General features: G+C 44.3%; 1 protein-coding gene and 1 long non-coding RNA gene across 3 annotated transcripts; one reads left to right on the top strand and one right to left on the bottom strand.

Moving 5' to 3' along the window:
- Positions 1–26,932: 26,932 nt before the first annotated feature.
- On the bottom strand, positions 26,933–42,347 carry LOC143775962 (uncharacterized). 2 transcript variants are annotated; one of them, XR_013215744.1, is made up of 3 exons: positions 42,209–42,347; positions 28,734–29,136; positions 26,933–28,560 (listed from the first exon to the last, which is right to left on the bottom strand). It is a non-coding gene; the product is annotated as an uncharacterized LOC143775962 (long non-coding RNA). The 2 variants fall into 2 exon arrangements; XR_013215743.1 differs by lacking the exon at positions 42,209–42,347 and adding an exon at positions 42,049–42,087.
- Positions 42,299–69,473, top strand: SYPL1 (synaptophysin like 1). Its single transcript, XM_077264768.1, has 6 exons — positions 42,299–42,432; positions 42,518–42,589; positions 46,784–46,902; positions 60,481–60,685; positions 65,278–65,460; positions 67,371–69,473. Exons 1-6 carry the CDS (start codon positions 42,415–42,417, stop codon positions 67,494–67,496), a joined length of 723 nt encoding a protein of 240 aa, XP_077120883.1. The 5' UTR covers positions 42,299–42,414; the 3' UTR covers positions 67,497–69,473.
- The last annotated feature ends 2,616 nt before the right edge of the window (positions 69,474–72,089 follow it).

Raw genomic sequence — 72,089 nt, 5'->3', positions numbered from 1 at the left:
TCGCTGTTTGATCGCTGGAGAGCTGTCACACAGACCGCTCTCCAGCGACCAATGATGCCGAGGTCCCCGGGTAACCAGGGTAAACATCGGGTTGCTAAGCGCAGGGCCGCGCTTAGTAACCCGATGTTTACCCTGGTTACCATCCTAAAAGTAAAAAAAACAAACAGTACATACTCACCTGCGCGTCCCCCGGCGTCCGCTTCCCTGCACTGTGTGAGCGCCGGCCCTAACAGCAGAGTGGTGACGTCACCGCTGTGCTTTTACTTTCACTTTAGGGCCGGCGCTCAGTCAGAGCAGGAAGCGGACGGCAGGGGACGCACAGGTGAGTATGTACTGTTTGTTTTTTTTTACTTTTACGCTGGTAACCAGGGTAAACATCGGGTTACTAAGCGTGGCCCTGCGCTTAGTAACCCGATATTTACCCTGGTTACCAGCGTAAAACATCGCTGGTATCGTTGCTTTTGGTGTCAAACCTGACGATAAACGCCGGTCTGACGACCAAATAAAGTTCTGAACTTTATTGAACGACCAGCGATATCACAGCAGGATCCAGATGGCTGCTGCGTGTCAAACTAAACGATATCGCTATCCAGGACGCTGCAACGTCACGGATCGCTAGCGATATCGTTTAGTGTGAAGGTACCTTTAGTGGAGCTTCAGATCCAGGTTATAAACTTCTAAAAATAGTAGACGCTCTACTGTAAACCAACTGGCATTACTTTGCATTTCAACAATCTATCTGAGGTGAGAAATTAGTTTGTTTGTTAATCAGATCCCAGATAATGAATTTGCCAGTAATTATTTTGCATATTGTTGGCCCCCATCTAACATGTATGAGGGCATTGCAAGTCATCCCTGTCAGATGATGTTGGGGGAGGTAAAGGTAAAACGGTTTGATTTAAATTCGTCATCATTTTAGTTCCTGGGAAAGTTGCCATTGCTACATCTGTCTGCCAGTGGCTTTCTCCTCTCTCTCCATTGGAAACACATAAATGTTAAGCATCATCACATGGATATTGCCACTTTAAAAGTTGTTATATATTTCACATGACCCAACCTTTTACTCATTACATCAACTTTTGGCATGGAATAAGTATCAATTTTGAATTGTCATTTAGTTTTCAAATCATTACAAAACTTCCAAGTACCATTGGGCTTTCGGATTAAGACAATTTGCAACACAACTCTTTTTCAGATTTACTTGTAAATCAAGCATTTGCTTAAAAGGGCTGTCAGGGACTAAACTACTGATGACCTATTCTTACGATAGCTCATCAATATGAGAATGGTGGGGGTGCGACAGCCAGGATCCCCACTAATCAGCTGAAATCTGCTCCAGTGGCAGCAGGATCTAAGCAATGAGCACTAATTGACTTGTATCAGAGGTACACTGCAGTACGCAGCAGCAGCCACTACACAATATACAGAGCAGCGATGTTCCACTCCATACATTGTTTACAAACAAAAGAAGATTCCCGCTGATTGGTGGACATGCCAGGTGTTTGACTACCACCGATCTCATAGTGATCTCCTATTGTTTGGTTAAGCCATCAATGGTTTAGTCCTGGAGAACCAAGGGAACCTGTCACCACCCCCCAGGCGTTTTTAACTAAAAGAGCCATCTAGTGCGGCACTAATGCTGCATTCTGTGAAGGTGGCTCTTTTAGTTCGGGTCCCTGCAAATGCTGAAATAATCACTTTTATAATGTGCGCCCTTCATACCTGAATTTGTCAGGGGGGCATGTCTTTTCCCCCTGACACAAACGCCTCCCAGCCGTCACTCAGGGCCTCCGTGCACTGGGCGCCACCTCCATTTCCTTCCTGAACGTAACTGGCGCCTGCGCTGTAAGTTTTTTTCGGGCATGCGCAGTTTGCGCTGCCCTTTGAACGCAGGCGCTGGGGACATTCAGGAAGGAAATGGAGGCGGCGCGCAGAGGCCCTGAGTGACGGCTGGGAGTCGTTTGTGTCAGGGGGAAAAGACATGCCCCCCTGACAAATTCAGGTATGAAGGGCGCACATTATAAAAGCGATTATTTCAGCGTTTGCAGGGACCCAAACTAAAAGGGCCATCTTGACAGAATGCAGCATTAGTGCCGCACAAGGTGGCTCTTTTAGTTAAAAACGCCGGGGGGTGACAGGTTCCCTTTAACGTCATCTGATACTGCTTAACACTACCATGAACGTCAAGCATTCTGCTCCTTTTTTGCTCCTAAGTTTCAATTTCATTTCATTTATAATTAAACATATACAGCTCAGCAGCTCAGAGAACAGACTTACAATTGTTTTCTGCACAAACGGGGTTTCTTCTCATTTATATTACAGGAACAGTTTGCAGTAACAAAACAACATTCCACAGTATTTGAAGACCATAAATATTTTCTTTTTTTCAGGGTCTGATTAAGCTTACTTGGATTGGTTTCCTTTTACCTGGCTGGTGCACTTTAATCCAATTTCACAATCTTACACATTCTTACACAATCTTTTCACACAGTTACATTTACACATCCATGTGAGCGTTACCATCCTAGAGAAAAGGAACCATTTTTCCCATCAGGTGTCACCCTAGGTGGTCCTATTTTGTTTCTCAGGTAGAAGCAGGTAGACTGTCTGAACCTTATTTTTCCCATTGACTATTAGCAATGGATCAGTTAAAAATGGATGAAAAGTATATCTTCAGTGTGTGGTCAGTTTTATACGAATTCCTATACACTGTAATGACAGAGTAAGATCTGCAAAACAGATTAGAAAAGGACATGCAACAAGTCTCATGAACCAGAGACATGGCTGTGTGTATGGATTAGGCCGGGGTCACACTTGTGAATTCAATGCGAGAAACTCGTGTGAGTCTCTTGCATCAATACCTGGCACTGCTGCCGGTACTTGGGACCGGAGCGTTTAGCTGCATAGAAATACCTGCAGTCGAACGGTCCAGTCCCGAGTGCTAGCGGCAGTGCCGGGACTTGATGCAAGAGACTCGCGCGAGTTTCTCGCATTGAACTCGCAAGTGTGTCCCCGGGCCTTAATGAAATTCTGGGTCTTTGTGCTGTCAGGGAAAAAAATTAACAGCAAAAGATGTATCACGTGAATGCAGCCTTCTAGGGTTCTTGCCGTTTTGACAAGGTCTGCTTTCAGTACTGGCTATAAGTCTCTTGCACCTTTTGTAAATGTTCCTTTGCAATGAACAAAATGATCTTGCTATTACACTATTGTATATGTAAGACTCCACCTCCCAAGTTTATACAGCTATAGCTAGTAAACCCCATAACCCCATTGGTGGCTTCTGGAGCACCCACTAGGACCGTGGGGTACTTGGGCCATATTGGACAGTTCTTAAAGGGGATGGTCATGGCAGCGGTGACCCAGTCTGTGGTCCTGGGTGTCCAAGTAAAAGGGGAAGTCTATAAAGGGGAAGTTTTGTGAAAAATGGAAAATGTTCTTGACGCCACCTGTGGTATTCGGTCAGTGATTATCGACACTGCTTAGAGGGGGGTCCGCTGGGGATTGATTGAATTGCAGCAGAGTTGGAATGGCTTCCCACTGGTGAAGCTTAGTCCCCAGGGCCCCCGGTGTAGTTGGTAAAGGATGATGGGTGTTAGGGTGCAAAAGGAATTGCAAGACATAGATTTTGCAGTCTCTTTACCTTTTACTGATGCATTCATGGTCCAAGACACAGGTTACAGGTTAACTTGGCATCCGGGCAGCCTGGAAACGATTTGGAGTCCCCTTAGACAGGCGGGGTTGGAAGCCTTCCTCACTGCGCTGAAGTGTGCGTCCCTTGCTGCCTAAGGCTTCACACAAGGTCCTCTCTCTGTCTGTCCTATAAGTAGGACAGTACCCACATGGCAGGCAATGCGAGCCTTTTTACAGGTGTCCCTAGTTGTGGCGACTCCGGGCTCTATATGCTGCTGTGCCTTTGGGTGTAGTTGTGGACATGAAACTTGAAATCTCATACCCTCCGGGTCTAGCGCTTCCCCTTCTGGCCTGGAGTCAGAAAGTGTTGACTGTACATGTTACCTGTTAAAGGGATCATCCTCGCTTCCAGGTATGGCATCACCCTCCCCGAGAGGCAGGCAATACCACTGTGGTACCCGCACACCTAGTAGTCTGTTTTGAAGATAGCAAGCTGTCATGATTGCTTCACCCAATATATTGCTGGCAAATCTGCTTCAAATGACGTACTTCTTTCACAAAGTGTTTGGTTCCTTCTTTGAGCTACACCATTTTTTCAGGGTTGTATGGTACAAAACTATTCAATTTTTCCTTAAAACGCTTCGTGCCTCATTACTTGTATATTTAGTTGCACTATCTGCGCGCAGAATTTTTGGCATTCTCCCAAATTTGTTATATACTTCAGCGAGATATATTTCAAGTTTCTCTGGCACTTCATCTCTGCTGTGCCGCACATGACTGTATATCTTGAATTATCATCGATAAATGTGAGAAAATATCTCTTCTTTCCAGGAGTTTGAGTACTCATTGGACCACAACCATCTGTGTGTATTAAGCCCAGAAGCTGTTCTGATTTTGCAGTATTAAACTTAGGAAAGGATTTTCTTGACATGTTCCCTTTAAGTCAGCTAGTATATTTCATTGTTTTATTACACAGATCAACTGTAATGGCATCAGCAAATTGTTTTTTAACTAACTTTCTTATTGCTTTGGAGTCTCTATGTGCAATACCCCTTTGCCATACATGGATACAATTTTTGTACTGTTTATGCTTAGCAGTGTATACACTTTCCTTACATTTCAGCTGGTACAACTCATCTTTGATTTTTCTTTCTGCTAGTGTGTGCCCTTCTGTTAAGATGATACAGCTGTCATCTTTAAATATAACTTCATTTCCTTGTCTTGTGAGTTTCTTCACAGATAACAGATTTATTTAAAGACTAGGAACATAGTTTTCATCCTTTACTGGGATCTTTCTGCTTTGTGTTGGGGACACTTGACAATGTAACCATATCCTATTCCCTCTGAATTCATATACTGACCATTAGCCAAGATCACTTTCTCTGACTAAAGGTACCTTCACACGAAGCGACGCTGCAGCGATAGCGACAACGATGTCGATCGCTGCAGCGTCGCTGTTTGGTCGCTGGAGAGCTGTCACACAGACCGCTCTCCAGCGATCAACTATGCCGAGGTCCCCTGGTAACCAGGGTAAACATCGGGTAACTAAGCGCAGGGCCGCGCTTAGTAACCCGATGTTTACCCTGGTTACCAGCGTAAAATCTAAAAAAAACAAACAGCACATACTTACATTCACGTCCCCCTGCGTCCACTTCCTGACTGACTGAGCGCCGTACAGTGAGAGCAGAGCGGTGACGTCACCGCTGTGCTGCTTTCACTTTCACTTTGCAGCGCTGAGTCAGAGGAGGAAGCAGACTGCAGGGGACGCAATGTGAGTATGTGCTGTTTGTTTTTTTTACATTTTACGCTAGTAACCAGGGTAAACATCGGGTAACTAAGCGCGGCCCTGCGCTTAGTTACCCGATGTTTACCCTGGTTACCAGTGTAAAATATCGCTGGTATCGTTGCTTTTGCTTTCAAACACAACGATACACAGCGATCGGACGACCAAATAAAGTTCTGGACTTTATTCAGCGACCAGCGACATCACAGCAGGATCCTGATCGCTGCTGCGTGTCAAACGAAACGATATCGCTAGCGAGGACGCTGCAACGTCACGGATTGCTAGCGATATCGTTATAATGTCGTTTCGTGTGAAGGTACCTTTACTTTGGTCAAGGGCAAGGCTACTTCTATCATTAGTCATATGAGTAGTTGCCCCAGAGTCTATAGACCAGTCATGCTTTAATGTACTTGCATTAACAGTAAACGTAGCTTCAGTACTTGAAGTGTCATATTCTTCAGTAATGGCACTTTTATCCCTTTGATGATTATTTTGCTTTTTCAGCTGATTCATTCAAGCTTTCCAGACTTTGCCGTCAGCCTTTAGGTGCCCTAGTTTCTTACAGACAAAACCTGTTTCCTTCAAATTACTTATTTTTGGGTAGATATTAGGGGTTTTATTAAAAGTGGATTCTACTTTGGATACCCCACTGCTGCTTACATTTTGTCACACTTGCGAGGCCAATCCGAGAAACTCGCGCAAGTCTCTTGCATCAAGTCCCAGCACTGCCGCCAACACACGGGACCAGAGCGTTCAGCTGCATAGAAATACATGCAACTGCGCACTCCAGTCCCGAGTGCCGGCTGCAGTGCCGGGACTTGATGCAAGAGACTCGAGCATTTTTCTCGCACAGAACTCGCAAGTGTGACTCCGGACTTTCACTTATAATCATCTACAGGCTTTCCTCTGACATACTCCAATGTAAGCTCATAATTAGAGCATGCTTCTAGTGCAGTTACAAGTGTGTCATAGCTTTCTGGTATACTGCTTAGTAGTAGTGCAGCAACATGGAAATCCTTTAGATCTTCCACGAATGCACAGCAGGCGCTCCACAATTTCTAAAGTATTTCTTATGTAATTCTACATATCTTGGCCCTTATTTAGCTTAGAGTGATATAGCTTTCTAATTAAATAGAGATTATTGCTGAGATTTATCCTTTCATGCACTTTCTGCAGTTGTTCCCGCATTTCTTTTGCAGTTTCACATTTACATACATCTACAATCTGATCATCAGCTATAAAGTGGGAGATAGTGCTTTTTGATCCTTTTCTACCCAGGCTCCAGCACACACAGTGCTGAGAGTTGCACTAATGGCCAGTATTATGGGACCAGGTTTTACAAGCAGCTAAAAGAGCTGAGTGCAATCAGTTGCTCACTTACCTCCAGTCCGGGTCTTGGAGTGTCTGATTTAAGGCAGCTGGTGCTGACTCACGTGTGTTTGTATAAGGTGAGGAGGCAGTTCATGGCATGGCGACAGCTGACTCGAGGGTTAGTGGACAATTTTTCCATCCGGAAGTTGATAAGAAGAGCCCTGCAGAAAATGACCCCGGGACTCAATGGAGCGCCCCCAGATGCAGGGCCGCGGGGTACTCGGTACCGGGCCTCTCTGTCTCAGTTCTGTGGCTGTCACGGTGGCTAGACCCGGTCCGTGACCCTGCTAAGGGGCGTCCAATGAAAGGTGTGATGGTGGTGCGTGGTGCAGGTCGCGATGAATAACGAGGACACAGGGTTGCAGTCTCTTTACCTCTTTACTGAAGGCTTCAAGATCCTCAATCCAGAGTACGGTTAACAGGGCTGTCTGAGACCGGCCGGTCCGGTGGCACCTCCAGAGTTCCCTTTGCAGGTAGAAATCTGTGCCTTCCTTCTAGCGCCTGTGTGTTGTAGTACTTCCCTGCTGAGCACCACGGGATAGTCCTCACAACTGTTGTGTCTGTTTCTGATGTTCTTCCCCACAACTTATGTCTGTTCTGATGTTCTTCTCCGTCCCCCAGATGATATGGCTAGGACGCACCCGTATGACGGGTAGGCCTGGAGTTCTTCCGGGACCCTAATGACGCCCCTCTCCCACAGTTGCCCCCTATGTCTGCTTAGGTGATTTAGGTGAGACAGCCAACCTATAATTAACTGTCCTGCCGTTGGTTTGAAGTAATGCTTGGAGCCCAATACTTCCTCGGCGTTCCGGCTACGTGCCTCAGTAGGATGTTGCCTCAATCTTATCTTACAGCACGACTCCTACTGGTGTTATCTCCTTTTTGCTTTGATCTTGTTTCTCACTCTCCACAATAAACCTCGCTTCTTGTCCTTTCTTGAGATACCGCCACGATGTAGTGCAGGCGCGGTTCCTTAACGTTCTGTCCTTTTCGCTAGGCCTCTGTCAGGATCCCACCCCTGACAGGGACCCCCCCGAATCTTTCCCCTGCAACACCCCCTGCCACAGGATGTTGCCTGGTTCCAACCCAGTCAGTTTCTGTCTAACTTTCTATCCAACCCCCAGTTTTACCAGATTGTGAGGAGTGGCCTAATACATAGCACCCTTAGCTCCCCCTGGAGGCCAGACTATGAAGTGTATTGGGGTCTGTGATACCTGGTCAGGTGAACTCCTTCAGTGCCATCAGACATACCATCACTCCCCTTAGCGGCGGAGCAACAGTACTGCAACGACCAGGACTCTGGGGCGCTGCATCAACATAGGGGCCTTTTTGACTATTTTTAAAAGGGTCGCCGAGGAGAAACTTTCGCCAGATCAATGGGCCGAGGTCCTGGTGCCATACTTGACGGGGAAGCCCCAGGCCTACTATGACTTGGCCTTGCGAGACACCAAGGAATATGACAAGCTAATAACTGAAATTTTGACATACTTGGGGGTGATGAATGTCTGGGCACAGCTTATCTGGACTATTATAACTATCTATTAATCGAACTCCCTCTTACCAAACTTTCCCCTCTCCAGTCTATCTTGCATGCTGCAGCAAGGATCATATTCCTCACCAACCGTTACACCGATGCCTCTACCTTGTGCCAGTCATTGCACTGGTTGTCCATCTACTCCAGAATTCATTATAAACTTAGCACTCTCACCCACAAAGCACTCTACGGTTCAGCACCACTCTACACCTCCTCCCTCGTCTCAGTCTGCAACCATACCAGTGCCCTCTGTTTTGCTAATGACCTGAGGTTAACATCCTCAATAATCAGAACCTCCCACTCCCATCTCCAAGACTTCTCACGTGCTGCGCCAATTCTTTGAAATGCATTACCCAGGATAATTTGATTAATCCCCAATATCCACAGTGTGCCCTAAAAATGCATTTCTTCAGACTGAACTACCACAGCAACACATTTAACTATCCCTGTGTTGCCCATTCAAAATTTTCACCATAACCAGGTTCCTCGTATCATGTTCTCACATGCTTTATGCATTTAATACTCTGGCTGATAACCGGTTCATGCAGCATTACATGAACATCCGATTTCTTACATTATGGCTGGTCAGAACAATGAAAGCAATTGTTACCATCCACCTTTCGTGTCTCCCCTATTTCCTCATAGATTGTAAGCTTGTGAGCAGGGTCCTCATTGCTTGGTATCTGTTAATTTATGTGATTATTGTTATGCTGTAATGTCTTTTATTGTCTGTACAATTCCCCTCTAAAATGTAAAGTGCTGCAGAATATGTTGGTGCTATAGAAATAAAATTATTATTATTATTTGACCTATAGAACCTGGTCCAAAAATGGTTGCAGCCAGAGTCCTCTACACCGGCACAGATGGTAGAGCGAATGGTGATGGACCAGTTTCTGCATTCCCTTCCGAGGCCAATACAGACTTGGGTTGGTTAGGGTGATCCCAGGAACACCGATGAACTGGTCGAGAAGTATCAGGGGGTCGAGGGTTCCTTAGGAAAGCAGCCCATTCTATTCTGAGGGTCCCAATAGGGGGCAGAGGCCCAAATGGGAAGGGGGAGGTAATCCTGAAGGTCCCTGCAGGCGACATCACGTCTCCTGACGAAGAAGCGATACGTGCGTTGGGGCGGCGGGGACACCATATCTATAGGTGATCTTTACATGTGTCACTCTTTAATACATTATTGCCTAAATAGCTAGAGAGAGGGAAAATATATCCCATTGAAAGTGAAAATAGTATTAGGCATGATTTCTATTCCCTATAATGTCAACTGTTATCACCCTGTACATTGTTGCTGCAGTCCCTGCTTTTGTTAGCAACTACCTTTTTTTTTACTTGTTATACTATATAATCATCTTTATCCTTGTTTATCTCCTTCATGACCTTGGGATTTTCCGTTTTTCCGTGTTCGTTTTTCGCTGCCCTCCTTCCCAGAGGCATAACTTTTTTATTTTTCCGTCAATATGGCCATATGAGGGCTTATTTTTTGCGGGACGAGTTGTACTTTTGAACGACATCATTGGTTTTAGCATGTCGTGTACTAGAAAACGGGAAAAAAATTCCAAGTGCGGTGAAATTGCAAAAAAAGTGTAGTCCCACACTTGTTTTTTGTTTGGCTTTTTTGCTAGGTTCACTAAATGCTAAAACTGACCTGCCATTATGATTCTCCAGGTCATTACGAGTTCATAGACACCTAACATGACTAGGTTCTTTTTTATCTAAGTGGTGAAAAAAAAATCCAAAACTTGCTAAAAAAAAAAATAAAAATTGCGCCATTTTCCGATACCCATAGCTTCTCCATTTTTCATGATCTGGGGTCGGTTGAGGGCTTATTTTTTGTGTGCCGAGCTGGCGTTTTTAATGATGCCATTTCGGTGCAGATACGTTCTTTTGATTGCCCGTTATTGCATTTTAATTTTGAAAGAAGGAATATAATCCAGCTCACCCGTGATGCAAGAACCAAACCTCGGGAGCACGGACCCGCCGTGTCCAGGCGTATAAAGTCCAAAAAAGAAAATAATGTCCAGCTTCACCGAGTCCATAAAAAAGAGTTTTCTTTATTCACAAACTTTTAAACATGGAGGATACAGACTTCAGCACGAACCACATGGGTAAGACTTACCCATGTGGTTCGTGCTGAAGTCTGTATCCTCCATGTTTAAAAGTTTGTGAATAAAGAAAACTCTTTTTTACGGACTCGGTGAAGCTGGACATTATTTTCTTTATTGCATTTTAATGCAATGTCGCGGCGACCAAAAAAAGTTATTCTGGCGTTTCGTATTTTTTTTGTCGCTACGCTGTTTAGCAATCAGGTTAATGTTTTTTTTTATTGATAGATCGGGCGATTCTGATTGCGGCGATACCAAATATTTGTAGGTTTGAATTTTTTTTTATTGATTTATTTTGAATGGGGCGAAATGGGGCTGATTTAAACTTTTATATTTTTTTTCACATTTTTTTAACTTTTTTTTTTACTTTTGCCATGTTTCAAAAGCCTCCATAGGAGGCTAGAAGCTGGCACAACACGATCGCCTCTGCTACATAGCAGCGATCATCAGATCGCTGCTATGCAGCAGAAATGCAGGTGTGCTATGAGCGCCGACCACAGGGTGGCGCTCACAGCTACCGGCGATCAGTAACCATAGAGGTCTCAAGGACCTCTATAGTTACTATTCAGAAGCATCGCTGACCCCCGATCATGTGACGGGGGTCAGCGATGTGCTCATTTCCGGCCGCCCGACCGGAAGCGCCGGTTAAATGCCGCTGTCTGCGTTTAACAGCGGCATTTAACTAGTTAATATCGGCGGGTGAATCGCGATTTCACCCGCCGCTATTGCGGGCACATGTCAGCTGTTCAAAACAGCTGACATGTCCCGGCTTTGATGCGGGCTCACCGCCGAAGCCCGCATCAAAGCGGGGGTTCTGACCTCGGACGTACTATCCCATCCGAGGTCAGAAAGGAGTTAAATAAAAAGTGTTTTTATTGAGCATCATATACTCTCTGAGCTTCCTTGCTCTTTTTTGTGTGCTATATTGTTCAGTGTTTACCTTTCCCCGTATTATGTTAATAGGTACCTTGTTGTGGAGATATTATATTCTGGAAATGTCAAGGCCCAGGCCATATAGCCGTCCGTTGTCCCTTCACCTCGAAGCAAATGGACTGTAGCTTTGGACGCCGCTGTTTATACTATGCATATCCAGCTTGCAGTGTGAACAGTCTAGTGAGGGACCATAAGCTTGTCCCGTAAAAGGTAAATTGTTGGCAAGTGACTGGACTGCTAGACTCAAAGTTTGGTGACCCTTGTGAGGGCCACACTTCCTCTCCAGTTGATCCCTGGGAAGAAGGTTGGCATTCACTGCATTCATGGGGATGCCAAAGACTATTCAGTGGCCAGAGTGGACATTGAAACTGACCAAGGCACCGAGTCCCACAAGGTCGGCGGCGTCCAGGACGTATCGCACTGTTCTGCGACTTATGGGGGAAAGCAGGGACGCCTGCTCACCCCTAAAGAAACCTCATTGCAAGCTGTAGCAGATGAGTTTCCCTTGTGTGTGCTTATTAGCGACGAGGATGAGGTAGAATCCCCTGAGGCCAACATCCCAGAGCTGGAGGTGTCTGAGGGAAACTTTGGAACCACCCAACTCAGAACTTAACTCTTAAAGGGGTATTTGAAAATGTGATGGTGTTAAATAGGGTGCCTCAAGAGACAGTCGGTTCCCTCATTTTGCTGTGACTGGGGATCTCCTATATAGAGTAACCAAGCCAAGGGGTGAGGTGATTGAGCAGTTACTGGGGCCTGGGCTTTAAAGACACTCTTGTGTTAGACATGGCTCATTCTATGTTTTGGGTGGTCACCTGGGGGCAGACAAGACCCACGATCCTCCAGAGATTCTACTGGCTTAGGTGCTACAAATTATGAGCTATTGTTGTTCCTGCCTCACATGCCAGCTAACCTCCCTGGTAGCCTACCTCCGCAGTCCCCTAGTAACATCTCCCGTCAACGAGATTCCACTTGAACGCAAAGCGATGGATTTGGTAGAGACCCTGGTTAAGTCTGCAAGAGGTCATCAATATATATTGGAGGTCCTGGATTATGCTACACGGTACCCTTAGGAAATTCCTCTGCAAGGTATCTCTCGGGAGCTACTCCATATCTTCTCTTGAAAAGGTCTGCCGAAATAGATACTAACGGACCAAGGAACCAAGTCAAAGGATAAGAGGGAGGAAGCTGTGAAAGAGACTGCAGATTTCACGACTCAGAACCTCAGTGTACCATCCCCAGATGGACTGACTGGTGGAGAGACTTAACAAAACCTTGAAAGCTATGTTGAAGAAAGAAGTGGAGAAGGAAAAAAGAAGTGGAGAAGGACGCAAGACTTGGACAGTCTATTTCCCTATCTGTTATTCTCCATCAGAACCTTCCACAGGCTTCTCTGCATTTGAAGTACTCTATGGTCGAGAACTCCTGGATGTGGTGAAAGAGTCCTGGGAAGCAGAGGCCACACCCTATAGAAGTGTGGTAGACCATATCACTCAGATGCAAAAAAGGATTGCCAACATGATGCCCATTGTAAAGGGCACCTCCTCAAGGCAATTGATTTGTCTGTAGTTTGATTTGAAAAAGGCTTGGTTCGAGACAAATGTACAAAAAACTATTTGAATCTGCCTGGAGTGTAGAACCTTTCACCCTTAACAGCCACATGGTCATCTTTAAAAGCCTATCTTCTAATATGCATCCACAAGTGTGCAGAAGGGATTCTTCTACCTGCTGGTGGACTGAAGCAACTGATATCAACACAGGCTTCTATTAGAGTTAGGATATTCATAACTCCATAAGTTGAGCAACATCTTCCCCCTACCATTATTCTACCAGTGTCAAGTTATGGGTGCTTGTCTCTTTTCTCTCTTTTTATCAGCTCAGAACTGAAAGCAACCATTGGGACCCAGCTACACCCATCTACGGTTCAGAGAAATTTAGACCGAAGTGGCCTTCATGGAAGAACTACTGTGAAAAAGTCATAACTTTGACATGGAAACAAGGTCAGGCAACTCAACTATGTTGAAAAACATAGGAATCGGGGTGTATAAAAATGGTAGCATGTGCTCTCTAACTGATGAGTCAATATTTGAACTATTTGAATGTAACAGAAAACAGTTTGTTCACCAAAGGGGCTGGTTAAAGGGAATCTGTCACCCCAAAAATCGTATATGAGATAAGGCCACCAGCATCAGGGGCTTATCTACAGCATTCTGTAATGCTGTAGATAAGCCCCCGATGTAACCTGAAAGGTAAGGAAAACAGGTTATATTATACTCACCCAGGGGCGGTCCCGGTGCGGTCCAGGTCCGATGGGCATCGCACTCTGGGTGCGGAGCCTATCTTCATACGATGACGTCCTCTTCTTGTCTTCCTGCCGTCGCTCTGGCGTACTTTGTCAGCCCTGTTGAGGGCAGATCAAAGTACTGCAGTGCACAGGTGCCGGACCTCTCTGACCTTTCCCGGCACCTGTGACTGCAGTACTTTGCTCTGCCCTCAACAGGGCAGACAAAGTATGCCTGCGCAGGAGCCGCAGCAGGAAGACAAGAAGAGAACATCATCGTATGAAGAGGCGCCGGACCCGGACCGCGACGCCCATCGGACCCCAACCTGAACCGGGACCGCCCCTGGGTGAGTATAATATAACCTGTTTTTCTTACATTTCAGGTTACATCGGGGGCTCATCTACAGCATTACATAATGCTGTAGATAAGCCCCTGATGCCGGAAGCCTTATCTCATATACGATTTTTGGGGTGACAGATTCCCTTTAAATAATGAGTTTCTACAGCCAAGAGTGAAGCATGATCGACCATCCTTGCAAGTTCGGTGCTCCATATCAACAAAAGGAATTGAAGATTTGGTCAGGATTAACCACTTTACCACAAATCCTGTTTTCACCTTCCTGACCAGGCCAATTTTTTAAATTCTGACCACTGTCATTTTAGGAGGTCATAACTTTGGATCGCTTCATTGAAACCACTGATTCTGAGAATGTTTCTTCGTGACTCATTGTACTTCATGATAGCAATAAAATTTATTTGACATGACTTACGTTTATTTGTGAAACAATAGGAAATTTGGCAAACATTTTGAAAATGTTGCAATTTTCAAACTTTTATTTTTTATGCCCTTAAATCAGAGTCATGTCACACAAAGTAGTTAATAAATAACATTTCCCATGTCTACTTTACATCACAATTTTTGAAACATTTTTTTTTTTTTTAGGAAGTTATAAGGATTAAAAGCTAACCTCCGATTTCTAATTTTAAGAACAAAATTTACACACTCATTTGAAGTGACTTTGAAAGGCCTGTTCGAAATACCCAAAAGTGACACCGTTCTAAAAACTGCACTCCTCAGGGTACTCAAAACCACATTCGAAAACTTTATTAACCCTTCAGGTGCTTCACATGAATGGAATGTGGAAGCAAAAATTAAACATTTAAATTTTTTTCACAAAAAATTTCCTTGAGACCTCTTTTTTTTTTTACTTTTGCTAGCGTAACAGGAGAAAAGGGCCATACAATTTGTTGTGCAATTTTTCCTGAGCATGCCGATACCCCATATATGAGAGAAAACCACTGTTTGGGCACACAGCAGCTCTTGGAAGGGAAGGAGCGCCAGTTCACTTTTTGAATGTAAAATTTGCTGGAATAATTAGCAGATGCCATGTCGCGTTTGGAGAGCCCCTGATGTGTCTAAACAGTGGAAACCCCCAAGTGACACCATTTTGAAAACTAGATTTAGATTTGTATTGAGCACCTTAAACACCCAGGTGCTTCACAGAAGTTTATAATCTTGAGCCGTGAAAATAAAAAAAAACATTTTTCCCCAAAAATGTGTTTTAGCCCCAAATTTTGTATTTTCACAAGGGTAACATGAGAAAATGTTCCCCAAAATATGTTGAGCAATTTCTCCTGAGATCACTGATACCTCATATGTGGTCAAAAACTACTTTTGAGGCACGGTACAAAGATCAGAAGGGAAGGAGCGGCATATAAAGCCACGTTCACAGGTTCCGTTTTTGTCAGTATTTTACATTAGTATTTGTAAGCCAAAACCAGGAGTTGAATAATCAGAGGAAAGGTACACTGCTCAAAAAAATAAAGGCAACACTTAAACAACAGAATATAACTCAAGTAAATCAAACTTCTGGAAAATCAAACTCAGTACCAATCTCAGTACCAATGCTTTCTGGCTGATACTTTGGTCACTTTTGAATGTTGGTTGTGCTTTCACACTCGTGGTAGCATGAGACAGACTCTACAACACACACAAGTGGCTCAGGTAGTGCAGCTCATCCAGGATAGCACATCAATGTGAGATGTTGCAAGAAGGTTTGCTGTGTCTGTCAGTGTAGTGTCCAGAGGCTGGATGCGCTACCAGGACACAGGCCAGTACACCAGGAGATGTGGAGGGGGCCATATGAGGGCAACAACTCAGCAGCAGGATGGCTACCTCAGCCTTTGTGCAAGGAGGAACAGGAGGAGCACTGTCAAAGCCCTGCAAAATGACCTCCAGCAGGCCACAAATGTGAATGTGTCTGCACAAATGGTTAGAAACTGACTCCATGAGGATGGTCTGAGTGCCTGAAGTCCACAGATGGGGGTTGTGCTCACAGCCCAACACCGTGTAGGATGCTTGGCATTTGCCCCAGAACACGAGGATTGGCAAATTCGCCACTGGCGCCCTGTGCTCTTCACAGATGAAAGCAGGTTCACACTGAGCACATGTGAAAGACATGACAGAGTCTGGAAATGCCATGGAGAGCGATCTGCTGCCTGCAACGTCCTTCAGCATGACCAGTTTAGCAGTAGGTCAGTAATGGTGTGGGGTGGCATTTCTGTGGAGGGATGCACAGCCCTCCATGTGCTCGCCAGAGGTAGCCTGACTGCTATTAGGTACCAAGATGAGATCCTCAGACCCCTTGTGAGACCATATGCTGGTGCGGTTGGCCCTGGGTTCCTCCTAATGCAGGACAATGCCAGATCTCATGTGGCTTGAATGTGTCAGCAGTTCCTGCAAGATGAAGGCATTGAAGCTATAGACTCGCCCGCCCGTTCCCCAGACCTGAATCCCATTGAACACATTTGGGACATCATGTCTCGCATCATCCACCGTCATGTTGCACCATAGACTGCCCAGGAGTTGGTGGATACTTTAGTCCAGGTCTGGGAGGATATCCCTCAGGATACCATCCGCTGCCTCATCAGGAGCATGCCCAGGCGTTGTAGGGAGATCATACAAGCACATGGAGGCCACACACACTACTGAGCATCATTTCCTTGTCTTGAGGCATTTCCACTGAAGTTGGATCAGCCTGTAACTTCATTTTCCACTTTGATTTTGAGCATCATTCCAACTCCAGACCTCTGTGGGATATTAATTGTGATTTACGTTGATCATTTTTAGGTTTTATTGTTCTCAACACATTCCACTATGTAATGATTAAAGATTTACAACTGGAATATTTCATTCAGTGATATCAAGGATGTGGGATTATAGTGTTCCTTTTATTTTTTTTGAGCAGTGAATAATTGAAACACAACACCACTTCTGTGTTTTTCACCCACTCCTTGTTTTAGCTTACAAATACTGATGTAAAATACTGACCAAATACGGATAGTGTGAATGTGGCCTTACAGTGCAGATTTTGCTGCACTGGTTTGAGGGTACCATGACCCACTTGAAGACCCATGACGTGCCAGAAAAGCAGAACCCCCCATAAGTGACCCCATTTTACAAACTAAACCTTTCAATGAATTCATCTAGGAATGCAGTGATTATATTGACACCACAGGTGGGTCACAGAATTTTATACCACTGGGCAAATTTTTTTTTTTTACATTTTTACCACCAAGGCTATGTGTTAGCCCCAAATTTTACATTTTTACACTGTGACATGGGTAAAAATGGCACCAAACTTTGACCCATAATTTCTACTGAATGTGGCAATAACTCATATGTGGCTGCACAATACTGCTTAGCCACATGGTGAGTCTTGAGAGGGATGGAGCGCTATTTGCCTCCTGGAGTGCAGATTTTCCTAGAATAGTTTGCAGACTCCATAAACAGAGCCCCTATGTGCTAGAAAAGCAGAATCCCCCCTCAAGTGACCCCATTTTGGAAATTTTAGCCCTTTGGGAATTTATCTGTAGGCGTACTGTCGATTTAGAGTCCATGAATGTTTTCCAGAAACAAGCAGTAGTGGATATTGCTGAGTGAAAATTGCAAACTGCCATTCTAAGAACCAGTATGTTGAAGTGACCAGTACATTGTAGTGCCTGTACATTGTGCCCAGTTCATGCACCCGTAAATTAGGCGGGCTCTCATCACTACAGAAATAACACACATGTGGGCGCTAAATGTGGTTTGGACACACTGGAGCTCAGAAAGGAGGGGGGAATTTGAATTTGGGAGCACAGAATTTGCTGAATTTCTTTTGGGGGGGTGTTATGATCCTGGTGGTAAGGATAACCGATCTGACCTGATAAGTAACCAGAATATAGGACTAGCTCTGGGGATATGGGAACTATACTGACCGCAACCCTGATCCTATCCACACACACGAAAGGCAGCCGTGGAGCGTTTCCTAAAAACCTAGACGCCTCTTCACAGCCTGAGAAACTAGCTACCCCTAGAGAGAAAGCAAGCCTCACTTGCCTCAGAGAAAACCCCAAAGTTTAGACAGCCCCCCACAAATAATAACGGTGAGTGAAGGGGAAAACACAAACGTAGAAATGAAACAGGTTTTACCAAATGAGGCCCGCTAATACTAAATAGTCAGAAGATAGCAAGGGATCTGTGCGGTCAGTACAAAAACTATCAAAAATATCCACGCAGAGAATACAAGAACCCCCACACAGATTCACGATATGAGGGGCACACTCTGCACCCCAGAGCTTCCAGCAAGCAAGAAAATCACATATAAGCAAGCTGGACTGAACTCATCATATAGTGAGAAACATGTTCAAGGAAACAATGAGCAAACATGAACAAGCAAGACTTAGCTTCTCCAGGAGGAGACAGGTCACAAGGGAAGTCCAAGAGAGATCAAACCAGGACTGAATACAACGACAGCTGGCAAAAAGTAAAGGTCCAGGTGGAGTTAAATAGGAGCCAGAGTGGCAGAAAACCAGGCAGCTGGAACCCAGATACAGACCAGCCGTATGACTAAAGGCCACCAGAGGGAGCCCAAGAACAGAACTCACAGTACCACTCATGACCACAGGAGGGAGCCCGGAAACGGAATTCACAACAGGGGGGGTGATAAGCCATTTTGATTTTCCAGAGCCTTTGTGCTACCTGTAACGTGATGATGGACCCGAGTGGGGACTTGCTTTTTTGTGAAATGAATTGAAGCTTTTGTTAGGAACATTTTACATAACATTTAGGATCACATTTGTTTGGCACTCTACAGTGTGCACTTACTTTGTGGTTTCCATCTAAATCTCTGAGTGATGCGACAGATGAAACCCCCAAGGGATCCATTTACTATAATGATGCAGCAGAGATACCCTGGACTCTGCCTGGCTTCTGTTCAGCATTGTCCCTCTTTTCAGAAGTGCACAAAACTTGCGCTTTCATACTCACCTAAAAAGATGGACACCACCTTAACAGATCCTATGGTGTCCACAGTGCCTCCATCTGCCTCATTACAGGGAATCTTCTGCTGGGGGTTCCATCTGAATCACGTATTTCAGAGATTTACATGGAAATCTCGGTGTAACTGCTCAATGTAGAGTGCAGGATAAATGTACGCCAAGCCTTACTGCGATCTTTGAGAGGAAAAATGAAAAACTTAACAGCAGGTGAAGAATTGGCTTTATTTTTTTACACCGTTCCTTGTGTGGTATAAGTGATTAGACGACTTTATTCTGTGGGTCGGTGCTATTACATTTATATTGGGTTTTTATACTTGGCTGCTGTCACACTAAAAGACACTTTTAATTGCAAAAAATAGTTTTTGCATCCCCATCTTTAGACCTATAATTTTTCCATAAGTCGGCCAAAAGAGTCGCGTAATACCTTGTTTTTGCGGGCTGAGTTGACATTTTTATTGGCACCGTTTACTGGAACATGACAATTTTTGTTCGCTTTCTATTCCGATTTTAGGGAGGTGGAATAAACAAAAACCAGCAATTCAGGTTTTTTTTTTCTGGGGTGGGGTTTATGCTGTGTGTGGTAAAATTGATAAGGCAGCTGTTAAGGTACCGTTACACTAAACGACTTACCAACGATCACGACCAGCGATACGACCTGGCCGTGATCGTTGGTAAGTCGTTGTGTGGTCGCTGGGGAGCTGTCACACAGACAGCTCTCTCCAGCGACCAACGATCAGGGGAACGACTTCGGCATCGTTGAAACTGTCTTCAACGATGCTGAAGTCCCCCTGCAGCACCCGGGTAACCAGGGTAAACATCGGGTTACTAAGTGCAGGGCCACGCTTAGTAACCCGATATTTACCCTGGTTACCATTGTAAAAGTAAAAAAAAACAAACACTACATACTCACATTCTGATGTCTGTCACGTCCCCCGCCGGCGTCCACCGGCGTGCACTGAATGTGTCAGCGCCGGCAGTAACAGCGGTGACGTCACCGCTGTGCTCTGCTTTACGGCCGGCGCTGACACAGTCAGTGCAGGGAAGCTCTCGGCAGCAGCGCGTGCATATTAGCAGCGCTCTTGCCGAAAGCAGTTTTAACCCTGTGGACGCCGCGGACGTGACAGACATCAGAATGTGAGTATGTACTGTTTTTTTTTTTACTTTTACAATGGTAACCAGGGTAAATATCGGGTTACTAAGCGCGGCCCTGCGCTTAGTAACCCGATATTTACCCTGGTTACAAGTGAACACATCGCTGAATCGGCGTTACACACGCCGATCCAGCGATGACAGCGGGTGATCAGCGACCAAAAAAAGGTCCTGATCATTCCCATCGACCAACGATCTCCGAGCAGGGGCCTGATCGTTGGTCGCTGTCACACATAACGAGATCGTTAGCGGGATCGTTGGCTACGTCACCAAAAGCATGACGTTGCAACGATATCGTTAAGCGTGACTCAGCCTTTAGGAGTTGAGTTTCCTCTGCTGCACAGGGGGAATCTCAATCCGTGTCTGCTGCTTTCTCCCATTCTCCATCGGCCACAGTGGAGCCTGCTCAGCGGAGACGTCGGTCCCAGTGTCTCACTGACCCTGATTCTGTGCAAAGGGTTACTGCTGCCTCTCCAGGCTCTGCTATTGTACCCTGCACTGATCTGCTGCGAGCAGGCTTTTCTGGGACTAAGTCCTGCTTTGCACACACTGAGCATGCCCAGGGTAAGATCTCTCAGTGGAGATCAAGGGTCACATGCTCAGGTACTGCAGCCAAATCTATTGGTCCTTCTAGGAAGGTCCTGTAGGTACGCAGGCTCTGTGGTAGTCTCTCATTGGTCCTTTTTAGGAAGGTCCTGTACGTGCTGCAGCTATTTAAGGCTCGCAAGGCCGCACGGCCATGCGCTAGTATCTTCCAAAGTTACGTGCTTTGCGCCACTGTGGTCATGTGCTTGAATGTGTTCAGGGACCCGGCTGAAATAAGCCCCTAGAATGCTGGCACCTCCGGCGAGGAGTGTTGTGTGCATGCATGATCACTGACTGCTCTCATCTGGGTAGTTAGCCTGTGCCTCTGTGAGAGTCTAACAGGGCACAGAGCTTTGCTTTCTTGGCCGCTCTGTGAAGCTAACAGAGCTGGTTCATACCGCCATATTGTGCCGCCATTCTCTTAGCAGCAGGATCTTTTCTGCATGGTGGATCCCGGGTTGCGAACGCACCAATCCCATCAATAAATATATTCGGTGCGTTCCGCAAACCCTAACAGCAGCTTTATTCTTCAGGTCAGTACGATTACAGCGATACCCCATTTATATTGTTTTTTTATGTTTTGGTGCTTTAACACAGACTTTTATAGAAAAAATAATTTTTGCATTGCTTTATTCTGAGAGCTATAACTATTTAATTTTTTCGCTGATGGCGCTGTGTGGTGGCTTGTTGACAAGATGGTGTTTTCAGCGGTACCATTTTTATTTACATTTGTCTTTTTGATCACGTTTTATTGCATTTTTTTTCGCCGGTACGATTATAAAGCGTTCTTTTTGCCTCTTTTTTTTTTTTTTTTTAACGGTGTTCACTGAACAGGTTAACTAGTGGGAAAGTTTTATAGAGTGGGACGCAGATCCAGCAGAGCAGTATATGTACGGCGCATGTCGGGAAGGGGTTAATAGTGTCCTCAATGCAGAAAAATATAGACTGCAACATTTGTTCCAAATTTATACTGTAGCAAGACAACAAAATATATAGCAAAACGTTAGAATGAATAAAACATAATCTTTATTTAAAGATAACCATAATAATGTGTAGTGCCACCTCTAAAAATAGGCGAAGCCGAGGAGACAGAGAGAAAATATTACTGTATTTCTGACCGAAAATTCGTGCTCTCTCCTATAGATAAAAGTGAACTATCCTCTCCTGCAATTAGAGAGGAAGGGCCACCTCCTACAAAGACAATGATACTGGGCCGAAACCCATAGGGAGAAGGATCTGTCCTCAATAACTGGGTTACTCAATAGACAGTATGACTGCACATGAGTCTATGGGACAATAGATGTTTATCATATAAAGTTATAAATAGGCTGCAGCAGCAGAATAGGTGCTTCCAGAAGAAGACTGAAGGAGTGGAGAGATACCTGGAGTGGGCTTGCAATTGGTAAGTTTCTTGCATGCATTGCAGAACCACATCCTCCCGCTACACACAACACATAAAAAAACAGATCATTACAGACATAACACTGCACACAACACATACAAACTGATCATTACAGACATCACACTACATACAACACATGCAATCTAATCATTATAGACATCACACTGCACACAACACATAAGCCTACATCCAAGCACATCATTTTTAATATTTTGTTTTCTTATAGTCTTCTGATTCTGGTGCTCGATCCAGAGGTCCTCAAAGCTGCTCCCAGGGTCGTCGGCGCAAGAGTCAGGGTGGTCGTCATCGGGTAAGCACTTTTTTTTTTTTTTAACTTTATGTTGTTTTGAGTCTAATGTCTTTGTTTTTTATCTTTTTTAACAGGCTTCACAGCGTGCTCCTGAGTCGGACGGTGAGGAGGCCAGGCTAAATATTGAGCTCCTCATCAATCTGATCCAAGAGAGGGAGCCGCCGTGGAACATGGGTGACTGCCGCCACGCCGATATAGTTGTGACCCGTCGGCTCTGGGAGCAAGTATGCCAACAGCTTGTGGAGACCTGGGAGGACCTTGATGCTCGGCCCAGAATCAAGCACGTAAGTATACACAGTTCAGTTATGTAGCTGGATGTAAAGTGTTGTATTCTAACCAATTTGTGCTTTCACTTTACAGGGGAGAGAATTGTCAAGTGGTGGCAGTCAGGGCTGGACTGGGACTAAAATTCAGCCCTGGCATTTGAAGTTACACAGGCCCACTTGTCACATGGTGACTGTATAATATCTTTGTACACTTGTAGGCCGGGCCAGTTTTAGGCAAAGTGGGGCCCTAGGTAAAGTTTAAAATGGGGCCCCAAATGCTAACATATTGCACATCACACAAAAGCATTTCTGTTGTATTTACGTGCGCTGAGTTCAGGCCGCTAAATGAGTTTGATCGACAATACGGAAGTTGTTCAACGCTTGTTTCCCGGCCTCTTTCCACCAACTGAGGAATAATGATGGGACAGAACGATCACTAATAGATCACTAACAGATCACCATACAGTATCATGTTATCAGCAGCACATCTACAGTTTACACCAGCGATGTGCTGCTGAGAGCAATGATTTTTGTTCTAGCAAGAACAATCTGAATATGCAGCATTTTACTTGTTTAGTAAAATACACCCCATAGTCCTCCATATATTATAATGTGCACCACAGTCCTCCATATAGTATAATACACTCCCTATAGTCCTCCATATTAAAATACACTGCTCAGTCCTCCACATAGTATAATACACTCCTCACAGTGCTCCATATAGTATAATGCACCGCCATAGTCATCCATGTACTACAATTCACTTCCCATAGTATAATGCACCCCATAGTTCTTCATATAGTATAACGTATTCCCCATAGTCCTCGATACAGTATAATGCAGCCCACATATAGTATAATGCAGCCACCCCACAGAGTATAATGTAACCCCCCATAGAATATAATACAGCCCACCTCCCCATAATATATAATGTAGCCCCCCATAGAATATAATGCAGCCCCCCATAGTATATAACTCAGCCTCCCCCATAGTATATAACACAGCCTCCCCCATAGTATATAATATACCCCCACAATAGTACATAACATGGCCTCCCCCATAGAATATAATACTCCCCATAGTATATAGCAAAGCCCGCATAGTATATAGCACAAACCGTATAGTATATAGCACAGCCTGCATAAATATAGCACAGCGCGTGTAGTAGATAACACAGCCCACACAGCAGTATACAGCACAGCCCAGGGTACTATATACAGCACAGCCCACAGAGCACTATATACAGCACAGCCCACAGAGCACTATATACAGCACAGCCCACAGAGCACTATATACAGCACAGCCCACAGAGCGCTATATACAGCACAGCCCACAGAGCGCTATATACAGCACAGCCCACAGCCCACAGAGCGCTATATACAGCACAGCCCACAGAGCGCTATATACAGCACAGCCCACAGAGCACTATATACAGCACAGCCCACAGAGCACTATATACAGCACAGCCCACAGAGCACTATATACAGCACAGCCCACAGAGCACTATATACAGCACAGCCCACAGAGCACTATATACAGCACAGCCCACAGAGCGCTATATACAGCACAGCCCACAGAGCGCTATATACAGCACAGCCCACAGCCCACAGAGCGCTATATACAGCACAGCCCACAGAGCGCTATATACAGCACAGCCCACAGAGCACTATATACAGCACAGCCCACAGAGCACTATATACAGCACAGCCCACAGAGCACTATATACAGCACAGCCCACAGAGCACTATATACAGCACAGCCCACAGAGCACTATATACAGCACAGCCCACAGAGAACTATATACAGCACAGCCCACAGAGAACTATATACAGCACAGCCCACAGAGCACTATATATAGCACAGCCCACACAGTAGTATACAGCACAGAGCACAGCCCGCATCTCTTCTCTTCCTCCACCCCCCCCCCCCCCCCCCCCCCCGAGAATGGCCCCACACAGTCCAGTAAAAAAAAAAAAAAAAAACTCTCCTCACCTCTCCTCGTGCCCCGCATTGCTTCCTGGTTCCTGCTCCCGGCTCAGCAGCTGCAGTCTGCCCGGGACACAGCAGGTGCGCGATGATATGACATCATCGCGCACCCGCAGTGTCAGAGGCAGAGCGGGGAATGATGGGAGAGGGAGCGTCTGTAGACGCTCTCTCCTCCATCATTGCGTTCAACTGTACCGGCGTCTATACGCCGGTATAGTTGAATGCGGGGGCGGGGGGAGGCGGATCGAGCGGCCCACTACTGGCACCTGCCCTTCTGGCATTTGCCAGAAGTGCCCGATGGCCAGTCCGGCCCTGGTGGCGGTCAATCAGGGATCGCTTCAAGAAGGAGTTTAACAAAGAGATGTGGGCCTCCAGTTGATCTGGAAGACGCAGGAGCAAGTACAAATATGCAAGGGCCCTGTCGTTCGTCCGGTCAACGATGGTGAGCCGAAGGTAAATATTACCCACTACATTTAAAAATGTTTACATGTCTAACACTTTTTTGGGGGTTTCAGCCAGGGCCATGCAATATCAATATATTAAGTATATATATTTTTCTCTTTGTTCCACAGCACCGCCGGCACCACTCAGGAGCCTGCAGTGTTGAATCCTTCTGGGGCGATCCCTCAGGAGTCAGCCACCGAGAGACACTTCGACAGTCCCGGCCCATCTGCACCTTCCCAGACTTCCCTCACATCTGATCCCTCGGTCCCATCCACCAGAGCTGGAGCATCCTGGCCGCCTGAGTTACATGAAGCTGCTGGTGAGGATATAGCTTTTCTTTACCCCACCCCTCTGATGCTGCCACCTCTAGTACACCTGTGCATTCTGGGTGGCAGCGCCAGAAGGGTCAGGTACAGAGCTATGCGCCCGAGTTCTTGCATCTGAATGCAGCCTTCTAGAACTGTGTCAAACTTTTGTCTGAGCAAATGACCGCGGGATTTAATTTGCTCAGCAACAGTATTCTTGAGTTACACACAAGCCTGGATAGGATGCATTCCGATGCAAGTAAATCTCCAAACCACACATTTTTCCAGTCGGTACTCGAGCGCATGGATAAGCCATCTCCTGATCAGCAGATACAAGTAATGCAATCGTGCCAGTCTGCTCTAGTGCTTATTACCCCCAAGCCACTCCACCTGCCCCCCTCCAGCCACTGTCCCTCCCTCCAGCCACTACCAACATCCTGCCCCGTACCAGTTCCCACCATCATCCGCGCCTCCAATCCCTGCCCATTAGAACCAGTCTCCTTCACCCATCATGCCCCAAACACAACCCGCTTCTCCAACCACCACCTCTTCTGCCTCCCAAACCATCCACTCCACCCCTCCAACCTTCCAAATTCCCAATACTACTCTCGGTTTCACATCCACCCGTTCTCTTTCTTTCTCTACCCCTTCACCACCATCATCGCATTCCTCTGTCCACACTCCCAATGTCGGTGTCCCAATCTGACAGCCCCTCCAGCATTATCTCCACCCCACCCTATTTAAACTTATAATTGTTTTTGTTTAATAATTTGTTAATAAAACAGTTTATTGGTTATAAATTTTATCTTTCATTTATTTATAAGGTTTATAAGGTAAAATATGTTGGGTAAAACAAGGTTAAATACTGTGGGTAAATGTTAAATACTTTGGGTTCAACCCAAACAGGTACACAACTTTGGTACAATAAGGTAAAATACTTCTGATTACAAGGTCCAAGACAAATTTTTCAAACTCTCTCATCCTGCCAGTCTACACTTCCTTCAGGTGGAAAAAGTATTCTGCAAATTTGTCCCTCATTCTGGAAAGTGACACAGAACTTCTATACGTAATCTATCTATATAATCGTCTAAGGGGCACTTCCGTCTGTCTGTCTGTCTGTGTCACGGAAATCCCAAGTCGCTGATTGGTCTCGGCCGGCGAAAAGGCCGCTCCCTACTCCCTTGCAGTCAGTGCCCCCTCCATACTCCCCCCCCCCCCCAGTCATCGCCCGCCGCCCACATAGCGTTTTATTAGTCCGTTAAACTGACTGCGTTACACCGCGGCATAACGCAAACTGTTAATGCTGCTATTAACACTGTGTGACCATCTCTTTACTATTGATGCTGCCTATGCAGCATCAATAGTAAAAAGATATATTGTTAAAAATAATAAAAAATGGTGTTATTCTCACCTTCCGCCGTCCACCGATGCGCGCGAGCGGCGAGGCTGCCACCAGCTTCCGTTCCCAGAGATGCATTGCGAAATTACCCAGATGACTTAGCGGTCTCGCGAGACCACTAAGTCATCTGGGTAATTTCGCAATGCATCACTGGGAACGGAAGCTGGCGGCAGCCTCGCACGCATAGGGACAACTTCGGTGGACGCCAGAGGGTGAGTATATAACTTTTTTATTTTAATTCTTTTTTTTAACAGAGATATGGTGCCCACACTGCTGTATACTACGTGGGCTGTGTTATATACGGTGTGACTGATATATACTATGTGGACAGTGTTATATACTACGTGGCTGCTATATACCACGTGGCTGTGCTATATACTATGTGGCTGCTACATACTATGTGGCTCTGCTATATACTACGTGGCTCTGCTATATACTACGTGGCTCTGCTATATACTACGTGGCTCTGCTATATACTACGTGGCTGTGCTATATACTACGTGGCTGTGCTATATACTACGTGGCTGTGCTATATACTACGTGGCTGTCTGTGTTATATACTACGTGGCTGTCTGTGTTATATAGTACGTGGGCTGTGTTATATACTACGTGGGCTGTGCAATATACCACGTGGGCTGTGCAATATACCACGTGGCTGTGCTATTTACTACGTGGCTGCTATATACTATGTGGCTGTACTATATACTACATACTACGTAGCTGTGTTATATACTACGTGGCTGTACTATATCCTGCACCCCGAACCCCCGACATCCAGCGCCCCGAACCCCCGATATCCTGCAACCAAATAGCGACAGCCGAAGTCTAGCCGCGAATTGACGCGGGATTTAAACCACGCTTCGCTGATTGGTCGCGCCCAGGCGGGATTTAAACACCTCTTCAGCGATATTGGCGTGATATTTAAACACCGCTTCGGTCATTGTTCGTGCCCGGCCGGCCACAACCAATCAGCAACAGGCGCCGTCTGACCACGAATTGGCGCCAGATTTGAACCACGCTTCGCTGATCGGCCAGCCGGACGCAACCAATTAGCGATATTGGCGCAGAATTTAACCCCCACTCACAGCGCGACGTACATACATACATACATATTCTAGAATACCCAATGCGTTAGAATCGGGCCACCATCTAGTGTTGTTATAATCAGCCAAGGTGGTTTCTTCAGAGTGGTCTTCAATGGAAATATGTTTCTTGCATATCAAAAAATTGTGCAGGACTACACAAGCTTTCACTACCTCGTCAACAGTGTCAGTCTTCAAGTTGATAGTGGTCAACAGAACTCGCCATTTGGCCGTCAGAATCCCAAAAGCGCACTCCACCATTCTCAGTGCTTGTGTGAGGAGGTAATTAAAAATCCTTTTAGTTTGCGTCAATCCACTACTGGAGTATGGTTTCAGCAGGTGTACCGATAGTTGGAAGGCTTCCGCGTTGGCGATGGCCATCAGCACAATGGAGAAATATTTTTTATAATATTCCGATCCAGATCCAGCCAGTTTCACGATGCGGATATGTTTCCCGTCCACTGCACCCAAGCAATTGAGAAAATGACAAACTTGGAGGAATTTTTCGGCTATTTCCAACCAACTCTCCATTGTGGGATGTGGTATAAATTCGCCGTGCAAAGAATCCCACAATGCACGGCAGGTGTGCTTTACAGTTCCCAATATGGTGAAAATTCCAAGCCGAAATTGAAAATGTAGTGACGAAAGGGATTCTCCATTTGCAAGGAATCTGTGAATAAAAGCAAGGCAAAAATTATTACAAAATACCATCAATAACATTACAGTTATAAGTCAGCTTTAACTGTAGGAAACACAATTAAAAAATTTCATAAAAACTACCAGCAACAACATTAAAGTTATAAGTGTGCTTTAACAGGAGAAGATACAATAAAAATGGCTTACTGAAGAGTGACCATCAGACGCTCCGCCGGTGAAATGTAATGAATCGACAATACGTGTCACTCCTTCGGATGAGATGTCCAATTCGGTCCACCAACAGATCGAAGTTCTCAGCTTTCATTCTCTGTGCTGTGATGGGATGGATCCACAAACGCCGTCGCCGCTGACGCATGATGCACTGCTGTCTCTCGCTCCTTCTCCAGAACAATCGCTCTCAAACTATTCGCCTCCACAGTAAAATCCACGTTGATCTTCAGAATATTCGAAATAATGACATCGATCTTGCCCTCCAACCACTTGCTCCTCTACAACCTGTCACCGATGGGCTGAAGGAACACTGTATATATAGGTTTTCAGTAGCCAATCACATTTGGTAGCCTCCCAGGGGTGTTTTTAAAAACCGGATCTGTCAAAAAAACGGATAAAAAAACTGAAGAAACGGATGCAAAACTGATGAAATGGATCTGATTTTTCGCCAGTTCCGCTAGTCGGATCCGGCGGAAAACCAGATCCGTTTCATCAGTTTTTCACATTTTACACCGGATCCATCGCTCCGGCGTGATGCCGGAATCGGCATGACGGCAAAAACCTGATGTGTGAAAGTAGCCTTAGGCTACGTTCACATTTGCGTTGCGTCAGGCGCAGCCGCGGCGACGCATGCGTCATGCGCCCCTAGATTTAACATGGGGGGCGCATGGACATGCGTTGCACTTGCGTTTTGTGACGCATGCGTCACTGTGGTGCATGCGTCAGGGTGCAGAGAACGCAGCAAGATGCAGTTTTTTCTGCGCCAAAAACCATGCAAAAGTGGACGCATGCGTCGCAAAATGCTGCGTTGTGCATGCGTTTACATTTGCGTTGTGCGTTGCATCGCCGACGCTGCACCGCACAACGCAAATGTGAGCTTAGCCTTAAGGCCTCTTTCACACGTCCAGATAATTCCGGTACCGGAGAAATCGGTACCGGAGTTATCCGTGTCCATGTGTCCGTGTGCTCAAGTGGCACATCAGTGTGGCACACGTGCTGCATCCGTGTGCTGCCTGTGTGCCGCCTGAGGACCACACGGACCGTGCAGGAGAGACAGCGCTACAGTAAGCGCTGTCCCCCCCGCTGTGGTGCTGAAGGCGGCATTCATCTCTTCTCCCCCGCCAGAGAGAAGAGATGAATGATCAAGTTTTTTTTTCTTTTTTGTTTAAAATAAAGTTGCATGTGACCCCCGCCTCCCACCCCCAGTGCGCCGCCCGGCCCCTTGCAGAAGAAATACTCACCTAGCTCCCGCGATGTCTCCACTCTCCTCTCAGTGCTGGCAGCAGGTCCTGTGTGAGCGGTCACGTGGTACCGCTCATTACAGTGAGGAACATGCGCTTAAGTCAGGAAAGGAAAAATAAATTTGAGCGGTCTCACCAGTTCCTTTAGTCCACTTGCCCAAATAGCGTCCTCGTGGATAGTACTCCAGAGAAGGAATGGGACAATAGATACCCCTATCAGTCCCAGTGGGGCTAGATTTAGGCTATGTGCACACGTCAGGATTTTCTGCAGAATTTTCCTAAACAAAACCGGACTTTTTCTGCAGGAAATCAGCATGCGTTTTTCGTATTTTTGAAGTGTTGTTTGTGTGGTTTTTCCAGAGCTTCCCAATGCATAGAATAGAGGCAAAAACGCGAAAAATCTGCAAAATTAATGAACATGATGCGTTTTTTTACCACAATGCGTTTTTTTCACGGAAAAAATGCATCATGTGCACAAAAATTGCAGAATGCATTAAAAATCATGGGATGCTTATGTATGCGTTTAAGCGTTTTTCCCATGGAAAACAGCCGAAAAAACGTGAAAAATCTTGAACGTGTGCACATAGCCTTAAAATAATCCCCCAAGACTTCTGCCCTGATAAGGGCAGTCCACAACTACCCCTAGGCTGAGAGACCCTGCACTGTCCCTTAAATACACATCCTAATGCCTTTCATCCAAGAAAAATCATCAGGGGACAAACTTGTGTTCATTATTAGATACGAACGTGCTAAGTGCTAAATATGTCAGTGGGTCCCTCTACTCTCTGTCCTGTTCTGCAGCAAGACAACAAACAATCTTCAGTGTAATGAAGTACATGGGGTCCTGGAAATTATGATATGGCCTCCACATAGCCCTGCTCTCTACATCATCAAGTCTGTCTGGGATTAGGCTACTTTCACACTAGCGTCGTGCGCTGCACGTCGCGATGCGATGTGCTGACGCAACGACGCTAGCGTTGTATGCGCCGCACAACAGGTGCAGCGAATGCTGTTTTTCAACGCATCCGCTGCCCCATTGTGAGGTGCGGGGAGGAGGGGGCGGAGTTCCGGCCGCGCATGCGCAGTCGGAAATGGCGGACCGTCGGCACAAAAAAAGTTACATGTAGCGTTTTTTTGTGCCGACTGTCCGCCAAAACACAACGCATCCGTCGCAAGACGGATGCGACGTGTGGCAATCCGTCGCAATGCGTCGCTAATGCAAGTCAATGGAGAAAAAATGCATCCTGCAAGCACTTTTGCAGGATGCGTTTTTTCTCCAAAACAACGCATTGCGACGGAGGCCAAATGACGCTAGTGTGAAAGTAGCCTTACAGGAAGAAAAAGAAGGATTTGTGCAAGCCTACACCCACAGATCAGTAGTTAGTTTTCCAAAATGTTTAGAATAACCTCCATGCCAAGTTCCTTTAAAAACTGTATGAAAGTGTACCTAGAAGAATTGCTGCTGTTTCTACGGTCTCGCTCCCACTTGTGTATAAATACGTTGAGTGCAAAGCAATAACAAAAAAAAGCTTTGCACTGACATCAATTTTATTCAATGAAGCAGTACTGAACTGTGAGTTTTTCCTCAGCTGGAATCGGACTGAGGAAATAATTTCAGCATCCTGCAATTTCAATCCAAAACTGGATGGGTGTGATAAAAAAATAAAAATCACGTGCCATATGGACCATCAGTACAGCATCTGATTTTTTACAGATACAGTACAGACCAAAAGTTTGGACACACCTCATTTAAAGAATTTTCTGTATTTTCATGACTATGAAAATTGTACATTCACACTGAAGGCATCAAAGCTATGAAGTTACACATGTGGAATTATATACTTAACAAAAAAGTGTGAAACAACTGAAAATATGTCTTATATTCTAGGTTCTTCAAAGTAGCCACCTTTTGCTTTGATGACTGCTTTGCACACTCTTGGCATTTTCTTGATGAACTTCAAGAGGTATTCACCGGGTATGGTTTTCACTTCACAGGTGTGCCCTGTCAGGTTTAAGGCCGGCGTCACACTGGCGAGTTTTACGGACGTAAGAGCGCAGAAACTACGTCCGTAAAACTCGCTTAACATACGGCACAATTATTCTCAATGGGGCTGCTCCTATCAGCCGTATATTAAGGATCCGTAATATACGGCTTTCTACGGCCGTACAAAATCGCAGCATGCTGCGTTTGTCAGCGTATTGCGCAAAAAAAATCGCCAATGAAAGTCTATGGGGGCGAGAAAAATACGGATTCCACACGGACCAGCAGTGTGACTTGCGAGAAATACGCAGCGGTGTTAGTGAAAAGTCGGTAATTCAATTACCGGCTTCTCATTTCTCCTTCACAAACCCGACAGGATATGAGACATGGTTTACATACAGTAAACCATCTCATATCCCCTTTTTTTTTTGCATATTCCACACTACTAATGTTAGTAGTGTGTATGTGCAAAATTTCAGCGCTGTAGCTGCTAAAATAAAGGGTTAAATGGCGGAAAAAATTGGCGTGGGCTCCCGCGCAATTTTCTCCGCCAGAATGGTAAAGCCAGTGACTGAGGGCAGATATTAATAGCCAGGAGAGGGTCCATGGTTATTGGCCCCCCCGTGGCTAAAAACATCTGCCCCCAGCCACCCCAGAAAAGGCACATCTGGAAGATGCGCCTATTCTGGCACTCGGCCACTCTCTTCCCACTCCCTGTAGCGGTGGGATATGGGGTAATGAAGGGTTAATGCCACCTTGCTATTGTAAGGTGACATTAAGCCAGATTAATAATGGAGAGGCGTCAATTATGACACCAATCCATTATTAATCCAATTGTTTGAAAGGGTTAAAAAACACACACACACACATGATTTAAAAGTATTTTAATGAAATAAACACAGCGGTTGTTTTAATAATTTATTGCTCTCTCAATCCATTTCCAGGCCCTCGCTTGGCAAAATAATAAACGCACAAGATACATACCCTCAGCTGAACCGTCACGTCCCACGAAGTAATCCATCTGAAGGGGTTAAAATATTTTACAGGCAGGAGCCCTGCTAATGCAGCGGTGTGCTCGTGCTTGTAATTCCCCGGCGAATGAATGAAATGTAGGTCATTGACCTACATTTCCTTCAGTCGCGGTGATGCGCCCCCTGGTGGATGTCCTCATATGACCTGGAGCGTGGGAAAAAGTTCCCAGGCTGCAGTTCATGAGAACATCCAGCAGGGGCGCATCACCGCGACTCAATGTAAGTATAGATCACTCTGCTTTCCTTTCAGCACCCGGGGATTACAGGCACGAGCGAGTGGTTTATCGCAGCTCGTGCCTGTAATATTAGTTAACCCCTTCAGATGGATTACCTCGTTGGACGTGATAGGACATCAGAAGGTATGTATCTTGTGCGTTTATTATTTTGCCAAGCGAGGGCCTGGAAATGGATTGAGAGAGCAATAAATTATTAAAACAACCGCTGTGTTTATTTCATTAAAATACTTTTAAATCATGTGTGTGTGTGTGTTTTAACCCTTTCAAACAATTGGATTAATAATTATTTTAGCAGCTACAGCGCTGAAATTTTGCACATACACACTACTAACATTAGTAGTGTGGAATATGCAAAAAAAAAAAAGGGATATGAGATGGTTTACTGTATGTAATCATGCCTCATAACCTGTCGGGTTTGTGCAGGAGAAATGAAAAGCCGGCAATTGAATTACCGGCTTTTCACAGAATATATATATATGTGTCTCAATGACATATATATATATATATATATATATATATATATATATATATATATATATATATATATATATATATATATATATATATATATATATGTTTTCCCGAACATTTGAGCACATAAATCCATTAGATGTCGGTTTTGCAAGCCTGCGCGAAAATCTCGCAGTACGGATGCCATACGGATTACATACGGAGGATGCCATGCGCAAAATACGCTGACACACCCTGACTACGGATCAATATTTTGGGAACATTTCTCCGTATTACGGCCGTAGTATGGACGTATAATACGTGGCGTATTGTCTTACGCCAAGTGTGACGCCGGCCTAATAAGTGGGATTTCTTGCTTTATAAATGGGGTTGGGACCATCAGTTGTGTTGCGCAGAAGTCTGTTGGATACACAGCTGATAGTCCTACTGAATAGACTGTTAGAATTTGTATTATGGCAAGAAAAAAGCAGCTAAGTAAAGAAAAACGAGTGGCCATCATTACTTTAAGAAATGAAGGTCAGTCAGTCCGAAAAATTGGGAAAACTTTGAAAGTGTCCCCAAGTGCAGTGGCAAAAACCATCAAGCGCTACAAAGAAACTGGCTCACATGAGGAAAGGAAGACCAAGAGTCACCTCTGCTTCTGAGGATAAGTTTATCCAAGTCACCAGCCTCAGAAATCGCAGGTTAACAGCAGCTTAGATTAGAGACCAGGTCAATGCCACACAGAGTTCTAGCAGCAGACACATCTCTACAACAACTGTTAAGAGGAGACTTTGTGCAGCAGGCCTTCATGGTAAAATAGCTGCTGCAAGGTAACCACTGCTAAGGACAGGCAACAAGGAGAAGAGACTTGTTTGAGCTAAAGAACACAAGGAATGGACATTAGACCAGCGGAAATCTGTGCTTTGGTCTGATGAGTCCAAATTTGAGATCTTTGGTTCCAACCACCGTGTCTTTGTGCGATGCAGAAAAGGTGAACGGATGGATTCATGCCTGGTTCCCACCGTCAAGCATGGAGGAGGAGGAGGTGTGATATGTGGGAGTGCTTTGCTGGTGACACTGTTAGTGATTTATTCAAAATTGAAGGCATACTGAACCAGTTTGGCTACCACAGCATCTTGCAGCGGCATGCTATTCCATCCGGTTTGCGTTTAGTTGGACCATCATTTATTTTTCAACAGGACAATGACCCCAAACACACCTCCAGGCTGTGTAAAAGCTATTTGACCAAGAAGGAGAGTGATGGGGTGCTACGCCAGATGACATGGCCTCCAGTCACCAGACCTGAACCCAATCAAGATGGTTTGGCGTGAGCTGGACCGCAGAGTGAAGGCAAAAGGGCCAACAAGTGCTAAGCATCTCTGGGAACTCCTTCAAGATTGTTGGAAGACCATTCCCGGTGACTACCTCTTGAAGCTCATCAAGAGAATGCCAAGAGTGTGCAAAGCAGTCATCAAAGCAAAAGGTGGCTACTTTGACGAACCTAGAATATAACACATATTTTCAGTTGTTTCACACTTTTTTGTTAAGTATATAATTCCACGTGTTAATTCATAGTTTTGATGCCTTCATTGTGAATGTACAATTTTCATAGTCATGAAAATACAGAAAAATCTTTAAATGAGAAGGTGTGTCCAAACTTTTGGTCTGTACTGTACGTTACAATTCTGTAGCATAGGAAACTGTGAATGGTTCTGTAAAAGATTAATAGCTGCTGAGAAAAAAAAAAAACACAACAAATTGCACACATACAGCACACTGATGACAAGAGAAAAAAATAAATAAATAAATCGCCCCACTCTCCTGGATGAGAATGGACTGATTTTTTTTTTCTTTACACAAGTAGGATCAAGGCCTAGGTCAGAGGGTGGTCACACCAAATATTGATGTAATTTAACATTTCTTTATTATTAGTTCACTTTGCAGTTTTAGTTTCCAAGTTAGGTTGCAAGTAGACAAGTCCATGGAGTACAAGCTATAACTTAAAGAGAACCTGTCATCACCATTTAGCATTCTAAAGTACTGAAAAGGCGCCATTCTACTGAACACCACCCGGAGATGAATCTGTACAAGTGCTGCCTGCAGTGAGGACGTCGCTGGCGGGAACTTTAAAAAATGAAGCAGATACAGTCACTGAAGGCAGGCAGAGGGGCCGCGCCAGAATCGAAAACCCTACCCACATTCCCGCCCCTATGCACCTAAAGCTTATTACACCCAAGCTTCAAATGCTGATTAAAGAACAACCAGGAGGTGGTTTTCTTCACTAAATGTATCTATCTACTGAACCTGTATAACAGCGCCATTATGGCTATGCCTTTACTTTAACATGCTAAATTGTGATGATAGGTTCTCTTTAATATGTTGATCCACAGGAAGGCAAAAGCCCCAGCTTTTTTCAGTGAGCACGGTGGCTCAGTGGTTAGCACTGTTGCCAGGTTCGGCGTCAGCACCCGGCGTACCCGGGCAAGTGCCGAGGCCCTGGCGAGACAGGGGGGCCCATTCAGGGCTGGCGTTAGGGGCAGGCAGCTGCCTGGGGCCCCTGCTCCCCCAGGGGCCCTCAGCTAGCAGCACATCACGCAGCCGCTATGGGGCCCCTGTGAGGAAGGGGGGCCCACCTGCCACCAGCGCCGACTCCCCCGCTGCATTGAACTATACCGGCGTCTGCCGGTAAAGTTCAAAGCAAATGATGGAGGAGAGAGCGTCACCTGATGCTCCCTCTCACATCATTCCCCACTCTGCCTCTGACACTGCGGGTGCGCGATGACATCATCGCGCACTCGCTGTGTGTCAGGCAGTACAGCGGCAGCCGCCGAGACCGGAGCAGGGAGCAGCGCGGGCACGTTGAAAGGTGAAGTGTTTTTTTTTGTTTTTTTTTACTATAACAGTGAGTACTGGACTATGGGGCTATTCTTGGGGGGAGGGGGGCTGTGCTGTATACTACATGTCTATGCTATATACTACATGGCTGTTCTATATACTACATGGGCTGTGTTATATACATGTCTGTGCTATATACTACATGGCTGTTCTATATAACATGGCCCACTTAGTATATACTACGTGGGCTGTTATATGCTACATGGGCTGTGCTATATACTACATGGCTGTTCTATATACTACGTGGGCCATGTTATATACTATGTGGGCTGTTATATGCTACGTGGGCTGTGCTATATACTACATGGCTGTTCTATATACTACGTGGGCCGTGTTATATACTATGTGGCTGTGCTATATGCTATGTGGGCTGTGCTATATACTACGTGGGCCGTGTTATGTACTACGTGGGCTGTGCTATATACTACATGGCTGTTCTATATACTACGTGGGCTGTGTTATATACATGTCTGTGCTATATACTACATGGCTGTTCTATATAACATGGCCCACTTAGTATATACTACGTGGGCTGTTATATGCTACATGGGCTGTGCTATATACTACATGGCTGTTCTATATACTACGTGGGCCATGTTATATACTATGTGGGCTGTTATATGCTACGTGGGCTGTGCTATATACTACATGGCTGTTCTATATACTACGTGGGCCGTGTTATATACTATGTGGCTGTGCTATATGCTATGTGGGCTGTGCTATATACTACGTGGGCCGTGTTATGTACTACGTGGGCTGTGCTATATACTACATGGCTGTTCTATATACTACGTGGGCTGTGTTATATACTATGTGGCTGTGCTATATGCTACGTGGGCTGTGCTATATACTACATGGCTGTTCTATATACTACGTTGGCCGTGTTATATACTACGTGGGATGTGTTATATACTACGTGGGATGTTTTATGCTACGTGGGCTGTGCTATATACTACATGGCTGTTCTATATACTATGTGGGCTGTTATATAATATGTGGCTGTGCTATATACTATATGGGCTGTTATATGCTACGTGGGCTGTGCTATATACTACGTGGCTGTGTTATATGCTACATGGGCTGTTATATGCTACATGGGCTGTTATATACTACATGGCTTTGTTATATGCTACGTGGCTGTTCTATACTACATGGGCTGTGTTATATACTACATGGTTGTGTTATATGCGATCATGAATCGTGGTATGTGTTAAAGGGGGGGGCCCACTGAGACTCTTTCGCCCGGGGCCCTAAAAAACCTGGTGCCGGCCCTGACTGTTGCTTTGCAATGCTGGAGTCTTGGCTTCAAAGCCCACCAAGGAGACCATCTGCAAAGAGTTTGTAAGTTCTCCCCGTGTCTGTAGGGGTTTCATCCCCACTCCAAAGACATATAAGATTTACATTGAGAGTCCCAGAAGGAAAGAATGATGATATTGTCTTTAAAGCACTGTGAAATAGGATGGTTCAAACTAAGTAAAAAACATTACAACACCTTGTGGTGGAGAGTTTCATACCCATATACCCCAGTTTTGTATTTTGTAAATTGATGAGAACAACTATTAACATAACTATTTTTGAAAGCATTCTCTTTCAGATAGCCGTGATAATCGGTGTAATATCGGATCACAATGCACACACTGATCCCACATAATTGACCCGAGCATGACAGCTTCCTAGAAATATAGAACACTGTCATGCTGGGGTCAGGAGGTGTGCAGCCAGTTCGTGCATTGCGAGCCGACATCAGACAGATTATTACAGATATCTGAAGGAACCCTTACTTTGCAGCACTTTTCAACACCTGCATTAAGCTTTACATCTGTATAATCATTTAAAGGGAACCTGTCACCCCCAAAATCGATGATGAGCTAAGCCCACCAGCATCAGGGGCTTTTCTACAGCATTCTGTAATGCTGTAGATAAGCCCCCGATGTATCCTGAAAGATGAGAAAAAGAGGTTAGATTATACTCACCCAGGGGTGTTCCCACTGCGGTCCGGTCCGATGGGCGTCACGGTCCGGTCCGGGGCCTTCCATCTTCTTACGATGATGCCCTCTTCTTGTCTTCACGCTGCGGCTCCGGCGCAGGCGTACTTTGTCTGCCCAGAGCAAAGTACTGCAGTGTGCAGGCGCCAGCAAAGGTCAGAGAAGCCCGGCACCTGCACATTGCAGTACTTTGCTCTGCCCTCAACAGGGCAAAGTACGCCTGCGCCGAAGCGTGAAGACAAGAAGAGGACGTCATCCTATGAAGATGGGAGGCCCCGGACCGGACCGCGACACCCATCGGACCAGACCGCGACGCTGTAGATAAGCTCCTGATGCCGGTGGGCTTATCTCACCTTCGATTTTGGGGGTGACAGGTTCCCTTTAAACATTTTTTTTTTTACAAGGCTAAAATGTTTTACAGCAGTTTCATTTTTTTCACCAAAATTTACGAAACGACTTTGAGCAGCATGTATGTCAGAACTCACCTCAAAAAAACTCCACACTCAATTATTCAAAACTGCATTCTGGAAGTTTGTTAGCCTTTCAAGTGCTTCATAAGAATTAATGCAAAGTGGAATGAAAAAATACTCAAGAATTGCAATGCATTGGACTTGTCAGTGGCAGTCCACCATACCTGGCAGATGTTGAGGTCAGAATTTGAGCTCTGGATGCCATGACAACCATCAGCACTCCACAACAGTGACAAGGAGAGAGCCCCCTCCTTCTTACAACTGGCTAGATGCAGCGGTTCCTATTGAGGTATCTAGAGGGTAAAACAGCTAGAACCGATGCTGGCACTGACCCTGGCCGTCAGTTAATATGGTTGTCCGATAAGTGAACTGAACTGTACTGCTCATTTTACCGAGTCATTTTTACCACACAATCTATATATATAATTGCCTAAGGGGTACTTCCGTCTTTCTGTCCTCAACTTCCGTAACGGAAATCCCGCATCGCTGATTGGTCTCGCCAGCTGCCTGTCATGGCTGCCGCGACCAATCGGCAACGGGCACAGTCCGATTAGTCCCTCCCTACTCCCCTGCAGTCAGTGCCCGGCGCCCACTCCATACTCCCCTCCAGTCACCGCTCACACAGGGTTAATGCCAGCGGTAATGGACAGCGTTATGCTGCGGGTAACGCACTCCGTTATCGCTGCTATTAACCCTGTGTGTCCCCAACTTTTTACTATTGATGCTGCCTATGCAGCATCAATAGTAAAAACATGTAATGTTAAAAATAATAAAAAAACCAAAAACCTGCTAGTCTCACCTTCCGTCAAGGTGCGTGTGGCTGCCACCATCTTCCGTTCCCAGAGGTGCATTGCGAAATTACCCAGAAGACTTAGCTGTCTCGCGAGACCGCTAAGTCATCTGGATAATTTCGCAATGCATCCTGCGAACGGAAGATGGCGACAGCCGCGCGCCCATCGACACAGCTTCGCTGGATCCCGGCGGGTGAGTATATAACTATTTTTTATTTTAATTAATTTTTTTAACAGGGATATGGTGCACACACTGCTAAATACTACGTGGGCTGTGTTATATACCGCGTGGCAGCTATATACTACATGACCAGTGTTATATACTGCGTGGGCTGTGCTATATACTACGTGGCTGTGTGCCGGTGTTATATACTGCGTGGCTGCTATATACTGCGTGGACTGTGTTATATACTGCGTGGCCTGTATTAACGCATCGGCTATTCTACAATATGTACGGTATGTATGTATGTATGCATGTACTGTATATAGCAGCCACATAGTATATAGCACAGGCCACGTAGTATTTGTCTGCTATATACTACATGGCTCCTATATACTATGTGGCCTGTGCTATATACTATGTGGCTGCTATATACATACATACATACATACATATTCTAGAATACCCGATGCGTTAGAATCGGGCCACCATCTAGTGAACATCTATAAACAACAAAGGCCACCATTTCACAGCACTGGGAATTTCCTTACGGTTTTCCAGTATACATGCAGTAAATGGGATTGTTAAAAACTGCAAAATACAAGCCCTCATGTGGATGTCAGTGAAAAGTTAGGACTCTAAAAAGGGAGGCAAAAACAAAAGCCCAAAAACTAAAGATTGACTGTGGCAGAAGGGGTTATAATAAGGGTGAGGGGGAAAGGGTTATAATAAGGGTGCGGGGGAAAGGGTTATAATAAGGGCGCAAGGGAAAGGGTTATAATAAGGGCGCGGGGGAAGGGGTTATAATAAGGGCGCGGGGAAAGGGTTATAATAAGGGAACCAGGGGGAGGGGTTATAATAAGGGTGCGGGGGAAAGGGTTATAATAAGGGTGCGGGGGAAAGGGTTATAATAAGGGCGCAAGGGAAAGGGTTATAATAAGGGCGCGGGGGAAGGGGTTATAATAAGGGCGCGGGGAAAGGGTTATAATAAGGGAACCAGGGGGAGGGGTTATAATAAGGGTGCGGGGGAAAGGGTTATAATAAGGGCGCAAGGGAAAGGGTTATAATAAGGGCGCGGGGGAAGGGGTTATAATAAGGGTGCGGGGGAAGGGGTTATAATAAGGGTGCGGGGGAAGGGGTTATAATAAGGGCGCAAGGGAAAGGGTTATAATAAGGGCACGGGGAAAGGGTTATAATAAGGGAACCAGGGGGAGGGGTTATAATAAGGGCGCGGGGGAAGGGGTTATAATAAGGGCGCGAGGGACCAGGTTATAATAAGGGCGCGGGGGAAGGGGTTATAATAAGGGCGCGGGGAAAGGGTTATAATAAGCGAACCAGGGGGAGGGGTTATAATAAGGGCGCGGGGGAAGGGGTTATAATAAGGGCGCGGGGGAAGGGGTTATAATAAGGGCGCGGGGGAAGGGGTTATAATAAGGGCGCGGGGGAAGGGGTTATAATAAGGGCGCAAGGGAAAGGGTTATAATAAGGGCACGGGGGAAGGGGTTATAAGGGAACCAGGGGGAGGGGTTATAATAAGGGCGCGAGAGACAAGGTTATAATAAGGGCGCGGGGGAACGGGTTATAATAAGGGCGCGTGGTAACGGGTTATAATAAGGGCGCGGGGGAAGGGGTTATAATAAGGGTGCGGCAGATAAGATTCTCAGTGACAAAGGGGAGACACAGGAGGAAAGTTGTGCCAGCAGCACTGGGGCGTATCCTGCGCACAAGGCGGAGTGTGCACGCCCCCAATGCACTCGCAGGCTGCTTTGCATACACAGCTCGCCTTCTCAGAGCGGACACATCGGATTACTACATGGCCGGGTCTTTTTTCTTACACCACGCCCCATACAGCCATACTTGGCACACTTGTCCTGTCAGGTTCCCTTACAGAGCACCACACGGTGAGAAGTGGCGCAGAGAAGCGCATGGAGCTTCCTTGGCGCGCTGTGTGGCCGCCCATGTAAGAACGATACCGTGTCCCAGCGCACCACATTTCCTCCACAGAAAAGAAATCTCTGACATCGGGACCACCCCGTTTTTATACCGACCCTCTGCACAAAGCCTGCTGCTGGCGACGTGGATGTCACCTGACCGTCATGTGTTGCGCAGCCGACTGACAGGAAGAGACAGCTGTTACGGAGCATGTGACAGTGGGCGTGTCCCGGCGCCATTGTGCCGAGTCCACGCCCCCGTCGCGCAGACACTTACCGGAGCTCAAGGTGCTAACACGGAAGCTGCCGCGGTCAGAGCCGGCTGTCCAGGACCGTTACTAACGGCTGCACCGACTAGTCGCAGCTGTTGTAGACCCTGCCGGTGACGCAGCAGGGCGGTGCTGTGTGCGCACTTCTGGGTGGTTCTCTGCCTGCTTGTCTGCGCTTTTCCCTCCCCGGGGAGGTGGCGACCTGACGTCACTAATGAACAGCCTGACTCAGGTAGGACAGGAGGCCGCCGTCCGTGTTCCGGTGCGAGCTCTGTACTGTCCCGCGCTCACTAACTTCCTGCCTTCTGCCGTTACAGAAAATGTCGGGCCTGCAGCTGAACTTCAGTCCATTAAAGGAGCCGCTGGGCTTCATCAAGGTGCTGGAGTGGGTGAGTGAGAGCTGTCGGCATACGGGCGCACCCTGTGCTGTGACAGGAGGCCCCAGCCGTGCAGCCGCACTGGGCGGCCGGGTGTGCCAAGCCGGGGAGGAGCCGCCGTCACAGGCCGGAGCCGGCGTCTGCCGCATGGCCGGGGCAGCGCCACCGTGTACCCTTCAGTCCCCGGGCAGCGCATGCCCCACTGGGCTGGGGACGAGGTGCTGATGATAGGGGCTCTGTCGCCCAGTTTGGTCCCCTTAGGCTACTTTCACACTGGCGTTAACTGCAATCCGTCACAATGCGTCGTTTTGCAGAAAAAACGCATCCTGCAAAAGTGCTTGCAGGATGCGTTTTTTCTCCATTGACTAACATTAGCAACGCATTGCGACGGATTGCCACACGTTGCAACCGTCGTGAGACGTTTGCGCCGTGCTGTGGCGGACCGTCAGATGCAAAAAACGCTACATGTAACGTTTTTTGCTCCCGACGGTCCGCTTTTTCCGACCGCACATGCGCGGCCGGAACTCCGCCCCCACCTCACCGCACATCACAATGGGGCAGCGGATGCGCTGGAAAAATGCATCCGCTGCTCCCGTTGTGCGGCGGAGACAACGCTAGCGTCGGTGACCTCGGCCCGACGGACCAAGCCCGACGCTAGTGTGAAAGTAGCCTTAGAGCAGCATGATTTATGGGCGGAGACGCTGATTCCAACCATGTCACTTACAGAGCTGCTTGCTGTAATTTGATGAAAATCTGTGTTTTTAGCTGCTGCAGATCTGCCAGCTCTCTGAATGCTGAGATCTGTATAAACCCACCCACACCACTGATTGCCAGCTTTCTGCCTATTTACACTGTGCATAGGCAGAAAGCTTCCAGTCAGTGTGGGTGCCTTGTCTGACTACTTGGTAGGAGGTTTTGTACTCCACTAAGGTTCTCTTACTTGTAAAACAGTGATTTTATCTAGACTAGAGATGGACGGACAACTCAATGTTCAGGTCTGGCCGAACAGGTAAAAAAACCTTCAGGTACCAGGGCAGTACCCGGACCCCATTCACTTGAATGGGGGGCCCGAACATCCACTGTTTAGCATGCTGTCATATGCAAACGCTGCTTCTGATGGGTAGTAAAATCACCGCCAATCAGACAGCCATAGTTCCACGCTGACAGCGTGAGCCCGCAGTTGTGATCGGAGGTGTAAAGTTTACCTTCGGTCACTGGTGATGGCTGATGGGACTACTGCTCCTGTCGCCCGCTAATAAAAGTGAGAGCAGGAGCTGCTGATGGGAGAATTCATCAGCCACCGCTTGCACGCTAAATAAGTAACAAACAGCATGGGTTCCTCTTGTGTTTTTGATAACCATCCAGGCAAAACTCACAGCTAGGGGCTACAAACCTCAGCATTAACAAGGCTGGTTATCAAGAATAGAGGGGGTCCCCATGCTAAAAATAGCCGCTCGCAGCCACCCAGAAAAAGGCGCCACTATTGGATGCACCAATTCTGGCACTGTGCCCTACTCTTCGCTCTTTCCCTGTTGCAGAGGCAAGTGGGGTTGATGTCACCTTTTGTATTGTCAGGTGACATAAAGCCCACAGGTTAGTAATGGAGAGGCGTCTATAAGACCTATCCATTACTAATCCTATAGTTATATTGTAAATGGACGCGCAGCAAGAGTAAAGTCCCTTATTTGAAATGAAAACAAAACACATTTTTCCTTTTTAATACTAATACTCACCTGATGCCCATTCCATTGAAGCCCTTGTCTCCTGCAATAAAACAAATAAAAAAAACAACAATATCCTCACCTGTCTGCCCTTCTGTCCCACGCTGTAATCCATGTGTGGGGATTAATAGTTTTCAACCTAGATGGTGCCAAGATGTGAGAATACCATCCCCCAGCTGTCTTCTTTAGCAGGACTGGTTGTCAAAAGGGGGGGGGGGGAGGGGGGCCTTGCCATTTTTTTATTGATTTATTTAAATAATTAAAACAGCGTGGGGACCAATCTTTTCTAGCCAACCTTGCTGAAGCTGACAGCTGAGGGTTGCCTGGCTGGTTATCAAAAATACAGGGGAACTCACATTGTTGGTTTTTTACTTACAGCGCAGGCACCGATTGATGAATACTCTTATCAGCCGCTCCTGCTCACTGGTATTAGTGGCAACAAGCATAGGCTGATGGGAGCTGTAGTCCCATCAACCGACACCAATGACGGGAGGTAAACGTTATACCTCTGATCACAGCTGCTGGCTCACACTGCCATTTGACATTGTGGGAACATACACATGACAAACACCCGGTGTTTGGGGGGGTGAACCCGAACAGTAACATGAACTTCATGGTGAAACCCGTGTTCAGTGTCCATGCCCAAACAGTAGGTGTTCGGTACGGACGCAGAACTTTACTGTTCAGGTTCGCCCATCTCTAATCAAGTCTACAGAAAGCAGCCCAGCAGACACATTGCTGGAATCAGGGTCTCTGTCTCTACATCATTCTGATTCCAGGTTTGGTGGCAAAAACCTGGTGGCAGATTCCTTTTTAAAGAGGTTCTCTTGGAGTAGAAAAAAAAAAAAAAAAGACCCACTGCAGGTTTTGTAACTCCTTCGTCTGATGGGGTTGTCTAAACTGTTTAGGAAACAGGCTTCTGGTGCTTTCTGGGTGGGTGAGCTTATTTCATCCGCTACAACTATGTCTACTTAGTCTTTGATTTTTTGGTATCACTCTATATCTGGCATCCTTAGCTATCATCATGTTGTTCTCTGATTTTTCTGACTAAAACATAATATATTTTATCCTTAGAGGTTGTCCAATATTTTTTTTTTTTCATTGCTGACCTATTGTTAGGATAGATCCACAATTTCTGATCGGTCTGGATCTGACACCTGTCCCCTCTGCTGATCACCTGTTTTGTGTCGGCATCCGCCAGCTGGAACTGCTCTGTTTCTCTGTCCCCCGTGACGGCACCACAGAGAGGGGATCCGCCCACCAAGGACATGAAACCTACAGATAAAAAGGTGGTACCTCTCTCCCGCATCAGTTTGGTTTCCTGTCCTTAATGGGAGACCCACAGAAGCCTACCTCGATTCGTCGTGGGATTCCGTGGCCAATCAGTCTGATCCAGGCAACGGGGGTCTACTTGCCTAGGCTGGGGCGGTGACACGAGGCACCACCGCTGGGGCTAGTAGGCCTCTAGGGTGCGTGGGGAGAGGTGGCATGGAGGAGTCGCGGCTGCCTCTCCAGGTAAGAAACTGCGATGCAACAGCAATATCCCGGCGGGAGTTCCTCTCGGTAAGGAGGCGGTGCCAGTCCCATTATGTGGTAGCCGCCTCCCAAAAGCGTAAGCCTGCGCACCTGGGGCCTCCCGGGAGCTCCGGGGTCCAGCATACACACGCGCCGATGCGCGGTGGCATCTTGGGGGCGGTCCCACTATGGTGGCGTTCTCAGCGGCTCTGCGCATGCGCAAGACCCGATCGAGATTTCACGCATTGCATTACTGGGGGCAGTTGCTGCGCATGCACGGGCAGTAATTCGCGCCAACCCTACTATTTAAGGAGTACAGCCTTAGGTCAAAATGCTTCCGATGGAGCTCGACCAGCATTCCCCTAGTATGAGTGACCTGGAACCGAAGGGATCTCCTATATGTAGATCCTCACCGCAGCAGCAGAAACGACGGCCACAAAAAATACAAGCTTCTCATCACAAGGAGGCCACCGGCAAAGACGCTCTGGATCACAGCATAGCAAAGGCTCTAGTGCTGCTGTAGTGGCCCGGGCAGGGTACTGCACATCTGCTTCCTATTGATATCAATAGGAGGCGGATGTGCATCCCTGCTGCGGCTACTACAAGAAGACGGAGCAGCTCCACAATCATGCAGTTCCGGACGCTGACACAGAACCGCTGATCGACAGCTGTCTGAACCCAACCGATCCGATGATATAGTGTTGGACAACCTCTTTAATTATTCAGTTGAATTCTTGCTGCTATTTGTGCCTCACCCATTTGCTTCTCCTTTGTCTAATGTGCTCATTGTTTTATTTTTAATCTATTTGAATTACATTGTCTGTGTGATAAATGTAGGTCCCTCTGTCTTATTAGGTATTGATAATTCTCTGGGACTTACCACAGTGCCAGCAGTTAAGTTAAGATTCCTGTATAACTTGATAATGCAAAGTGGGTTTTTTTTTGTTTTTGTTTTTTCTATTCTGTATAGTTTTTTTCAATCTTCTCGTTTGCTACTTGTGGTGGATACAGTGGAAAAACTAGTTTACGTCTGTTCTGCAATAAGACTGAAAATATAACTATCGAAGCCTCATTTGGGTATCCTTTTAGGTAAGTAATATCGGACTGGTATTGTGTGTTTACCAGTTATGATGTGTGCATATAATGTCTTGCAAATATTCTAGGGACAGCCCCAAGCTAAGGTCTTGGGTACATGGCAGAGCTGCAACAGTGTCCATGGTGGATAACGCGAATATATATATATATATATATATATATATATATATATATATATATATATATATATATATATATATATATATATATATATATATATATATATATATATATATATATACACACACACACACACACACACACACACACACACACACACACACACACACACACACACACACACACACACACACACACACACTTACTTTTCTGGGAATAGTAACTAACTGGTTAGTTATAGCGCCTCACTTCTCTCATTTTCCCATCATGTCTTTTCCTCCCTCGCATCTGTCATTTTGACCTCAGACCTGTCATTTTCCCCTCAGTATATACCTGTATGTAATCTCCCCTGCGTATATTATATACATGTCATCTCCTCATGTGTATATAGCATGTACCTGTATCATCTTGTGTGTGTGTGTGTGTGTGTGTGTGTATAGCATGTACCTGTGTCATCTCCTCGTGTTTAGCATGTACCTGTGTCATCTGCTCGTGTGTGTAGCATGTACCTGTGTCATCTCTTCGTGTATATAGCATGTACCTGTGTCATCTTCTTGTGTGTGTGTGTGTGTGTGTGTGTGTGTATAGCAAATACCGGTGTCATCTCGTCGTGTGTTTAGCATGTACCTGTGTCATCTCGTGTGTGTGTGTGTGTGGCATGTACCTGTGTCATCTCCTCGTGTGTGTGTGTGTATATAGCATGTACCTGTGTCTGTGTATAGCATGTACCTGTGTCATCTTCTTGTGTGTGTGTGTGGCAAATACCGGTGTCATCTCCTCGTGTGTTTAGCATGTTCCTGTGTCATCTCCGTGTGTGTGTGTGTGTGTGTGTGTGTGTGTGTGTGTAGCATGTACCTGTGTCATCTTCTCGTGTGTGTGTGTATAGCAAATAGGGTGGTTATTAATGGAGTACACTCGGACTCGGTCGCGGTTAGCAGTGGGGTACCACAGGGGTCAGTATTGGGCCCTCTTCTTTTTAACATATTTATTAATGACCTTGTAGGGGGCTTTCAGAGTAGAATTTCAATATTTGCAGATGACACTAAACTCTGCAGGGTAATTAATACAGGGGAGGACAATTTTATAGTACAGGATGATTTATGTAAACTAGAAGCTTGGGCTGATAAATGGCAAATGAGCTTTAAAGGGGATAAAGGTAAGGTCATGCACTTGGGTAAAAGTAATAAGATGTATAACTATGTGCTTAATTCTAAAACTCTGAGCAAAACCGTCAATGAAAAAGACCTGGGTGTATGGGTGGATGACAAACTCACATTCAGTGGCCAGTGTCAGGCAGCTGCTACAAAGGCAAATAAAATAATGGGATGCATTAAAAGAGGCATAGATGCTCATGAGGAGAACGTAATTTTACCTCTATACAAGTCACTAGTTCGACCACACTTAGAATACTGTGTACAGTTCTGGTCTCCGGTGTGTAAGAAAGACATAGCTGAACTAGAGCGGGTGCAGAGAAGAGCGACCAAGGTTATTAGAGGACTGGGGGGTCTGCAATACTAAGATAGGTTATTACAGTTGGGGCTGTTTAGTTTGGAAAAACGAAGACTAAGGGGTGATCTTATTTTAATGTATAAATATATGAGGGGACAGTACAAAGACCTTTCTGCTGATCTTTTTAATAATAGACCTGAGACAGGGACAAGGGGGCATCCTCTACGTCTGGAGGAAAGAAGGTTTAAGCATAATAACAGACGCGGATTCTTTACTGTAAGAGCAGTGAGACTATGGAACTCTCTGCCGTATGATGTTGTAATGAGTGATTCATTACTTAAATTTAAGAGGGGACTGGATGCCTTTCTCGAAAAGTATAATATTACAGGTTATATATACTTAGATTCCTTGATAGGGCGTTGATCCAGGGAACTAGTCTGACTGCCGTATGTGGAGTCGGGAAGGAATTTTTTTCCCCAATGTGGAGCTTACTCTTTGCCACATGGGTTTTTTTTGCCTTCCTCTGGATCAACATGTTAGGGCATGTTAGGTTAGGCTATGGGTTGAACTAGATGGACTAAGGCTACTTTCACACTAGCGTTTTTTTCAATACGTCTCAATGCGTCGTTTTGGCTAAAAAAACGCATCCTGCAAAAGTGCTTGCAGGATGCGTTTTTTTTCCCATTGACTAACATTAGTGACGCATTGACACACGTCGCAACCGTCGTGAGACGGTTGCGGCGGTCCGCCGGGAGCAAAAAACGTTACATGTAACGTTTTTTGCTGCCGATGGTCCGCTTTTTCCAACCGCGCATGCGCGGCCGGAACTCCGCCCCCACCTCCCCGCACCTCACAATGGGGCAGCGGATGCGCTGGAAAAATGCATCCGCTGCCCCCGTTGTGCGGCGCAGAGAACGCTAGCGTCGGTAACCTACGCTAGTGTGAAAGTCTTCCTTCAACCTTAAGGCTATGTGCAAACGTCAGGATTTCTGGTAGAAATTTTCCTGACAAAAACCGGACATTTCTGCCAGAAATCCGCATGCGTTTTTTCCGCGATTTTACCGCGTTTTTTATGCGGTTTTTTTTGCGTTTTTTCCCCAATGCATAGAATAGCAGGAAAAACGCGAAAAAAAACGCAAAATTAATGAACATGCTGCTTTTTTTTACCGCGATGCGTTTTTTTCGCGGAAAAAACGCACTGTGCACAAAACATTCAGAATGCATTCTAAATGATAGGATGCATAATGTATGAGTTTTTATCGCGAAAAAAACGCGAAAAAACCTGAACGTGTGCACATACCCTTATAACTATATACTATACTAGCTGAAGAGCCCGGCATTGCCTGGGCATAGTAAATATCTGTGGTTAGTTATAGCACCTCACTTCTCTTATTTTCCCATCACGCCTCTCATTTTCTCCCTCACACCTCTCATTTTCTCCCTCACACCTCTCATTTTCACCTCAGTATATACATGTTTGTCATCTCCCTTATATATAGTATACACCTGTAGGTCATCTCCTGTATATAGTATACACCTGTGTCATCTCCTGTATATAGTATATACCTGTATGTCATCTCCTGTATATAGTATATACCTGTATGTCATCTCCTGTATATAGTATATACCTGTATGTCATCTCCTGTATATGGTATATACCTGTATGTCATCTCCTGTATATAGTATATACCTGTATGTCATCTCCTGTATATAGTATATACCTGTATGTCATCTCCTGTATATAGTATATACCTGTATGTCATCTCCTGTATATAGTATATACCTGTATGTCATCTCCTGTATATAGTATATACCTGTATGTCATCTCCTGTATATAGTATATACCTGTATGTCATCTCCTGTATATAGTATATACCTGTATGTCATCTCCTGTATATAGTATATACCTGTATGTCATCTCCTGTATATAGTATATACCTGTATGTCATCTCCTGTATATAGTATATACCTGTATGTCATCTCCTGTATATAGTATATACCTGTATGTCATCTCCTGTATATAGTATATACCTGTATGTCATCTCCTGTATATAGTATATACCTGTATGTCATCTCCTGTATATAGTATATACCTGTATGTCATCTCCTGTATATAGTATATACCTGTATGTCATCTCCTGTATATAGTATATACCTGTATGTCATCTCCTGTATATAGTATATACCTGTATGTCATCTCCTGTATATAGTATATACCTGTATGTCATCTCCTGTATATAGTATATACCTGTATGTCATCTCCTGTATATAGTATATACCTGTATGTCATCTCCTGTATATAGTATATACCTGTATGTCATCTCCTGTATATAGTATATACCTGTATGTCATCTCCTGTATATAGTATATACCTGTATGTCATCTCCTGTATATAGTATATACCTGTATGTCATCTCCTGTATATAGTATATACCTGTATGTCATCTCCTGTATATAGTATATACCTGTATGTCATCTCCTGTATATAGTATATACCTGTATGTCATCTCCTGTATATAGTATATACCTGTATGTCATCTCCTGTATATAGTATATACCTGTATGTCATCTCCTGTATATAGTATATACCTGTATGTCATCTCCTGTATATAGTATATACCTGTATGTCATCTCCTGTATATAGTATATACCTGTATGTCATCTCCTGTATATAGTATATACCTGTATGTCATCTCCTGTATATAGTATATACCTGTATGTCATCTCCTGTATATAGTATATACCTGTATGTCATCTCCTGTATATAGTATATACCTGTATGTCATCTCCTGTATATAGTATATACCTGTATGTCATCTCCTGTATATAGTATATACCTGTATGTCATCTCCTGTATATAGTATATACCTGTATGTCATCTCCTGTATATAGTATATACCTGTATGTCATCTCCTGTATATAGTATATACCTGTATGTCATCTCCTGTATATAGTATATACCTGTATGTCATCTCCTGTATATAGTATATACCTGTATGTCATCTCCTGTATATAGTATATACCTGTATGTCATCTCCTGTATATAGTATATACCTGTATGTCATCTCCTGTATATAGTATATACCTGTATGTCATCTCCTGTATATAGTATATACCTGTATGTCATCTCCTGTATATAGTATATACCTGTATGTCATCTCCTGTATATAGTATATACCTGTATGTCATCTCCTGTATATAGTATATACCTGTATGTCATCTCCTGTATATAGTATATACCTGTATGTCATCTCCTGTATATAGTATATACCTGTATGTCATCTCCTGTATATAGTATATACCTGTATGTCATCTCCTGTATATAGTATATACCTGTATGTCATCTCCTGTATATAGTATATACCTGTATGTCATCTCCTGTATATAGTATATACCTGTATGTCATCTCCTGTATATAGTATATACCTGTATGTCATCTCCTGTATATAGTATATACCTGTATGTCATCTCCTGTATATAGTATATACCTGTATGTCATCTCCTGTATATAGTATATACCTGTATGTCATCTCCTGTATATAGTATATACCTGTATGTCATCTCCTGTATATAGTATATACCTGTATGTCATCTCCTGTATATAGTATATACCTGTATGTCATCTCCTGTATATAGTATATACCTGTATGTCATCTCCTGTATATAGTATATACCTGTATGTCATCTCCTGTATATAGTATATACCTGTATGTCATCTCCTGTATATAGTATATACCTGTATGTCATCTCCTGTATATAGTATATACCTGTATGTCATCTCCTGTATATAGTATATACCTGTATGTCATCTCCTGTATATAGTATATACCTGTATGTCATCTCCTGTATATAGTATATACCTGTATGTCATCTCCTGTATATAGTATATACCTGTATGTCATCTCCTGTATATAGTATATACCTGTATGTCATCTCCTGTATATAGTATATACCTGTATGTCATCTCCTGTATATAGTATATACCTGTATGTCATCTCCTGTATATAGTATATACCTGTATGTCATCTCCTGTATATAGTATATACCTGTATCTCATCTCCTGTATATAGTATATACCTGTATGTCATCTCCTGTATATAGTATATACCTGTATGTCATCTCCTGTATATAGTATATACCTGTATGTCATCTCCTGTATATAGTATATACCTGTATGTCATCTCCTGTATATAGTATATACCTGTATGTCATCTCCTGTATATAGTATATACCTGTATGTCATCTCCTGTATATAGTATATACCTGTATGTCATCTCCTGTATATAGTATATACCTGTATGTCATCTCCTGTATATAGTATATACCTGTATGTCATCTCCTGTATATAGTATATACCTGTATGTCATCTCCTCCTGTATATAGTATATACCTGTATGTCATCTCCTCCTGTATATAGTATATACCTGTATGTCATCTCCTCCTGTATATAGTATATACCTGTATGTCATCTCCTCCTGTATATAGTATATACCTGTATGTCATCTCCTCCTGTATATAGTATATACCTGTATGTCATCTCCTCCTGTATATAGTATATACCTGTATGTCATCTCCTCCTGTATATAGTATATACCTGTATGTCATCTCCTCCTGTATATAGTATATACCTGTATGTCATCTCCTCCTGTATATAGTATATACCTGTATGTCATCTCCTCCTGTATATAGTATATACCTGTATGTCATCTCCTCCTGTATTAGCCCTCGTTCACACGTTATTTGGTCAGTATTTTTACCTCAGTATTTGTAAGCTAAATTGGCAGCCTGATAAATCCCCAGCCAACATGAAGCCCTCCCCCCTGGCAGTATATATTAGCTCACACATACACATAATAGACTGGTCATGTGACTGACAGCTGCCGGATTCCTATATGGTACATTTGTTGCTCTTGTAGTTTGTCTGCTTATTAATCAGATTTTTATTTTTGAAGGATAATACCAGTCTTGTGTGTGTTTTAGGGCGAGTTTCGTGTGTCAAGTTGTGTGTGTTGAGTTGCGTGTGGCGACATGCATGTAGCGACTTTTGTGAGATGAGTTTTGTGTGGCGACATGCGTGTAGCAACTTTTTGTGTGTCGAGTTGCATGTGACAGGTTAGTGTAGCAAGTTGTGTGCAGCAAGTTTTGCGCATGGCGAGTTTTGCGCGTGGCGAGTTTTATGTGTGGTGCCTTTTGAGTATGTGCAAGTTTTGTGTGAGGCAACTTTTGCATGTGTTGCAACTTTTGTGCATGTGGCAATTTTTCTGCGTGTGCAAGTTTTGCGTGTGGCGAGTTTTCCATGAGGTGAGTTTTGCACGTGTGGAGAGTTTTGAGCGGCGAATTTTGTGTTTTGACTTTTATGTGGCGAGGTTGGTGTATGTGTGGTGAAATGTGCGCTGAGGGTGGTATATGTGTTCGAGCACGTGGTAGTGTGTAGCGCATTTTGTGTGTGTTCATATCCCCGTGGTGGTGTGGTGATTATCCCATGTTGGGGCCCCACCTTAGCAACTGTACAGTATATACTCTTTGGCGCCTTCGCTGTCATTCTTTAAGTCCCCCTTGTTCACATCTGGCAGCTGTTAATTTGCCTCCAACACTTTTCCTTTCATTTTTTCCCCATTATGTAGATAGGGGCAAAATTGTTTGGTGAATTGGAAAGCGCGGGGTTAAAATTTCACCTCACAACATAGCTTTGACGCTCTCTGGGTCCAGACGTGTGACTGTGCAAAATTTTGTGCCTGTAGCTGCGACGCCTCCAACACTTTTCCTTTCACTTTTTCCCCATTATGTAGATAGGGGCAAAATTGTTTGGTGAATTGGAAAGCACGGGGTTAAAATTTCACCTCACAACATAGCCTATGACGCTCTCGGGGTCCAGACGTGTGACTGTGCAAAATTTTGTGGCTGTAGCTGCGACGGTTCAGATGCCAATCCCGGACATACACACACACACACACACACACACACACACACACACACACACACACACACACACACACACACACACACACACACACACACACACACACACACACACACACACACACACACACACACACACACACACACACCTTTATATATTAGATAAATACCTGTCATCTCCTCGTGTGTGTGTATAGCATGTACCTGTGTCATCTCCTCGTGTGTGTGTGTATAGCATGTATCTGTGTCATCTCCTCGTGTGTGTATAGCATGTACCTGTGTCATCTCCTCGTGTGTGTGTGTATAGCATGTACCTGTGTCATCTCCTCGTGTGTGTGTGTGTGTGTATAGCATGTATCTGTGTCATCTCCTCGTGTGTGTATAGCATGTACCTGTGTCATCTCCTCGTGTGTGTGTGTGTGTATAGCATGTACCTGTGTCATCTCCTCGTGTGTGTGTGTGTGTGTATAGCATGTACGTGTCATCTCCTCGTGTGTGTGTGTGTATAGCATGTACCTGTGTGTCATCTCCTCCTGTATTAGACCTCGTTCTCACGTTATTTGGTCAGTATTTTTACCTCCGTATTTGTAAGCTAAAACTTGGAGTAAAACAGAGGAAAAGTTTATTAAAAACACGTCACCACTTATATATTTTCCTCCCACTCGTGGTTTTGGCTTATAAATACTGAGGTAAAATACTGACCAAATACTGAATGTGGCCTTATACACAGCCTCCACCTGCAGCGCCTCACTCTTCTCTATACACAGCCTTAGGGTATGTGTCCACGGGGCGTAATGGCTGCGCTTTGGACGCAGCGGATACCCCGCTCCGTCCAAAGTGCCGCCCCCCTTTGTAGGCGCGGTGATTCTGGAAGTGTTCATTGAACACAGGTGGAATCGCCACATCCTATACATAGGACTTTGGTATTTATCTTGTGGAGGCGGAGCATAAATAGACATGCTGCGGTCTAGAAAGACGAGCTGCATGTGTGTAAATGCATGGCCGCCAGATGCGGCCATACGCTTATAGTGGAGATGGGATTTCATAAAATCCCCTGCACTATGCTGTAACATCTGGCCGCTGTGGCTGTACGCAGTGTCCAATCTGCAGCAAATCCTGATGTAATACGCCACGTGGAAACATACCCTTCTACTGCAGCAGCACCTCACTTCTCTCATTTTCCCCCTCCCATCTCTATCCATGAGGATCCTCCCTTTCCATTGATGTCATGCCTCAGAGGAGCAGCTCCAATCTAGACACAACGGAGCTAGATGTGGCCTGTGCCGACTATGCGGAGTGGGCATGGCTCCACTCACTCACTATATTATAATTTTATTCCATACAATATGCCAATTTAACGCACTTTGCTGCTCTGTATAGTGATTTTAGATTAACATAATTGGCAACAATAAAGCATACATTTGCCTTATTGTTGGGGTGTGACTCATGGACTGTTTAAGTGCTTTTATATTTTGCAAAACTAGGAACTCGACCTCTCTCCCCACCGTCTCCTTTTCTAACCACCCACACAGTTATCATTTCATCTATTGTGCACAGCTAGCAATGTTAAAACAAACAAAAAAAAAAGGCCAGCTTGCCAATGTGTTTAGTTCTTTAAAGGGGACTGGTCACTACTAGGACACCCCTTCTTAAACTAAATGTTCAGCCCTGATAAAATAATAAAGCCTATACTTGCCTCATGTGCCGGCATTCCCGTGGTGTTGGCATTCACTCTCCCCAGGGCTCTGATGCGGTGTTGTGACGCTGGCACCCAATCAGCACTGGCATCACTCTCTGCCTTCATACGAGCTGAACGTGAAGCGGAGGCTAGAGATCAGCCGCAGCCTGGACTTCCTCTTCATGTTCAGTTTGTTCGAAGGCTATTACAGTAACACCGGCGCTAACTGGGCGCCGGGTATCACATGTCATTCCACAGCATAACAGCCCTGAGACCCCGAGTTCCGGCTCGGGAGGGGAGTACAGGCTCTTTTATCGGGGTGAAACATTTCGTTTAAGGGGTTGTCCTAGTAGTGGACAACCCCTTTAAGCCTGGATATAGTTAGAACCAATGTCTAATCTCCATAGTAGGTTGACATCTCCTGTTCAATTAAAGGTGGTTGTCTTTTTTATCTTTTCTTTCCTGGCGGTCTTGCAGGCAGGATTAGTGTGCGGTGTGATCTTCTTTTATAAAGCTTTAGGCAGAAAGCAAAGGATTCAGTTTACAAAAGATGATGGCGAGCACTCACCCCGTCCCTGCATTCCTTGCGTAGATAAGAGTATGTTCCTGTATTTAAAATAGAATAAAAATATCTGCAATCAGAGAGTATCAGATTGTGTCAGAAGCTGAAATGGGAAGCTATGATAGATTTACACCTTTCCAAAACTATAGTTACATTTTGGAGAGAAAAAAAATCGCTCTACCTGCCAAATCTCTATTTCATGTAAGGCTACTTTCACACTAGCGTCGGTACGGGGCCGTCGCCATGTGTCGGCCCGACGTACCGATGCACGTTGTGAAAATGAACAACGGGGGCAGCGGATGCAGTTTTTCAACGCATCCGCTGCCCCATTGTAATGTCCGGGGAGGAGGGGGCGGAGTTCCGGAGTTACATGTAATGTAAATGCTCACAATGAGGCTACTTTCACACTATCGTCGCTTGCTGTCCGTCGCTATGCGTCGTTTTGGAGAAAAACCGCATCCTGCAAAGTTGCCCGCAGGATGTTTTTTCTCCATAGGCTTGCATTAGAGACGCATTGCGACGTATATGGCCACACGTCGCATCCGTCGTGCGACGGGTGCGTTGTGTTTTGGCGGACCGTTGGCACAAAAAAAAGTTACATGTAACACAATGAGCGTGCGCTAGCGATGTGCCGTCATTGAGTGACGGACGCGGGCTGCAGCGTTTCCAGGGCCGTCACTGCTAGCGCAGATAGAGCTCGCAGATGCTCTATCTGCGCTAGCGCGATGTCATGCTGGCACTTGCGTTAACAGCAGCCCGTTACCGTATGTGTTGAACGGGCTGCTGTTAACACAATGTGAACCTAGCCTTAGGCTACTTTCACACTAGCGTTGTTTGCTGTACGTCAGAATGCGTCGTTTTGGAGAAAAAAACGCATCCTGCAAAGTTGCCCGCAGGATGCATTTTTTCTCCATAGACTTGCATTAGCAACGCATTGCGGCGTATGGCCACACGTCGCATCCGTCGTGCAACGGATGCGTCATGTTTTGGCGGACCGTCGGTACAAAAAAAGGTTACATGTAACGTTTTTTTGTGCATCGCATCTGCCATTTTCGACCGTGAAACTCCGCCCCCTCCTCCCTGGACATTACAATGAGGCAGCGGATGCGTTGAAAAACTGCATCCGCTGCCCCCGTTGTACATTTATTTCACAACGTACGTCGGGCTGACGCATGGCGACGGCCCCGTACCGACGCTAGTGTGAAAGTAGCCTTAGGCACAAGCAGTCTGTCTCTATGATGAGGAACATGTTTGTGCTTTGTGGTGGCCTGTGGAAGGTCTCTCCTTGGCTTCTCTGGCTTAGAGCAGGAAGAGAAGACTCCGCCTGCAGTCCCGCCCTGGAGCATCGGCATCTCATTAACAGAAAACTTACCAGATTTCTTCACCCCAGGTATCATTTTAATCAGTTTAACACTGCCAATCTGACAATGTCTGTAGATTACTTTTATTATTATTATTATTATTCATTTTTATAGCGCCATTTATTCCATGGCGCTTTACATGTGAAATGCGGGTCAAATATAGACAAATACATTAAACATGAGCAAAAAACAAGGCACACGGGTACATAAGGAGGAAGGACCCTGCCCGCGAGGGCTCACAATCTGCAGGGCATGGGTGATGATACACTAGGAGAGGGCAGAGCTGGTTGTGCGGCGGTTCAGTAGGTTCAGGATCAACTTGGCAAAATCCTGCTGACAGGTTCTCTTAAAATGCAGATGTTAAACTCTTAACTGCATCATTTAAAGCAGAGGTCCCCAACCTTTTTTGCACCAGGGACCGGCTTTAAGCAAGACCAGTTTTCCATGGCCCGGTGGGGGTGGGGCAGGGGCGGGGCTTTGGTCATATGGGGGTGGGGTTATGGAGGGATGGAGCTTAGTGCATACTTATCATATAATTATGACATTTATAATGAGAATGTGATTCAACTTACCATAGGTTCAGAATGAGTGGGAGCACCATTATTGCCCCATAGCTGTGCCATATAGTGCTCTGCACCATTATTGCCCCATAGCTGTGCCATATAGTGCTCTGCACCATTATTGCCCCATAGCTGTGCCATACAGTGCTCTGCACTGTTTATTATTGCCCCATAGCTGTGCCATACAGTGCTCTGCACCGTTTATTATTGCCCCATAGCTGTGCCATACAGTGCTCTGCACTGTTCATAATTGCCCCATAGCTGTGCCATATAGTGCTCTGCACCATTATTGCCCCATAGCTGTACCATATAGTGCTCTGCCCCATTGCCCCATAGCTGTGCCATATAGTGCTCTGCACCGTCCATTATTGCCCCATAGCTGTGCCATATAGTGCTCTGCACCATTATTGCCCCATAGCTGTGCCATATAGTGCTCTGCACCATTATTGCCCCATAGCTGTGCCATATAGTGCTCTGCACCGTTTATTATTGCCCCATAGCTGTGCCATACAGTGCTCTGCACTGTTCATAATTGCCCCATAGCTGTGCCATATAGTGCTCTGCACCATTATTGCCCCATAGCTGTGCCATATAGTGCTCTGCACATTCCATAATTGCCCCATAGCTGTGCCATACAGTGCTCTGCACCGTCCATTATTGCCCCATAGCTGTGCTGCTGCTGCTGCAATAAAAATAATAAAACACATACTCACCTGTCTTGCTTGCAGCTCCTCGGCGCCATCTTCCCGGCGTCTCTCCGCACTGACTGATCAGGCAGAGGGCGGCGCGCACACTATATGCGTCATCGCGCCCTCTGACCTGCACAGTCAGTGCGGAGAGAGAGACGCCAGGAAGATGGAGACAGCGCTCGGCGTGTGGGAACGAGGACAGGTGAATATGCGATACTTACCTGCTCCCGGCGTCCCGCTCCTTCCCCCTGCCTGTCTTCGGTGCCGCCGCAGCCTCTTTCTCTATCAGCGGTCACCGGCACCGCTTCATTAGAGAAATGAATAGGCGGCTCCGCCCCTATGGGAGGTGGAGCAGCCTATTCATTTCTCTAATGAGCGGTCCCACGTGACCGCTGAACAGGGGCGCCGCGGACCGGCTGAAAAACCCCAACGGCCCGGTCCCGGTCCGCGGACCGGCGGTTGGGGACCTCTGATTTAAAGGATGTGTACCAGGAGTGTCATTCCATGTGCTCCTCTTTTCCCATGGAACATGATTGTGTAATGCCGATGGATTGCCATGTCAGCCGGGAGGCCCGCTGAAGGTTCCAATGAAGACCAACATGTGGCTGGGCAGTACATAGGTTGAAGTGATTAGACAATCACAGGTTAAAGTACCCAAAGGAAATCTAATAGTTTATGAAAATATTAAAAGAATTAAACCAAACTCCGAAAAGAGGAAGGGGAAAAAAACCTGAAACTCCCATGGTGCAGTCTGTCTCCATAACTCCGCCTCAAAACATAGCATCCAACTGTCATATCTACCCCAAAATGTATCACTGTTGTCATACTGACCCAGTGAATCATATTGTCAAGTCGCTTTTAGAGCACAATGAATGCCGTGCAAAAAATTGAGAATTGCAGGGATATTTTTTGTTTACCAATTTCACAGCACTTGGATTTTTTCCCCCGATTTTCTAGTACACTTGAATAGTAAAATGTATTTTGTTATTGAAAACTACAAAAAATACATCCTCTTGTGGCTGTGTATGGAAAAATATCATTATTATTTTATTTTATTTTTTTAAACTTTTGGAAGAGGACTAAAGCAAAGGCACAATTAAAAAATAAAAAAAAATCCAGCTAGGAAGGGGTTAATCCGGAATATGTAGGTTGTAAGCAGATAAACTTATCATTAGTATATCTTTTGTATATCGATATAAATGCAATACTAATTTTCCTTATGGTTTGCCTTTAGGTTAAATAATGTCAAATTTTCTGGATTTAAAGAAGGCTTCTGTGGAGAAACACTGAAAGAATGGCACCTTAGTGGTGATTTTTCTTCCTCTGCTGAATTTTATGTTACAATTGCAGTTCTTGCTTTTCTTTACTGTATTGGTGCTCTTGTCTTGTATCTTGGATTCAGACATCTTTATCAGAACCCTAGCAAACTGCCATTAATTGTAAGTATTTTGTATAAACTATGTAATGCTGAAATTCTATGAACAGTGCAATTATATTGGTCATTAACTCCAGTAAGACAATGGAATGATTGCTCTGTTCCGTATCCGTGAGCTTAATACGTACAATTGGGTCCAGAAATATTTGGACAGGGACAAGTTTTGGCACTTTAGCAGTTTACCAAAATAGTCAGTTAAATAATCATTATGGGCTTAAAGTGCTGACTGTCTCTCGACTTTAATTTGAGGGTAGGGAAACAGCGCACACCAGACCATTAGGTAATATATCATTTTATAAAGGTATCAAACCCAGGTAATCTCCCTTGAGCGCCTTCTGTAGGCACAACTCCTGGGTACAGTTGTTTTTTCACTTGAGAAAGATACCAGTTCAGCGTGGAAACTCGTTGTGAAATAAAAAACACTTTTTATATTGGATTAAGGATCATCATTTCGGTTAGTACAGCCCAAAACTGGAAATTATTTTCCTTTAATTTGTGGGTAGTCCCATCCCAATTGGCGTTTACTGTTTAGGGATTAAAGTTCTTTAATATGTAGCTGCCTCTTTTTAATAACACCAATGGTGATTGGACAATTGTGTAAAAAGAAAAAAAGCCTTTTTCCAGAATATCCCTTGTGACCGCACACCAGGAGGTAGTTCTTCCTTGACATATGACTGGACGGGTTGACAGAAGTTAAATTGTGATAAGTCTGCAGTCACTGTGTGACTGCAGACTTGTGAATCTCCCCAGGATTTGCCAGTTTCTGAGCAGGTACATATGCGTTTTGCATACTCCCAGTTAGAGCCCAACTAGTGGGTGCATCCTCGCTAAATACAAGTGGCTCTGTGGTATAACTTGTCTACTACATTCAGACTGAATGTTTGCCATTTATAGGCATATATTGGGCATCACTACAGTGATTAATCTTTGCAGATTTTTAAAATTGTCTGCTTTCTTCTGATCTTACAGATCAGTCCATATATAGGTATATATAGAGAGAGAGATATAGATATCTATATCCTGGTTCTTGCCCAGGACTGTGATTCTTGTAGGGCTTCTGTATCCTCTCTGGTGCTATTTTCTCTGGTACTACTCCTGGTATGCTGTCTGGAGAGAGGTACTGGAGAAATAGAATTGGATCCACCAGGAAGTCCATTTCCAGGTACTACCTCAGAACAGCACCCTTACTTCCCCTCCCTTATGTTTATCTTTAGGCTTGCACAAGATCAATCTTCCTACAGATCGTTCATTCATCAAGTCTCCATGACTTTTGAACCCCTGAAATGAAGAGGCTTTTTAGAAAGTGGTTGCTATTTCTAAACATTTCCCAGAATATTCAACACCTTTAATTAAACCTGAAAGTCTATTCTGATTTGCTTCTAAGTTGTTTGATTTTAAATGCCGTAAATAGTGGCATGCAGAGCCCAAATCACGAAGACTCGGTCACTGTCCAATTATTTCTGCACCTTACTGTATAACATGATTAATATTTCAGCCATCAATTATGACTCAAATTGAAGTGGAGTCAGTGCAGGGGCAATTTTTTTTTTTTTTTTTTTTTTTACATTGCCTGTTACCAGGTAAAGGTTGTGTCCCAAGTCATTTTCATACTGCTTTTCTGCAGCGTATTCAAGAATCTCCCTATTGATCACCATTTGGATTCAGTTTGTTTTAATTTTTTTATTTCCTAAAATGTGTTTTTAAGTCACAGAAAATAAGCACATCATGTATTGATGCCCATCTAACTTTGAGAGAATGTAACCTGTGGTTAGTTTTATAGTTCTTATGGTACATGATTATCACTTTTGGATACCTGTTTTGAAGGATTATGCATGTACAAAGGAACGTGTTCTACTAATTATCAGAGTATCCCCTTGTCGACCCACTGCTTTCCTAAAGGAGCTATTCCTTTCATCAAGCTCCACTTCAACTTTTGCCTGTATCGAATTTGAAAATGTTATTTTAGGTCTAAGTAGCCTCACCACAGAATCCCCAATGGGGCTCACAATCTAAATGCCCTATTAGTATGTCTTTGGCGTGTGTGAGGAATGTAGAGTACTCTGACTCTGCATCAATGTGGGGAGAACATACAAAAAACCTTTGTAGATATTGTCCACGGTGGGATTTCACACCTGGACCCCTGCGCCAGTCGCTGATCTACCGCCTAACACAGATTGTGAGGAAGTTGGCGGGTTAGGACAGTTGTTCATATATTCCTAGTACTAATGGCAACATAACACACACAATAGGCACTGGGGAAACGAGGGGGGATATTGGGAGATGGCTCTTGTTTGTTTCTCCTTGATTTTGTTTTGTGCTCATCTAAGTCACATACAATAAAGGAAGCTAATGATCTACATTCTTCTTATTGCTGCTTGGATTATATGATGGATGTTAGTGGTAAGTAAGCTTTGCATTCAGAAGTATGTCCTTACCCTTTCTTTATGACCATTTTCAAAACAGTAATATTATATTATGTATTCTCAAACTGATTTTTTTACTACTCTGAATATAAGGGGAGGAAGCACTATGGCTTAACTTTTGTATGAGCCAAAATGGCACAAAGAAAATTTATACACATACATACATGCACACACACGCGCGCACGCATACACATACACATATGTATATATATATACACACACACACGCGCATACACACACACATATATATATATATATATATATATATATATATATATATATATATATATACATATACATATACACAGTTAGTCCTCGGGTTACAACGGTCTCGAGTTACATCGTTTCGTGGTTACAACGCTTTATACAAAGCCTCGTTCCGACTTACACGGTTTGCGTCGTAAGTCGAACTACATGCAATAGAGTCCAGTACTGTACACTGTACCCGGTTACACGAGGAAAACGAGTCTCCTGCACGCCATAACACCCTAATTATGTAGGGTACTGTGTTAGGATAGGTGTTTGGATAGGCTAAGTGTTTGCAGTACTGTACTGTTATTATGGTACAGTACTGTATGAATGTATGGTCCGACTTACATCGAAATTTGGTTTACGACGCCGTGTAAGAACGGATCAACGACGTAAGTCGAGGACTACCTGTATATACACACACACACACACACACACACACACACACACACACACACACACACACACACACACACACACACACACACACACACACACACTATAGCCATGGTCGACGGGCCGCTATCAATGCACGGGTATACAGCAGCCTGTCAGTCATTGATTTAGCCTTTACTGCTTTATGCTATACAGTATATGAACAAAGGCACGTTTTGAGGCTTGTGGAAGGTGATGGGCAGTTGAGACTGTGCCAATGGGAAGGGGGCATGGCTTCAGAAAACGTGGCAAAAAATAGCACTAGTGTGTCTGCTGCATTCTTCTTTGATTGTTGCCGTTTAACCTTTGTTTTCTGTTGTCGTTTTTTTTTTTTCTTTTTAAGCACTACATTAAAAGATGGCAAAGAAAAAAAAAAATGAGGCTACATTGTCCGTAGTGTGACATCATTTTACATACTTGCCAATTGTATTACCTTTCTTTTTCACGCTCCTATGTTCCTTCCCTTGTTCTCCTATTTGATTAAAAGGGAGAGGCTTAGGGGAGTGATGTTGTAGTATCTCATACCAGGGGTGGACGACTTACAACTGACCTGAGATGTAAGTGCATAGCAAACCCCGATTGAAAATGCAGCAGCTGTACATTATAGCCAACGCCCTGCTGCATCAGTCACGATCGGGGTTGGCAGCGAACATGGCAGTTTAAGCACTTCAATGCTGCTGTCAGTGACTGTAGCATCTAGATGGTTGTGTGTGGGGACTCCCTTTGTAATCCCATTGGGACCCTGAGATCATCATGGTGTCGTTCTCCTGGTTGCCATCGTAAAGGCCGGCTATAGTGACATGTTCAGAAGTTACCAACATTTAGGTGGGAAAAATAACTTTTCTCTCCAGTCATGCCACTTTGCATTAATTCCTGTTTTTTTTTTAAATGGTGTCACTTTTTGGGGGTTTCCAGTACAATATTTGCCCCAAAGTCACTTCAAGACTTAATAGGTCCCCCAAAAAGTTGTAAATTTCTAATCCTAACAAAATCTAAGAATATTTTACAGAAGGTGCTGATGTAACGTAGACGTGAGGTAAATGTTAACTATTTTGTATGGTAGGACTCTGAATTAAGGGGCTAATCATTCAAAGTTTGAAAATTGCTAATATTAGAGACTTGTCAAATTTCTGTGTGTTTTGTGTTTATTTATAAAAATATCGACCCAAATTGACCATTATTATAAAATGTGTCACAAAAAAATAATCTCAATCAGTGGGATATGTTGAAACATTCCAGAGATAATGCCACATAGTGTCACGTCATATTTGAAAAATTTGGCCTGGTCACTAAGGGGCTAATTAGGGTGAGAAGATCACTGGACCTGCCCCTTTGACTTTACTTAGTTCCTAGCTTATTTTTGAGCTGTGTAAATACATCAGTGGTTTCAGCAGCATAAATCTGTGAAAATGTTGCCTTTCAGTGTAATCTGCTCTGTAATAAAGAAAAAATTGTGTATGGTCCATATCATTTTTTTTATTTTTTTTAGGATTTCATCATAACAGTAATTTTTGCCTTTATGTGGCTTGTGAGTTCCTCTGCATGGGCTAAAGGATTGACTGATATTAAAACCAGTACCGACCCAGAGCATATTGCATCACATCAGTGTTTGCCAAAATTACAGTGTGTTCCACTTTCTGAATCGCGCATGGGAAGTCTAAACATATCTGTGGTATGTATATTGTGCATCTTAACGCTGTATGAGATAATCTCACTTTGCTGACTGTAATGTCTTTCCATTGATGCAGCCATATGGGGTTCGTATTTTTTGTTTCCTACACGCACACATACCTTGTAGCCTCATTGGTACATAATCTAATGTATAGTTGGTATGTATAATGTGTGTATGTATATCTGTATCTCAGTAAAACCAGTGATTCTAAGGAGCTGTGAATGCATCATCACACCCCAATATACTTCCAAGTTACACTACTTCCAAATGCAATGTTTCGCTGTTTTAGAGCATTGCTTTTGGGATAATAAAGGGATCAACTTGCCTTTTTTAAAGAACTATACTTTCATATAATTGGTTTGGAGGTGTAAAAGTTTCTCCCAAATTCCCTTTAGTGAAATCTAATTGGAAAAACAATTTTTAGCTAACTGTGTGGCAGGTTTGTAACAATTAAATGTTTCAGATCACCAAAAAAAATGTATACTAGACAAAAAAACACCATTAAACACACAATGCAGTTTTTAAATTAAGGTCTCTATTAAGGGAAAATAGGAATTAGTCCTACCGGTAATTGTTTCCAGGAGTCTTGTCATGACAGCACGACAAGAGGTAGTCCTTCTCGTTGTCTAGCGATAGGAAACACACGAGAGGTTAAAAGCCCCCCTCCACCTCACACTCAGTGTTTTACCAATCACCACACCCGGATGGATGCAACTCTATTTTATTGCATTCCCACACACGTGTTAATTTCTCACAAGTATTTGAAATTCATGGGAGAAAATGTAATGGTGCTGTCATGATGGACCTCCTGGAAATACGATTAACTGTAGGACTAATTCCTGGTTCTAATTAAACATGGAAACACGAGAAGTAATGGAGTGAAACTAAAAGGGGAAGATACAGATTAGATATTAGAGAGAACTTTTTGACCATGAGGGTGATCAATGAGTGGAACAGGCTGCTATTTGCTCCGCTATAACCTACAAGAAGTGGAATACTGAATGAAGAACACTTAAGTATAAAAATAGGTTACATGCCTCTGTATATAGAGAGACAGCCAGAGATTCTCCCAATACCTCCAAATATCCAGAGGACCCTACAGGACAGTTGCCAATACATTATGGCTCCATCATGAGGGACACGGATCTATCATTCTACCTGAAATAATCTACGGGACCTCTGCACCGGTTGTAAGAATACAAATCTTCTCCATTGAACCGTGGATATGTTTGGAGAAAGCCAGGATTGGGACCCACCAGTTGCCTGGCTCCATGGAGATGTTCAGAGAAGCCAGGTTGTGTCCCTCAAGTCAACAGGTCTTGTACCTCAATGGACTGTCATCTTCCTAAGCTTGTCATTACCTTGACCCTAGGAGCTCTGAAGTAACAGCTACCATTACTCCGGAGAGTCAGCGGAAGGGTGAGACTCTAATGTGCACAATCTTGGGATATTTTTCTGGGACTGTTCTACATGTTATCTGCCTGTTTAGTGGTTCAATAAAGCATTGCCACACTGTTTTACCCTACCCTGTGTTTGAGTAGCGTTATACCCACGTTAAAAGGAGGGCAGGCGTTCGACAGGACGATCCCTGGTCCATGCGGTTTTGGCTAGTGGACTGGGGGCCACTGGAAACTTGAATGTAATAGCGGTGGCTATTCAGTTTGCAAAATAAAATGATCTAAAAATTACATTGGCCTATTTCTAATAAATGAGACCCATCTAATATCTGTAATTAACAGTTCACGTATTTCCTACACAAGATGTATTATGCCAGGTTACAAGTACTATTAATTTGGCTTATTGCTGTTTTTTAATTTTTTGCATCAAATTACAATTAAATATATTGCCATTACATGCCCTATGACCTGTTTCTCAAACTGATTTTAATTGCTTTTTTTTTTTTTTTTCAGGCTTTTGGGTTCTTGAACTTGATTTTGTGGGCAGGAAATGCATGGTTTGCCTATAAAGAAACCAACCTACACACTCCACCACAACCAGACAACCCTGAACAAGGCCCGCCACCTTCTTCGATGTAATGAAAGTTCAAATGTCCGTCTGTTAAAAAAAAATGCCAATTTTGTCTCTTAGGAGCAAGTAGCCAAAAAAATGGGTAGTATTTGGAATTTTCTACTGGGCTTGTGATACTTTTTTTATTTTTTTCTTGTTATATAAAAGCCTTAAAATGTGATTATATAGTACATCTTCATGGTAAAGGTCATTTGGAGGTGAATCTTGCCTCTTATGTAAAATGTCAAAATAGTTACCCCTCGTTTTCAGTACCTAAAATGTAATGATAATGAGACTTTACTTTCAAATAATTCCATCTAAAGTATATAAATAAAAAAAAGTTATAAAGTCGATCCTTTTAAAGGAATGGAAATGGTATTTTGCTACTTACAGCAGCATCTTTTAGTGCTCATTTAGACAGGTCTATAATTGTGGCTCAAATGTTTTAAGGAAAGTTTGAGCCCAACTAACCTGCCCATACAAGTCGGCTAACAAAATCCCAACGAACAATCAAAACCATTGTTCACTTTTGAGAGATGATCTTTAGCTTGCTTAAAAATACTCATTCTTTGCAGGACATTGTCCTGTGTGAACTAGAGATGTGCTGTCGATGACATGACATTCTATGCGCACAGAATAATCGTTTTGTGTTCTTGGAACTTTAGTCGCCTGCCAATTTGACCTGCTTGTAGCCAGTCAGCAGCCATTTTAATGGCCGGCATGTCTAGACCCAGCATAAAGGAAGAGACAACCCTGTAAAACTATTCTAACATTGGAGAGTGTGCATAAACAATTTCCATACACTACAGTGTGGAAAACTGTTATTTACTGATTTGATGATCAACCAAATGATAAAATAATACAGTATGAAAGGTATGAGAAATGCTATTTTGATAAATGTCACAAAGCCTCCAAAGAATGCAATTTTTTTTTGTTTTTTTACTAACTCAGGTTTTGAGAATGTGTGCAACGTGTCACTTGCATACCGTCCTACTGGTCAAGGAAAATGGTGATTACTGATTATATGGTTTTTAAATACTTGGTCTCGTGCCAAATATATAATCAGAATCCGATAATAGGAATGTGTTATTTAAAAGTCCAAATATAGAGCAGCGCGGGGTGATCCTAATCTAATACTTATTTGAAAATTTCTGCAAAAATGTACATGGTTACACCACTTGTATGTACTTCTGGTGTGAAGTGAATTTTGATGGCTCTGTGAATGGCGTTAGTGGATTAGTTCTGGCAAACTTTTGTTTGTCTTTTTTCGTTTTTGTCTTTTACATGCTATTATAAAATCTTAGCCCACATCCAAAGATTAAAGTGACACTAAGAATTTTTAAAACCTTAATGTAAATAGCTGAACCTATGTCAAACGTCTTGCATTAATGTACTGTACTAAGATTACCAAACTGCTGTAATACTATTTTCTGTAATAAGAATGTTCTGCAATATCTCTGAGCACATGCTTTTTTTACTTAGCACATTTTTGAATTTTTTTTCCTCTTGTTTAGAAGCAACGATGCATTCTTTATTTGTAATTCTTTATAACCAGTTGTTAGACTAATTAAAGGGTTATTCCAGTCTGGCAAATGTTGTTCACTGTATGGTGAAGTTAGTCTCCATTTTACTTTATTGTATCTGTCGTTTGTGTTCATATAACAGAAATCTAGATTTACTTTTGGTGGAGATAAGTTTGACCTGATATATAATGGACATGCAGATGCCTTCTTACAAAACATTTAGGTAGTCACAAGTAGTGGTCAGCGAATTGCCAAGCTGTAGGTGCGATATGTTAATAAGATTACAGGGACATTAACAGCCACTGCAATTTAGGATGTCGACATCACACACATACCACTACCTCTGTACTGTAACAAGCTGTGCATGTGTGTCCCATTACATGACCAGGACAGATTTTTACTCCCTGGAAGTGATCAATTATGGTTATTCACTTGTTACTTTTTATCAGTGCAGTTAAGTGCTAAAATAAACTGTTGAGTACCCATTGTGTATGTGTCAGTGATTGTCCTGTGATGGGTTAAAATAATGGCAGCTTACATTTTAAATAAAAATAGAGCAGGATAAAACAGTCAAGTGCCGTAAGTTTGTTACCTATTCTCAGGATTTAAACCCACGCTATTGTAAACTTTATGTTGTGAGGTTAAAATCTCTTCAATCTTGCTGGAGCATGTCCAGTCCTCCAGCTGCCATAGAGAAGACAGATGTGGTTTATTACCGCTTCGATTTTACCTGTTGAATAGCTCTCAATATGCGCCATGCAGTAGATAGAAGCATCTGCTCTGCCAATGCTGCTGTATGGTTTGGCTCACATGCTTGCCATGGTTCTTCCTGCACAGCAGGATCAGGCCAAGCATTAAAAATAACCCAGCACCCACAACGCCCACATTCAGGCTGACTGGCTAAGAGCAGTTCATCCTTGTACATAGCAAACTCTACCATGACTGCTGTGATCTTGTGAAAGTTTGTGTGATGGGACCATGCCTCCCCAGACTTACTGACCCGTCGCCAAAATGGTCTTGCTTTGATATTGCAAGCAGCATACGGTTCAGCCTCACGTCTCCCAATACTGTCAACATTGCTCAGTGAAATCCTGCTCTGAACTTTGAAGAAAACAGGGTGTCAATGAATGACCTGCAAGTTCTGGAGTTTTCTGGCAAGTGCAGCAAGATGCTGGGGCAATGGGCAGGAGTACCAATACAATTCATGCCACCCTCATTGAGCTGGTTTGTCAGTTTGGTCAAAAGCCTTTTATACTAATGACACTGTAGGTAACTTTGCAGGTCTGTGGTTGTGCTCCTCCTAATCACACAAATGAGCAGATACTGGTCCTGCTGCAAACTTTGACTTTTATGGCTTTGTCCGGCCTCGTCTAACAGTCCATGTACTGGTATCTGTTCCTTGCTCTTGAGTCTGCTGGGAGGCACTGCAAACTTATTTGCAACTGCACATATGCATACCAACCTGGAGGAGCTGGTTCTACCTGTGCAAACTGGATAGGCTACCGATGCTCCTTCATGCTACGAGTAGTGACATGGACACTAGGAAAACTGGAGAGAGTACGGTAATCAGTTGGGAATGTTAGAGTAACTCTGGCCACCAACTGCCAGATAATTCCCTTTTATTAAACACCAGATATGAGATGGTTCTACAAGTGTATATACCAAGTATGCAGCAGACCCGCCTAAAAACAGAATGTAGTCCTAAGTAACACACGTACGGTACTTTGCTATCCCTGATGAATCATTCCTGTAGACATGTCAAATATACACTGCGTGAATGTGTTTATAGTGCTCTCTTGTGCATGCCTATATCTGTTACTGCCTTGAAAAAGTCTTCATACTCCATGAACTGTTGCACATTTTTTTTCACATTACACCCACAATCTTAAATGTATTTTTATAGGGGATTTTTTGATATGCCATTACTAAGTAACACATATTTGAGAAGTGAAAAGATAATACGTTTTTCTAAATGTTTTAAAAATATAACTAAAAATTGTGATGTGCATTTGTATTCAATCTTCCCAGAGTCACTACTTTGTAGGACCACCTTTCGCTGCAATTACTGCTGCAAGTCTTTTGGGGTCTGTCTCTAGCAGCTTTGCGCATGTAGCGGCTGACCTTTTTACCCATTCTTTCTAAACTAGCTCAGTGCATTTGGATGGAGTTGTCTGTGAACATAAATTTCTCAGTCTTGCCACAGCTTCTCAATGGGATTTGGTTAGTGATGAGCAAGTGTGCTCGTTACTCGAGTTTTCCGAGCATGCTCGGGTGTTCTCAGAGTATCTTGGACGTGCTCGTAGATTGTGTCACTGCAGCTGCATGACTTGCGGCTGCTAGACAGCCTGAATACATGTGGGGATTGCCTGTTTGTTAGGGAATCCCCACATGTATTCAGGCTGTCTAGCAGCCGCAAATCATGCATTTGCGGGGACTCAAACATAATCTACGTACACGCCCAAGATACTCTGAGAACACACAAAGCATGCTCGGAAATCTCAAGTAACACACTCGCTCATCACTAGAATTGGTTTCAACTGACCACCTTCCACAGGCTATGTAGGGGACACAGCATGTATCATTTCCTTTAGACTTCACAAATGCTTGTCTCTTAGCATTGGTCTATCACATAAAACACATTTACGTTTGTGGGTGTAATGTGAGAAAAATGTGGAAAAGTTCATGTATCAATAATTTTTCTAGGCATTCTGACCATGAATCCCATCTCAATGAAAAAAATATCCAGTATGCACTACTTTGTCTAATTTTAGCTGTAACCGTTAATAAGGCCTTATCCATAAGCCTAAGATATTCTGCTTAATGTCAAAAGTAGGATAGGCAAAAACTTTTCGGAAAAAAGTTTTGCTGCTTTTTTATTACGAGATCATATAGCATTTTTAGTTCCAAATAACCTGTTCCCATGAAACATTAGTGTGTGAATGTATTACCAGTACAGTTCATATCTTGCACACTAGATGTCAGTGCAGGTCTGGAATAGTTGACGTTTAAGTGACTTTTACCAGTACAAGAAAAATGTCTTGTACATGGGTAGTTCTGCTTCACGTCACTTGTCTTATCTAGTACATTATTCCTGTGTCC

Source organism: Ranitomeya variabilis, chromosome 5, assembly GCF_051348905.1.
Source record: "Ranitomeya variabilis isolate aRanVar5 chromosome 5, aRanVar5.hap1, whole genome shotgun sequence".
Lineage (NCBI taxonomy): Eukaryota > Metazoa > Chordata > Amphibia > Anura > Dendrobatidae > Ranitomeya > Ranitomeya variabilis.
Note: the sequence above shows the minus strand (reverse complement) of the source record. Positions and strands in the feature narration are given on the sequence as shown.

Excerpts from the sequence above, each read along its gene's own strand:
- SYPL1 (XM_077264768.1), top strand. Across the intron at positions 60,686-65,277 it reads CTAGCAAACTGCCATTAATT|GATTTCATCATAACAGTAAT; the intron begins GTAAGTATTTTG and ends TATTTTTTTTAG. Across the intron at positions 65,461-67,370 it reads GAAGTCTAAACATATCTGTG|GCTTTTGGGTTCTTGAACTT; the intron begins GTATGTATATTG and ends TTTTTTTTTCAG.